We start from the raw sequence: 72,089 nt of genomic DNA, 5'->3' as shown, positions 1-72,089 counted from the left end.
TATAAACTGTTCATAAATAATAAGAACAAGAAACAAAGAATACTTGAAAAAAAAAGAAATCTCTATCTAACTTGAGCCTCCCAAGCTTACAATCGGACTTGAATCACCCTTGAGTTGGAAGAATTAAAGTCTAGCCACTCATGGTAGAGGGAGAGAACTGAATTTTGGAGAAGAGACTTTTTCGTTGGAACTTGGATGATGGATCTCCCAATAAGGCTTCTCTATTTATAGAGATTAACTTTATCCTCTTTTAAAGATGGATTATCTCTAATAAAGAATTTCTAACTAATTGGGAAATATCATTTTTCAAAGAAAACAAATTAAATAAAAGAGTTCCTATTCAATTGAGAATTATGTTTCCTACTTTGATTATATCTCTTTATTTACAAAATATTCTAAAAATTCATAATTCTCAAATTGAAGCTTCCCGCCATAATAATTGTATCTGTATTTATCCATTGAACTCTTCCCAATTTGGTGAAGTCCGCATTATCCTCTAAAATTGCGTTTTTAAATTATTATTCTTGAATATCTTCAATCTACCACAAAATGATAAATTATAATTAAATTCCAATATTTAAATATAATAAATTAATAAAATGGAAAATAAATATATAAAATATGGGTATATTTTTCATCTTATAAAAGATCACAAACAAATTAAATATCAAGTTTCACATATTTGGTGCATGGATATACTAAATAGATTTGCGCTGAAGTGGAATTGCACCAAAGTTATCACACTAAAGAATATGTGGATGTGACAAAGTAATCTATTGTTCATTAAGAGGAGAATGATGCTAGATTTACTTGACTTGTGTGATAGCAATGTTAGAACAAATCTAAACAGAACCAAACTCAATGAAACAAGAATTATATTTTAAAACACAACCATTGTAAAACAAAACATCAACACCACAAATGACACAAGCACCACATCAACAACATCAATATCTTGCTAGTACCACATCAGCAATACCAATTTGGCAATCAACCAAGCAGCAGAATAACAAGTCTATGAGAGAGCCATTTTCCTTGATACATGCTGAAGATTGCCCCTAATATATATGGTAAGAGAATTTCTCAAATCTCACCAAATATTGTTGATTTCTCCATCTTAATCTCTCATTGCCGTTGGAGATAATCTTCTCAAATGTCGCCCATTTAATTTGCAATATTCTCTATAGTTATTTCTGTAACAACTTTCCTTCTAAATTTTCTCCCTTATCAAGTCTACACATATGTTTTTTTGTAATGTAACAACGGAATTTATTCAAAAAATTGTATTGGATCCATTATGCAATTTTTGCTTGAGAAACTCTTGCACCCAACTTGTCTCTTTCCGTCACAACCACAATAATAAACCAATGAAGAAATAATATTAATCAGAAAATAAAGGGTTTTAGAAAGTCTGTGTATGGGTTAAGGCGCGTTGACGAACGCTGTACTTAGAGAAGTCGTGCCCCCACTTGCACTGAGTTTTTCAGCATTCCACTCCCAGGATAAAACACTCTCCAAAAGATCTTGTGTGCAGCTAAGCTCTCTCACGAATCTCACTTAAGTTTTTAGGAAAGGTTTTAGGAGAAGAAGATGTGAAGTTTTTGTATGTTTACTTCCCCTCTACAACCCCTCTTATATAGTATTTAAAGGGACTAAACATAGGTTTTCTAATTTAAAACTTAACCAACTTTGCTAACTCACTCCTTGGCATGGGGGAAAGACCAAACTAATTTTCTATTAAAAGAATAACCAATTTAGTCAAACTTTAGAAGATATTTTAATTTTTCAACAAGGCTTCAAAATTCTACTTCTATGCTAGATCGACTAATGGTAGGCGCTTGTGTTTCTTGGATCCCCAAGTAACAACATTTTCTCTATAAAATAGTCAAAAGCCAGTTTTGAATTTTCTGTCATTAGGATCTGATGCCTAGCCTATATAATCATAAGATCCAGAATTGAAGACTTCTTCAAAGGTCACCTTTAGATATCCCAACACTTGCTTAACAAACTGCCAATGAAGTAAAGTTGAATAATGGAGAAATTGACCGAGTTTACTAACACTATATGCAATCTAAAGGTGTGTGATTCTAGCATATTGTATTTGGTTTGTGATGAGAATAGTGTTCTACGGATTATGTTACCAATTCTTATGTGTGCAAGTATACACAATTGTCGCAGCAAGTAATAAAAAGTTTGAATCCACAGAGACTAAGTACCAAACACTCAATATTCACCTAAGAAAACAGTGTATTAAACTAACAATTTTTCTTCTGAATATATGCTATAAACAATAATGAAAGAGGTTTAGGTATATTTATAAACACACTGAATATTCGCTAAAACTACCAAACATGAACAACCAACAAGTAACTTCTTATGAAAATAAAGGCATAAGGGGGAGAGAACTGTGACTCTTTCTGGGCTACTCTAACGATGTTGCAGCATTAATGGAGCGAATGCAGTGGTCAAACAGACAACATGTTTTTCCAAACATCCCAGATTTTCTGCCATTAAGGTTCTTAGACAAACAACAACAACATATATACACAGTTTTTAACCAAGCTTGGTGGTACTTATCCCTAAGTTACTACACTCTAACTCAAGTAGAATCTAGCTCGAGGTGATTTTTTTGCTCCCTAAAACATTTTTCCAAAGGTTATTAAGAAGGTATTTCAATATGGTGATCAAGCACATTGAAAATAAAGTGATACAACAACTTCAACTCAAAACACACTATCATTAATGCAGAACAACAAAGTTACGGCCATTGAAATGAGTTCACAACATCTCCCCCTTACCCAAGATGTTTAGCTAGACAATGTCATAAGGGGAATCAAAAATATAAGAATAAAACAATACAAAGAGCTTAAAAGATAAAGAGATGGAGCTGAAGATCAGCTCTCAACAAGAGTTCTCGACTTCTTTCTCATCTACAGTTGTCTAGTCTTCTTCTCCTCTTGACTTCCTCGAACGGTTGGAGAGGTTTTCTTGAAGTAAGGGTTGAGTGATTTCAAGAATGAAACGGAAAATATCTTTTGTGTGTGGAGGCTTCTCTTCTTGTTGGAATTTATATCTCCCTCCGATTTTAGGGCAACAAAACAAGTCATGTGGGACCCAGCTCTCACTCCTAGGTGAAACCTCCAGTTACTGTGGTACATTTCGTTGAGAAGTCTTTTCACTGCCAGCTTGCTGCTTTTTGTCTCTTTCTGGATCCGATACTGTGGCATCATCAAAGCTGCAGCAAAATGCTCAAAATTATATCATTTATATAAGCGCTAGCATTATATAGGAGAACCTTGATTTAATTGCTAATTTAGGCCCAAGTAAGGGACTAGATGAGGTTATCTTTAGCTATCTTATGCGAATTTTAGACACAAATAACTCTAAGAGAGTTATCAATAAGCCACCATAAAGCAGGGTATGACACCTCAATGCCAAGAAAATAGCTCATATTGTCGAGGTCGTTAAGAAAATATTGGCTACAAAGAACAACAACAAGTGTTAGGAGAATGGAGTCAAACAAGAAAGTATACCTATGTCCTACAAGGAAAAGAATTTTCAACACTATTGCGAATTCCCCAAAGGATTAGGATATTACTTCTTATATGAATTAGAATATTGTTTCCTATAAATATAGCTATTTTTTAAGGTTTTATTTGTATAAAAGCCAAAAGAAATGTTGAGTGGTAGTAAATATACATTATATATGTAAACTGTGTAATATTGCCAAACAGATTACAATGTAACTGGCTACAACCAATTACCGAATTTGATAGCTCATTGAACATCAAACTTGATGAATACAGTCAAGGCACTCCTCAATAGCACTGACTTGAAGACAAATATTCGTTTTACACAAGTTGCCTAGCAGACTATAGTGATCGTCTCAACAGGATATAATGACTAATTTCGATAAAACAGCAACCTCGAACTACTCGGATCTTTCAAAACTCTTAAACACTTGCTTTCTACACAAACAAGAACAACAAGACCAAAGAAGAGAGAACTCTTGTGAGAGTTGGAGAATACCCAATTATGGTATGCTTGGATATTTCAAATGAAGCAAACATGTAACATCTCATAAGTAAATTTCACACATATGTGTAACCTTTGTACATATTTTACATATGTATCTTTAACACATATAAGGAAATGGCTTTTCATTTAAATAAATAACTTCAAGTTTAATAAAATAAAGAAACAAAACCACTAAATAAATAAATAAATGATTGACAAACATAAAATAATATTCACAATGTATATACGAATAAACTTCGTTAAATTTCACTTTCTTTCACACATTAAAATCAAACAATCCCTCACATGAAAGAAAGTGAGACAAAAACAAAATGAAAAGAAGAGAGCAAATATATAAGTTATGCATCAGGAGAAGTGTCTTTTGGGCTTGAACCTTCCTTAGTGAATATCTATCAAATTTACTGAAGAAATAGTGAGAACCTGCTCTTGAACTATCTTTATCATGATAAATTGAGACAACAAATATCACACAAAATATATCTTATTCTGGACAAGATCCTGACTTCATGAGAGCTTTAGAGAACATAAGTCATTTTAAAAGTTCTCATAGAACCGACCAAATTCTACTCTCACATAGGTGATATTGATTAAGAGTATTTTGCCACTACCCCTCTTGTAATCAAGATATCGATATGACCTTAACATCAATAGATCACACATATAACATCATATAAATGGGAAGAAACTATAAGTCAACTATGAATGATTAAGCCAGTTTGCCTATTGAACTTAGATCCTGGGATCTCAAGTCAACTAGGTTAGGTTACGACCACACACTTCATTTTATAGGCTTTAACCCAATTTCTCTTGATGTATATGCAACTTGATCTCTCGACAATTCTTTCATCAAAGGGTTTGCAACATTCTTTTTTAATTTTACATAATCAGTGGAAATTATTCCATTAAGGAGCAGCTGCCTTAAATAATTATGTCCGCGTCTTATGTGTCATGACTTTTCATTGTAGACGTTATTCTTAACCCTCGCTGAGGCTGTTAAGCTGTCACAATAAATACCTATGGTACTTACAGGCTTCGGCCATAATGGAATATCTTTAAGAAAGTTTCAAAGTCATTCTACTTCTTCTCCAACTTTATCAAGAGTTATAAACTCTGATTACATAGTAGATCATGTTATACAGATTTGTTTTGACAATTTATATACCCACTAGTTGACTTAGTCTCCATGCTATCGTAGATCCAGTTAGCATCAATAAATCCTTCAAGTACAAATGAATATTTCGTATATTGCAATCCACAGTCTAAAGTATAATTCAAGTACTTTAAAACTCTGACTAATGCATTCCAATGATCATGCCAAGAATTGCTAGTATATCTTGCTAATCTTCTTGCCGAATAGGCAATAGCATGTCTTGTACAATTCATTGTGTATATTAAATTACCCACAACTCTAGAGTATTTTAAAGTAGATACACCTTCATCATTACTCTTCTTCTACTTACAAGTTATATCAAAATGAAAAACTACCGACTTACTCTGAAAGTGACCAAATTTTCTCTACACTTTCTCTACGTAATGAGATTGAGAAATTATATATCCACTTGAATTTCTTATTATTTTTATTCCAAGGATAACATCAGCAAGACTAAGGTCTTTCATATCAAAGTTGGAATTCAACATCCTTTTAGTTGAATCAATGACACTTCTTGTACTCATTATCAACATATCATCAACATATCATCAACATGTAAGCAAACAATGACGTAATCTTGATCTATAGTTTTAACATAGACACATATGTCACACTCATTTATCTTAAATCCATTAGATAACATAGTGCGGTCAAACTTCTCATGTCATGTTTGGGTACTTGTTTTAACCCATAAAGAGACTTGAAAAGTTTATAAACATTATTTTTCAGTCATTTTACAACAAACCCTTCAGGTTGTTCCATATAGACTTCTTCATCCAAATCTACGTTTGAAAATACAATTTTTACATCCATTTGGTGTATTTTCAAATTTCATAAAACTGCTATAACAATTAACATTCTTATAGATGTAATCATCGTCACTGGAGAATAGGAACTAAAGAAATCTAGCCAGTCTTTCTAACAATAGTCTTTAGCTACTAAATGTGCTTTATATTTATTAATAGTGACATCAACTTTTAGCTTTCTTTTAAAAATCGATTTACTTCCAAAAGGTAAATTAACGAATATCCAATTATTGTTCTGTAAAATGGATTCTATCTAATTATTGTTAGCTTCTCTCCAATAAGGTACGCTCGAAGATGACACAGTTTCTTGAAAACTTTGTGATTCTCCTTCTATCATATAAGTTATGAAATCAAGCCCAAGAAAAGTAGTTTTCTTAGCTCTTTTGCTTCTTCTAGTTTCGATAGTAGTTTCCTGATCAATTTGACCTTTTGAAAAACTAGCCTCATGATTCCTTTTGACACCATTACTTCCGTGTCTTTCTTCTACTAAAGGAAATATATCCTCAAAGAATTCAACCTAAATAGATTCCATGATAGTATTATTATTAATATCATGTATTTGTGAGTTAATCACCATGAAACTATAAGCAGCACTATACATAGCATAGTCTATAAAGACACAATCAACTGTCTTAGGTACAAGTTTTGTCCTTTTTGGTAAAAGAATTTGTACCTTTTCCAAACACCCCACACTTTCAGTACTTTATATGAAGGTAACTTCATTTTCCACACTTCATAAAGGCGACTTTTTGGTCTTCTTATGTGGAATTTTATTTAAGATTTGTTGTAAGCAAAGCTTCCCCCCACAAATTATGGGTAAACCTAAACTATTTAACATGCAATTCACCATGTCCTTCAAAATTCGGTTATTTCTTTCAACTACATCATTTTATTGTGGTGTATAATGTGTCGTAGTTTTATGGATTATACTATTAACTTCACAAAATTCAAAAAGTAATGATGATTCATATTCACCCCTCTATCTGATCTAAGTAGTTTTATTTTCTTCTCAAGTTGATTTTCAACTTCTGTCTGGTATATTTTTAAAACATCTAAGGTCCCATCTTACTATGTAATAAATATATATAACAATATTTACTACAATCATAAATGAATGTGATAAAACATCTTTTACCACCTCTTGTAGGAGTACTTTTTAAGTCACATACATCACTGTAGATTAAATCAAGTACCTCATTACTTCTTTCCATAGATGAAAATGACTTTCTAGAAAACTTTGATTCAACACAAACTTCACATTTGTGTCTATTATCAATGTTAAAATTAAGCAATTTTCATAAACTTACCATTATTTGTAAATAATGATAATTTACATGCCCCAACCTAGAATGTCTTACATCACACAACTCAACAATATCAATAGAAGAGTTGTTATCATTATTATTATTATTGAGCACTTGTGCCAATACATTCAATTTTAACATGTCATCATTCAGATAGCTCATTCCCACATACATACCCCCCTTGAATAATCTTATCTGACTCAAATACAAGTTTGAACTATTTTTTATTGAGTAGGGTTCTGACACTCGATTCTTTCGAATCTCTGACACGTACCACACAACAGTGAAGGTAAGTATTTTTCCAGAAGTCCATTTCAGCAGGATTTTTCCTATGTCTTCCATTGAGGTTGTCGAAGCATTTCCCATGTACAGTTTATCACTGTCATCTGGCTTCTCATAAGTGGTGAACGATAATTTGTCCCCACAAATGTGCCTAGTAGCACTAGTATCAATCCACTAGCCTTCGATGTCAGTGGCTATATTTACATCAGAGATGACAATAATTAGATTGTCATTTTCCACAATGTTGGCCCGGTTGTTGGAGCTTTGTCCCTTTTTGTATCTACAGTTTGCAACTATATGACCACTCTTACCATAAACCCAGCAAATTCCACGAACGCGCTTGTTAGCCTCATTCTTTGACTCAAGATTGGTTCTTTTTGGGATGACGCCTTGACGCTTCAAAAATATGAGCATTAGCTTCAACTTTTTGTAGTTCTCTATCTCCCATTCTATTGTCATATTCAATGTGGAGTTTCATAGTAAGATTCTTTAGGGATAACTCCTTTCGCTTGTGTTTGAGATAACATTTGAATCTCTCCAAGCATGAGGAAATTTTTCAGTTACAACAGCAACTTGGAATGGTTCATTAATGACCAATTCTTCACTTTGCAAATCACTAATGATATTTTGCAATTCTTCCAACTGATTGACTACCAACTTGGTATCAACCATTTTATAATCTAATAATTTTCCAGTAAAGAATTTCTTAGTACTAGCATCTTCCAGCTTGTACTTCTTGTCTAACGCCTCAAACAATTGTCTTGAAGTATCAAAGGCATTGCAATAGATATTATACAAGATGTAACTTAGAATGCAGTTGCGACATAGAAAAATCTGAATGCATTCACGCTTGCTTGACAGCTTCAGTTTCAGGAATGATTGCTTCTAGTGGAGTAGTTCGGCATAACTCCTTTAGGATGTGAGCAAGATTTAGGGTGGTGAGGTAGAAGATCATCTTTTTTGGCATCTTTTGAATTTTTTCCCCTTAAACTTCTTTGGTTTTCAGCATGAGATTTGACAATGATCGATCCCATCATCGAAGGAGCATTGATGGAAGTGTTGCAGCCATGAAAATCTATTTTCAAATTGTTTGGTATATATAGCTGTATATGTAAACTATGTAATACTTCCAAATAGATTACAACATAACTAGCTTCAAACAATTATAGAATTTGATAACTCAATGAACACCAAAACTTGATGAATATAGTCAAGGCACGCTTTGATAGCCCTAACCTGAAGACAAATATTCGCTCTGTACAAGTTGCTAGCAGACTATAGCGATCGTCTTAGAATGATACAATGACTAACTCCGGTAGAACATCAACCTCGAACTATTCGGATCTGGCAGAACTATTAGACACTTACTCTGAATACAAACAAGAATAACAAGACCAAATAAGGGAGAACTCTTATGAGAGGAAGAGAATACCTAATTGTGGTATGCTTGGATATTTAAAATGAAGGAAAACAACAATTATATATATAGTTGTCCAAACATGTAACATCTCACAAGTAACTTTAACACATATGTAACATTTTTACATATGTTACATATGTATCCTTAACACATATAAAGAAAACTTCTAATGCCTTTAACCAAAGTGAGTGGGGGTAATTTAGAAATTAAATCAATTTTCGCCCTTTCAACTTCTATTCCTTTACTTGAAATCTTATGTCCTAACAAAATTCCCTCAGGTACCATAAAATGGCACTTTTCCGAATTTAACACAAGATTAGCCTTCTCGCATCATTTTAATACGTTTTCCAAAATTTTCAAACACATTTCAAAAGATTCACCAAAAACAGAAAAGTCGTCATCCATAAAACTCTCAACTGTTTGCTCTACCATATTAGAAAATATCGTTGTCATGCATCTTTGAAAGGTAGCCAGGGAATTGAAAAGACCAAACGACATTCTTCGTAATGCAAACGTCTCATAGGGGCACATAAAAGTTGTCTTTTCCTGGTCCTCCGGAGCTATCGTTATATGGTTGTAACCAGAATAACCGTCTAAAAAGCAATAGCACTTCTTCCCTGCAAAACAATGGAGCATGTAGTAAATAAAAGGAAGTGGGAAATCATATTTTCTAGTTATCTTGTTCAAATGACGATAATCCATGAACACTCTTCAACTGGTCATCATTCTCATCTGTATCAGCTTACTGTCATCATTGGTGATTACCGTCATGCCACCCTTCTTAGGTACGCATTGAACCAGGATATGGGGTAGATCACCCATGCGCATAACCACTTAATTATTTCAATCTTTACCACCTCTTTCATTTTAAGGCTGAGTCTTTGTTAGCTTTCAATGTAATTGGTGGCTTCTTCTTCCAGGATGATTTTGTGCATGCAAAATGCGAGGCTACTTCCTCTTATGTCTGTTATGGTTCATCCTACAGCATTTTTGTACTTGGATAATACCTGCAAAAGTAAAGTTTCATGCTCGTTAGTCAAATATGAAGAAATGATAACCGGAAAAGTATCATTCAAACTCAAATATGCGTATTTTAAATAGGAAGGTAAGGGTTTCTTCTCCAATTCTGGAGGCTAAATAATGGAAGGTTGCAAGGCTTTTAGATCAGTTGTTGTTGGTTGCAAACCTCGAACTTTTCCATCACCGCCAAAGTAACGCACTAGCCACTTTTTTAGCATCCCTTTCTACGGCATCCAAATCTGCTTCTATGCCTGTATCAATCAGCTCCTGAAACTCTTCAATAGTTGCCCTTATTGCTGAGCGCTCTTCGACTTCATCCGGGAGACGCATTGCATCTAGGACATTAAACATGACTCGTTCATCATTTACCTTCATTGTAATTTCTCCTTTCCTCACATTAAAGATAGTGTCGCCGGTTGCTAAAAATGATCTTCCAAGAATGAATCGGCGTCTCAAGATATGTTTTACAATCCAAAATAATAAAATCCGCAAGAAGAATAAATTTATTAACTTTAACAAGAACATCCTCAACTTTTCCTTCCGATTTCTTTATGGACCTATCAGCTAATTGCAAAGTTACAGTAGTGGGGTGAACTTCTCCTATTTAACTCTTTAAAAACATAAAGAGGCATAAGGTTTATACATGCACATGAATTGCACAATGCTCTTCCTAGATTCTTACCACATATCGAACAAGTGATAGTAAAACTACCTGGGTCTTTATGTTTAGAACATAATAGATTTTCTAGAGCATCACTATTGCATTTTTTTAAGGTTATTATTTCATGTTCACCTAATTTCTCTCGCCTAGAGATTATATCTTTTAAGAACTTAGTGTAATTAGGCATATGTTCTCTAATGCATCTATCAATGGGATGTTAATATGCAACTATTTCAATATTTCAAATAATTTCTTAAAGTGGCTATCCTGATTCTTTTTAGCTAACCTTTGAGAAAAATGTGGAGGAATTATAAAATTACCTACCTGCAAAGTAAAACACTAGGCACTACTTGTTTACCTTTGTCAGTTTTCTTACCATTCTCCTATGAACTTACTGGCCCTGCCCTCTCTTCTGGTTGTGGTGTAGGTACAAATGCAGATACATGTGTAGATATATCGGTTCCTTCAACTAGAAGTGCAGGCTCATCATAGGTCAATCCACTTCTTGTTGTTGCTGCCTTACATTGCTCTTAACCTTCTCGCTTGGGAGTTTATATGTGTCCTGGCAATTTACCTTAGGGTCTTGACTTCAACTCATTTACCAATTGCCCCATTTTCATCTCCAAATTTCTCCTAATAGCGTCATTTCTTGTCATATACTCTTTCATCATTGGCTCCAAACTTCCATTGTTTCCACCTTGATGATTATTATTCTGCGTTCTTTGTTGGTTGTATTGCTGCGGTGGTATGGTCGGTTGGGTAGGAAATACATGAGAAGTGTAATTCTGCTTGAATTGCTAAGCAGGTGCTTAAGCACTGCTACTTGATTCTCCTTGATTACTCCAAGAAAAGTTCGGATGGTGCCTCAAACCAAGGTTGTATGTGTTTGATTATGGATTGAAATTTCGTTGAACACCTTGACCTACATAATAAATGGAAGCTAGATTACCTGGATAGTTTCAATAAACAAAAAAAAATTGAAATTTGAAAAACAGGAGAGAGATCAAGAATAGCAGCAGAAGTAGCGGCAGGCGCTTTGTGGGCTTTTTCCACTGTCAACATTTTCAACATTTGATTCATTGCTACCATTTGTGCTTGAAGAGAAGCTGCAGTGTCTAACAAAAATTTCATGTCGATATTTGCTTCTTCGGTAATGATCTTCTCAATTCTCCTTTATCATTAATCTCCGTCATTTTGTTCAAGATGTCTACAATCTCATTGACTAACTTCTCTAGCAATGAACCATAAGCGGTCGTGTTCAACATCATCTTTGATGGGCGATCCAATCCTCTATAGAATTGTTTGATTTGTAAGCATGCGGACAATCTGTGGCTTGGACATCTCTTTAACAACTCTTTGAATCGTTCTCAAGCTCATTCACTGCTTCATTCTCCTTTTGTCGAAATGCTACAATGTCTTTTTAGAGATCTGCATTCCTTGTCACTGTATGATATCTTGTCAAAAATTTCTCTATCAGTTCTGCCCAAGTGGTGATCGAATCCGATTCTAGCACATTCGGCCATGTCCTTGCATTATTCCTAAGAGAAAAAGGAAACTATTTAAGTCTTATGCATCTCCTTCATTTGTTCATATACTAAATTGTCTCATCATCTATAACATTTGCAACATGACTGGCTTCAGCTCAAACTATGTGACTACATCTCGATTGTCAGCTAACAGGATCGGATTAGGAACTTCTGCTCGGTTTGCTCCTTAATCATTCATGTCTCCATTCAAAGGTGGATTATAATCCATTTCGATGGTTGTAGCAGAGATTGCTTACCGCAAGTGTATGGGTCAAGTTTTAATAAAGTGGTAAGTCAATATCGAAATCGTCCTCTAGATTGGGTTTCTAGATCACTCAAGTACCATAGATACAATTGCTCAATTTTATTTAGAGAATCAAAATAAAATGAGATAATATAATCAAAGGAAATAAACATTCAATAATAAAAATAAAAACAATGGGGAGAAATGTCCTACGAAATTGACTTCACCTATTGAATCTATGAACCAACTACTTAATTACCCAAGATTGAACAGATTATTAATTCTATAAGTCAAGAACTCTCAAATATCAACTGTCTCTCCCGAGCACAAGCTAATTCTCCTTACCAATTCAGAAACCAATATCCCTATCTAGTTTCTATAACAAGTAAGGGCTTTACTGAACAAGTCTTAACGACCTCTAAAGGACTCCTAAATCTCCCAATCTTAAAACCCATTTAGTTATGCATCTCAATTCTAACTCTAAACCACCTCTCCCGAGCGTAAGATTTCAAATCTAAAATCAATCAATCTATGGCCAGTACATTAAAGGCATTAAGCATAGAGAAACATAAATAGAACCTTCATAAATATTCAATCAAGAAAACTAAAAAATCAATGCATAAAGTTCAATGGCTACATCAATCCCTAAGCTAAAAGGTTTAACTTCTCATATTCAATGGAAAACAATAAAATCACAATGAGAATTTCATAACAAAACTAGAAAAATCAAGGGAAAGAAGAAGAAACTATGTTCGGCGTGTCAATCGTCCGTCCTCGAAGCGACCTCCACAATCCCGAGCCTTGAAAATCAATTTTTTAAGCTCTCCAATGGTCTTCTTACCCTCCAAATTGACCAAAAAGGCAAACTGCCAAAAAACCTCTCACAAACTCCTCGTTCTTGGCGGCTGCAAAACCCTATTTTTATTTTATTAAAAAAAATCGTCACGGCAGCACCATGGCACTACACTATTCACAAAATGCAAAATTTAAACTTCGGAGCACCACGACGCTATCTCTTTGGGGTTTTGGCTTCAAATCTTGTTGTTATTCCATCTTGGTCACTTTGATTCCGATTTTTCTCTCATTTTGATCCAAATATGTCTCATTTTCTCTCGATACTTTATTCTTGCAAAATATATCTTATGTGCTTAAATTTGTCCTGAAGAAATGAAAACTAACAAATAATTTCAATATAAATCTCATGAAATGTAACTCAAAGTGTGCTATCAATGGTCTCTTCAACTTCGTTCTCTTTCTAATTTTCTCTGTCTTCTTAGCCTCTGCTCACGTCTTATCCTTCTAAGGGTATTTCTATCTCTGGATCAAACTCATGTAAGCCAGATCATGTGCTCATACACAAAAATCAACCCTTTAAAGATTATATATAATAATAAAATCTCAAAGAACTGAAATTTGCAACAATCGCAATATGAAACAATTCATTTAAAAATAAAATAATTTTGAAAATAAGTCCCCGACAACGGTGCCAAAAACTTGTTGGAAATTATCTACCTCTATGCATAAGAGATTATGTGCAAGCGCACACGACCACAAGTAATATAGGGAACTGATATTTTGAGTTCGTATCCACAGGGACGTTTGCTTCAAATTAAATGTTGTGAAAAGTTTCAATTGGCAGTTAGGTTTATTGATAAAAAATAGTGGATGAAGCCGTGATTTGGTTTTCAAAATATCAAGAGACTAAATAAAAACAACCCCTCTACTTCCTACCTTAGTTTTAGAAGAAATAACACAATGGTGAATAAAGCGTTAGGTGCTACTTAACACTTTTTTGGAAACTGAGTTCTACTCTTATCACGAATCTCTTTTTGTTTTTTTAGAACCTAGGGTAACCTACTATCATATGTCTATGCGTTTGTTATAATCCTAGAGATTAACTGCCAACTCATTTACTTTTATGGATTAGGGGCCTATGTTTAGGACCATGGTTTATGCGCTTATGTCTAAGTCAAATCTCATATTAACTCCCTATTATTTTATTTAACCCAACCTTTTCAGTATTAGGCTTTAGTGTTTAGCTAAACTTTTTAGTGGTCAACTTAAGAAATCGCTTTAGTGTTTAGCTAAACTTTTTAGTGGTCAACTTAAGAAATCGCTTGAGGAAAGATGTTAGAGGAATTAACAAAGAAATATGATAAACAAATAAAAAAACAGAAAAATATATGATAAACAAATATGATAAATATTGGTTCATCGTATATTGAACATTATAGTTCTATAATTCAAGATACCATTTCCTATTTGACCCATGCTAATTTTTTTTTTTTTTTTTTAACAGATCATACATTTGACTTTATTTTTTTTAATTACATTTGAATTCAATTAAATAGCTCAAAATCAAATCCATTTTAACTAAATTAAAGATTTATCTAAGTATGAATTTTAAAAATATATAATCCGTCTATGATATATATATATATATATTTAAACTGTATATAACATAGTCTCAAAATTGTATAACTGCCCAATAAATACATAGAGTCAACTGTCTAATAAATACTTGTCTTCAAATTTTAGAACTTATTGAATTGGTCAGGAGGAGCTGTAGTGGTCTAATAACTGACCAGGTGGTCTAATAACAGACCACTTGTTTATGTACTACGCATGAATTCGGAAGGGATCATGACATTGGAAATTCATATTGGAAATTCAGGAAGAGCCTTCCAAGTTTTGCCCAAGCGGTAATTGTAAGACATATACAATTGAGGTTTACTTAAAAAAAAATAGTGGATAAAATTGTGGATAGAAATGTCCACAAATTATTGATATTTTACCTTGTATCATACAGCCCGACTGGTCTTCCATTCGAAATTGTGACACGATGGAGATATTAGATTAAGATAAAATTAACATCAAAATATCATATAAAAAGAGAAAATTGAAATGAATAATTGAGAAAGCCATGGGCATGGATCACATTGATCTTGAGACTTGTTAATTACACTTCTGAGTTCTGAATTTTTTTTTTTTTTTTTTTTTTTACTCGAAAGAAGATTCCCAAGAGAGAGATGAGAGATGATGTGCATCTCACTAAAAACTCCATTTTCCCTTTTTTTATCTTCGGAAAAAAAGAAAAGGGAAAAGAAAGAAAGAAAACAACATTTTTTCTTCTTCATCATCTTCTTTTTTTTTTTTTGGGTTGAATTTTTTAAAATTAAAATTTTCATTTTCTAAAATTAAAAAAAAAAAGTGACAGATTGCGACAGATTCTAAGGCTACGTGTCCCTCTTAAGGTCCACCACCACGACGCTCACGTTGTCCGTACTGTGCCTGGCCAACGCCAGCTTCGTCAGCAGCATCGACGCGTCGTTGCAGGCCTTGTCGGCGATCTCCCCCTCCTCCCCTTCCGCCGCCGTCGACGGCGACCCCGGCGACCGCCCCTCCGCCTTCCCCCGGAGGCACATGCTCGCTACTCCGCACGCCGTCTCGTTCGGCACCACGTCCCACAGCCCGTCGCTCGCCAGAATCAGGCACTCGTCCTCCGCCGTCCGATCTGTTATCGTCACCTCCGGCTCCGATATCACGTACGGCTTCAGATAATTATCGCCTGAAAATAACATATCATCTCCTTGTTAGATCGGATTCGGATGATTTACAAGTCAGTGCCCAATCGAAGATTGCAGTTCTAATTTCCGGGATTTACTTACCTATGGCTCTGGACATGGCGAGAACTCCGAGGACTCTCGCCCCGTCCCAGTAGATGACTCGGCCACCGGCTTCTTCGATCCGGCTCAGCTCGTCGGGGCGATCCGGCTGCAGGATTTCAGAAAATCGATTTAGGAACAGGAAAACAAAGGGTGGGAGATCAATTAGTTAAGCCCTAATTGTTCAGAATCGGAGCACGGACCTTGTGATCGGAGGAGAGAGGGACCGCCTTCCCGCTGCGGCAGAGAACGGCTCTCGAATCACCGCAGTTGGCGACGATGATCTTATCCGGCGTGACGATTGCGACGACAGCGGTAGATCCGACGGCGTCGCAGTCCGGCGACTGGAGTTCGCATCTGCAGTTCGCAACCACAACTTCGTCGTTGTTACGCGCCACGACTTCTTTGTCCATTCGCCAGAAGATTCTCTTCATAGCGCCGTCCCACCCCGCCGTGGCGCCGTCCTCTTCTTTCTCCTCCCCTTCCAACTCCTCTTTCACTAGCTCGTGAAGCCGCTCCTTGCACCTCATCGCCACCTAAAACCACGAAAATAAACGCCATAAATCTCACCATAAATTCAATTAAAACTGCTTGACTAATTGAATTCAACCTAATAACTTCGGTTATTGATAAATTTGCGGGAAGTTAGGGATCTTACATGAGAGCAGCCATGGCCGTCGTAGACACCGAAGAAGTGCAGTTTACTGGAGGCTTCCTTGTCTGCGAAGGATAGCGATGGATGAACGGCGACGGCGTCCTCCATATCTCTCCGCCTTCCGCAAACCGAAGAGAATCCGAACTTCGGAATCTCCCCGGCGGAGTCAGCGCAGGGAGATTCCCGAGCAAGAGTCGCGGACACAACCGAGGGCTGCCTCGACATCTCCTTGGCCGGCGGTTCTTCGGCGACGAATCTTCCGACGGTCTCCTCCTCTTCTTCGGAAGCACAGCTGTGTACTGCGTTATCGCAGTCCCTGGAAGAAAGCGCGGTGGCGCGATTCTCCAGCTTCTGTCGCTTGGCAACAGTATCGGTATCCGACGGAGTAACTCCGGCCACAAATTTACACCTCCGGATCTCCATTCTCCGCCGCCTGGCCACTCGCGAGCTCGGCTCGCACGACGACGACGCCTCGCTCTCGCTCATCACTACTTTACAGCAAATCTCCGCCATTCCAATCAACAAATCTCCCCCCTCCACTACTATTATACTCAATCTCTCTATCTCTCGGTGAAGCTCGAATAACAGAACAGAACAGAACAGAACACGCCGGCGACGACGACGACGACGGTGGAAAAACGAACAGATGAAAGAGAAGGGAGGTCCAGCGGAGGGGGATGCTTTAAAAGAGGGGAGAATTTTGATTTGGGAATATTTGGGGGGAGCTCGGTCAGGGCGGGCAGCTGCCCGTCACATCAGAGGGGCAGATCGAAACAGGTGGTAATGTGCGTGACGTAGTGCTTCATTGCCAAATATGAAGGGATCTGGGCCGTTGATGTGTCGGCATCAGTGGGTGGCTTCCATCAGAAGCGACCACGCGTACAATTAGTTTTCCTAATTTTTAATATTTAATTTTATGGGGATGGTTGAGACGTGGCCCAATAAGAGCGCAGCAGCGCAACAAGAGACAGACTTCCTTTTTGACACGCATGTGGTCCTTGGTGTACCCTGTGGGGGCGTCCCCATTTAATTAATTAAATAGTTTTTTATTCTTTATTTTATTTTTCCCATTTTCAGACATCGCTCAGCGCCACGTGTCGGGATCGTGGAATACGAGATTTCAAACTTTTTTTTGCTTTTTATTCCGTATAGCTTTTGGCGGCCAATCAGAATGGGGCACGTAAAGTTTGAGAAGGGCCGTGGTGGGCCCACAGCTGTCTGGCATATGGAAAAAAATATCTGGAAACACGCAGGGGGCGGTTTCTTTTAGAAGCCGAAACGTGGCGTAATCACACGTCCTGTCCTCCGACCCGACCCGCTTCTCATGCGAGACACGTTTCAACCATACGCCCCATTTCCACTACCCTCCCCAATTTCTCTCTTTTTTTAAAACTCTTTTCCTATTTTTTCTAAATTTAGTTAAGATTTTCAACGCATTTTTAAAAATAAATAAATTTAATTTATAAGCTTAATTTTAAAAGAAATAAAAGATAAAAATGATATAGTTACCCACTAAGATTTTAGATATCGAGTAATTATATTTACCTTGTTTTTTAGGGGCAACTAGAGAAATGGCTATATTAAATAGTTCTACTTGAAAAATGGTCAAAATATCCAATATCACAAAAATGGCTATGAGACAGTTATACTTGAATACTAGAATTTAATATAGACAAATATACCCTCCCACCAAAATAGCTAAATTATCTTACTATTACCCCTTAAATTTTGTGGCAAAAATACCCTTGAAACAACTTAATTCAAAATTTTCAAAAATAAAATCTAGATTTAGAAATTTCAAAATTTCAAAAATAAAATCGGTTAAATGAATGATTTGAAAAAATATATATATAAAATGTAGAAAAATATGAAAAATATATGGCCTAATAAAACGTAAATAAAAGTGGAAAATGATTAGAAAAAATAAGATTGAAAAATCAAATCCTATTTTTAAAACTATGGAAGGGGTAGCTACATTGGGAGACACGAAAATTAATACCAAACTCGTGAACCGTCTCATTCTTGCCAAAAAAAAACGTAATTGATCAAAAAAGAACATACAAAAAAGGTTACAAATAAAGGTAATGACAAACTAGAAACGTGGTGAAGCACCTCGACGAGGATGAAGCTAAGGGTATTTTCTTATTCATACGTCTTATATAATAATACTTACGTGGTACTCAAAATAGTTTACTTACACTATAATGAGTGACTTGCTTGCACCATTTCATTACTTAGTTTTTACCATGGTTAAAGATAATCTCTATCTAATATAGGGTAAAATACGTTAGACAGAATAAAGACAGAGTAAATAAAGATACACACAGTACCTGGATTTTTCTTGGCTGCAAAAGACGAGATGAGATCATATGACTGCTCACTATAATGACTCATGAGGAAGGAGACTCATTTTCCTTTCCAATCATCTTCCATATCTTCTATTACTTTCTCTCAACTCTCAATAATTATATTACCTTAAATATCGACTATTCTAATGTTTGCTTCTAATTTTTGCAAATTAGGACTCAAATGCACAAATTAAAATGGGATTCAAATGACACAATCTGCACATCCAAAGAATCAAGCTAGAGTAGAGCTTCACTTGGAATGAATATGACAACAAACGGTTTGGATGACATATTTTGTGGCAGAAAACTATCAAGAAGAAGAAAAAACCTTCAGTTCTTAGTATTGTTGAGTTGAATTCTTCTTATAATCTAAATGCTTACCAGATAATAATATTTAGAAGATGTGATTGCAATAGAATTTACTACCCAATTAGTTAGGTTTGTTATAGATTTTAATTAGATTATATATTTGAGACAAATTAATAATATTTTTAAAATGTTTGAATGATATAGGTAGATTCGGTCGTTTGATAATGTAGATTTGGTAGCTATGTAGAGATTTTGCGAGTTTGGTTATGGAGAGATTTTAGGGATTTGGTAGTTTAATAATGTGATTTATGGAATGTGGGTGGTTGAAAATTGGAGAGGCAAAATGGAGAAATGATGCAAGGGCAATATATGGATATGAAATGTGCGGAGGGGTAAATATGGAATTCTACCCCTCCCATAAAATTCAGGAAATCAAGTATGGTCATATATCCCATTTACGAAAATTTTAGTCATTTTTCATTATGATATCTGGTAGGTAGCCATTTCTTAGGATTTCCCCTTTTTTTATTATCCTAGAGTCGGCGGTTCTTTCGTCTCTGTTTGGTGGAACTTTTCTTGAGGCACCAAGTCATTCAAGCTACCTCTGGAAGACTAATCCATGCTAGAAATTTGATTGTTTATTTTTTTTTATCTATGTTTCTATTTTTTATACATGTAAAAGTTTTAAATCGGAAAAAAGATACATACTTATTAAGGTGGAATTTTTTAGGAGTATGAGAGTATGGTACTCCCTGTAAAAATAATGTCGGGACAATAAATATGAAAAAAAAAATTGTAACGATAAAATTATAATGTGAACAAAAAAATATCGTACTGTTTTAGTACTAAATTTTTCATTTAAAAAATGTCATTCTTATTATTTTTTTTTCTTAATATCTCAGTTTGATTTTCAGACTTTTATTATTATTCTATTTTCCATCTCATCTCCCTTTTTACAATTTTTAATGTTTAAAATTTAATTATTTTATTGTAATTATATAATATATTGTATGATCGACACCGTCTTCAAGGTGTATTCTATTAATTTGAACGTGAATTCAGTCCTCAACTCTACATGGTGTACTAAAAAAATTAATGATCTATATTTTTTTAAAATAATTGTTTTGATATTTAAATTTTAAAATATCTATAAACTTTAGAAATAATCATTTTTATTTTATAGTTAATTTGTAGATATTAATTTTAGATACATGTATTAACATATATATTTTAGTAATATTACGTCACAAATATGAAATTAAAACTTAAATATACAATTTAGTTTTAAATTCTTAAAATAGGTCTTCTAAAACCTATTTTAAGAATTTAAAACTAAATTTAAACAAATTTGCAAGACAAAATTGTAAACCTATTTTATATCATTAGCTAGGATAATTATTGTTAGCCATCGCTTTGAATTTTGTATAATATAAAAAGAATCGTTTTAACTTACAAATGTAGTTGGTAAACTTTTAAAATTGTGTTTAACGTGTTTTTTATTTTTTTCAACCATAAAACTTCAATATTATGCTCAATACCAAGTCTCTAAATTTTAAAGAGGGTATAATTAGTTTATAAGAGCTCGTTTAGTAACGTTCTCGTTTCTTGTTTCTCGTTCTCAATTTTTTTAAGAAATCTAAATATTTTTACAACTAACCTTGTTTCTTGTTTTTTCTTTTTTGGAACATTCTCATAATTGTATAGAAATTTTGGGAACAATCAAAACAAGTTCTGTTTTTTCTGTTTCCATTTTCAATTTGTTCCAAAAACATAAATAAAAATATTGTTTTATCATATTCGAATTTTTAGAGATGGAAACCATGCAACATATTTTTGTTCATTAAAAATAAAGAAACAAAAACAAAAAAATAGAAACGTTACAAATAAACTCTAAACTTTTAGTTTTGAGTACTAACTTATTACATATTGTTTGAAGTTCAAACTTCTAATCTAATTATAAATCTGTCCTGTCTTTTATTTCTTTCCTTTTTTTTTTTACATTCTAAGTTAATAATATCAGACAAACTTTTGTCAACTTTCTTTTTATTTACTTAAAAGTCAAATTTGCATTTAATCAATAGGATGGAGAAAGAGAAGAAGAGAAGATATTTCTCCATTTCAAATGATGTTGAGATAATTATATGTTATGTTAAGATAATACTTATGTTTTAATTTTTTATTTTAAAAAAAGTTAAAACAATTTTGTTCTTTTTTTGACAAGTAAAAAATTTTGTTTTCAATGCTTGTTTTCTCACAAATTATATGGCATATTTTCACCTTATTGGGAAAAAGAAAAAAAAGAAACAAGATTTTGCAACTATATATTTTTTAAAAAAATTGACTTAGATTTTTAAAACATCTTAAACAAAAAAATAAAATTAATTTTTAAAAGTAAAAAAAAAAATTCACTTTTCCTACACAAGTTCAATTTGAATTGTATAAGTTATTTATTCGAAATTTAAAAAAAAATTGATAAAAATCTTGTTGAAAAGTAAAACAAATAAGAAAAAAGAAAAAGTTATTGAACCAGTAATTCGATAATACATTTAAACTTTTTATCAAAAAAATTTAACAGAACAATCTAATTGACAAACTTTTATCCATTAAGAGTATAATTAAGAATTTTAAAATAACTAAAAATTATCTAAAAGATTAGTCATCATTTTGTATAATTGGTTGTTTTAAGTCTTAGAGAAGAATAGTATTAATTTTTCATCTACATGTCAATATTTTTATATGTGGTTCAACGTCGATATCAAATCCTGAATTGACATTTTCATAGTACAGGAAAAAAATATCTAACAAAATATACAAATATAAAAAAATAACTACTACTAACATTATATTTATTAATAAATTTTAATTTCTATAAAAAAAGAGATGTTTATTTATTATTTTTTTACAATTTTTTAAAATATCCACCAATATCAACCTTTCTTTTTACCCAATATTTGAGAATGGAGCTCGAACTCATGAACTCTTTGATGTGCCTAAACCAATATCAACCTTTTAGAATATTTTCACAAAATTGAGTCATTTACCTTTCATTGAATTTGATATTTTAACAAGAAAAGATTTTGAAAATGACGTAAATACCCTCAAAACGGTAGGCGGAGAAAAGAGAGGTGGGGGGTGGGGGGTGGGGCAGGGGAATGAGGAGGCGCAGAAAGGGAAAGCGAGGGGGCGGATTTTGTTGGACGTGTGGCGGAATTCGATTGGATGAGCGGTGGTGGGGTCGGTTAGTTAATTTTCCTTTTTTTAAAAAAAGTAGAACTGGCGAGAGGCGTCCACGTGGAAAGGAGAGCTGGGGTCTTGCATTTTGGGTACCCGACTTGACGTTGACACGTCATTTCCAATAGCGCCACGTGATTAATAAGACAAATATTTAATTAACTCTCCAGTTTACCGACACGTCATCCCTCCTCCTCATTTTCTAATATCATTTATTTCTCAAAATCATGACATTCTCCTTTTCCTAACGTTTAAATCTTGGTCTTTATGTTTTATTCTAAGTTGTCAAATTTTCATAGTTAGTTATGGTCAAGAATCTCATATTTTTAATAAGTAAACTAATAAAAATTTATAATAGATATGGATTACTACGTTTATTATCAATTAATAGAAGCCAAAAAATGTTCAAACTAACATCCAATCCAAAAATAAGATCTGGCAAAAATCGATGAACAAAAATAGTCCCGATCTTGATGGAATATGTGAAGGATTTCACGTTTTTAAGATAAGAGATCTAGTAGGAATTTATAATAGATATGAACTAATTATGAATTGATTTTGAGATAGAACCCATAAATATTAATTGCTATTACATCTAAATGTAGGTTGATTTTAGAGCTTGATTATTTTTGAATTCATATTTGTATATTTGTAAAAAGTATTATATTTTGAACGTAATTATAAAAAATTTATACTTTTTAAGAAAAATAGTTTGAAAAAAATTGGTAGTTTTGGTGATGTGGCACTCGGTGGGAGAGAAATCATGTTTTGAAGATACTGATAATATGACTTGGATGGCACGGATGCTGCCAAGTGGGACATACGTTTTCAAGAAAGAATTTTATCGTTTTAATGGTCCAATCGTTAATTGAAAAGAAAAATAGTGGTTTTTTTTTTCTTTTTTTGGTTTAGTTTAGGGTTTATAAATAGTAATTACTTGAAATTGTTTGTTTGAAAAATGAGACTAGTTGTGAAATTGTTTGTTGGAACCATGGTAAAATAATTTTCTAGGTTATACTTAAAATTGTTTGGAGTTGAGTCCCTAGAAAGCCTTTAAAAGCTTAGAAGACAAGTTTAACCACAAGATCATTTTTTAAATATATGATTTTATAAGTGGACAAAAATTAGTATAGTTTTACAAAATAGTTTTAAAATATTATCATTTTCATTACAAATAGGTTTTGAAACTACTATATTTTTAGAATTATTTGTTTGGAAGAATAATGTTTCTATATCCTCTATGCGTTTAAAACTTTGTTATTATGTTCTTTTAGAATAGCACGTCACAAATATGGGGTTGGAAAAATAGAGATTGTATGTCGTCTAGGTTATGTTTAATAACCTTTTCGTTTTTGATTTTTTGTTTTAAAAAATTAAGCCTAGAAACACTACTTTCGTTTTGTGTTTCATTATTTTGTTATCTACTTTTTAAAAATATTTTTCAAATTTAAGTCAGAAAATTAAATAAAGTAGTTTTTGATAACTTGTTTTTGTCCTTGAATGTTGGTCAAAGATTCAAATGTGTTTGTCAAGAAGGTGGAAAATATACCAATTTTTCTTTTTGAGAAATCAAGTTTAATTTTTAAAACAAAAATAAATAAATAAATAAAATATTATTAAACCAGACTTAAGCTTAAACTATATTAGCTAAACTTTTGTTTCTTTATTTATTTTTATTTTACCTCTTAACTTCAAATACCTATTTACGTAGATATTTAATAAAATATAATCCTACTATTAGGGAAAAAAAGAGAAGCCAATAAAATGCTTGTCTATATTAGTTTATATTTAGACTTACAAAAATCACCAACAATGTTATGAAATTAAGTAGCAAAACGAGACATCATGAGTATACGAACAACGAGAGAGGGACAAAATTTAAAATAATATAAAAATTAGAAAAAAAAAATTTGTTTGATCTATACATTACCTCTATTTATAGACCATTGGCTTGGACATGTATGAGGTGCAACCAAAAGATGATAATAATGATAGAAATCAGACACATGGAGTATGATTCAATACATGGTTAGGACACATATCCCTTTTTGACACTAAGCGGGCCATCTATAAATTTTAATTGTTTATAATACATAATTATTTTTAAAATAAATTTTAGAATCTAAAATAAAATATTTAAAGTTTTAACAACTAAAAAAATAATATAACTTTAGGAGAGCTCTTTGACCTAGAAACTTATTTGGAAAATTAAAAAAATAAACATTTGAGTTTATTGTACCCTCTGCAGACCAATTTAACCACAATTTATTATTATTATTATTACTATTATTATTTAAATTCCATTTTAGCCTCGAAATTTAAAGGTTTGTTCCATTCAAGCATCTAAATTTTTAAAATAATCATCTCATCATCTCTAAATTTTTATTTATTTTCAAACATAAAGTTTTAAAATATTTATTTTAGTTTCACTAAACAAACTATCCTATCAAAATTTTCTTTTAACAAATTATTAGATGATTTGATTAAGTGAGGCAACATGTTAATATGAGCATGTATTCAATCAAAGTTTCAAACTACACAAATTAAAAGTGAGTAACGAGTAAAATATATACTAAATAGTAAAATAAAACTACAATAATCAAAATGTTATTTTTCCACAACTTAATAATAAAAATAAATATTATAAAAGTTGGGAGATTGAATTATTTTTTTGAATTAAAATGGACATTTTTAAACTCGATCAAAATGTAACATTTATAAAATTTTTCTAACACCAAAAGATTTATACACTGATTTTGTCTAACACGTTGGAGGCAAAAAAAAAAAAAAAAAGATTGCCACGTGTCAACAAATCACACATTGGGAAGTCATTAAGCACTTAAATAATTTAGAGAATCAGACATGACTCATCACTTAGAATGTTTTTTAATATTGCTCGACAAACCACGTCGAGTGACTTATTTTTCTCGTCTCGAGTGACCTTTCAAAGTATCTACAGACACAAACTTCCAACTGAATCTCAGACAGCATATTGTGATTCTCAAAGATACCAAAGAGAGCCGTTGCAATATTGTTAGAGATCTTGTCGGGAACTCCTCTATAAATAGAAATGTTCGCCTCACTTTTTAAATACGCGAAACTATCATCTTTGGAGTAATAAATCACATAAATACTGACATTATGTCAGAGTTGTTTCTCTCTTTTGTCGGTTCCATTTTTCCAATCATACAAGTCCAAGCTTCAAGGTCCTTTGATCATCTTCTTGATCAAACACATATATAATGTTCTCTCTAGTTTTTTTTAAAAGTGATGACTAAAATATTCGTCGACGTGTCAGTGTATCTATCGATATAAAATTATATAAATAAATATCTTCTGTAAGTATCTATAAAACATACAAAATATCATCAATTAATTCTCAAGGTAATATAAACACTAAGAAATAAGTTTCTTTTTCCACCCCACATTGAAAATAACAGAAAGCACAAATGGAACGCTACGAGGGAAACAGATGGCAGGTGGCTTGGGTTTGGCCGTGGACACGCGTCGCGATCACATACCCTCTGAAACTTAAATGCAATCTTTAGAAGAGAATATAATAAATTGTTTTTTTTTTCTTTTTTTTTGTGGCGTTAGTCCTCTACTTCTCCGGAAGCTTCCTGGAAGGCGTTAATGGATGGAGACCATTTTGAAAAAGAAAAAGAAGAGAGAGAGAGCGCAAATGGATGGCCAACATCTCGCAAAAGCTGGAGGATCGGCGATGGGCAGATGGCAGGTGGGTTCGGGTCGGGTCGCGAGGGGGCGGACACGTGGGCGGAGAGGGGGAAGAAGTGGCGGAGAGAGGCTGAGGCGGTGGGGGCGCATGGAGGGCAGGTTGCGCGGCGGCGTAGGATTCAGTGCGGGAGGTGGCGACATGGAGGGGGCGCTGGGAACTGTGCCTACACACACACACACACAAGTTCGTGAGTGGGCGGCACTGCCGGATTTGTTGCTGATTTCATGGCCCTTTTTTAGGACCACATGCCCATCTCTCTCTCTCTCTTCTCATCTTTTCTCTCTCTTTCCTTTTGACACCTCAATCTACACTATTCTTTTAGTCACGACACGTGACAATAAAACTTTGAATTTCGATTGAATATGTATATTTTAATCAACTGGTTTTAACGTTGGTATATTTCAAAACTTACCTTTTTTAGTAACGCGTTTAAAAATTTAAAATAAAATATATAAATAATTGTTAAATACTTTCTCGAACTATTATTTTTCCCCCTTTTTAGTATGAGATAAGAATTCAAATTTACGATTTTTTGGTTGGAAATAAATATCTCAGTTACTTGAACTACGTTTAAGTTCACATTTTTCTGTATAATGTTATCAAACAAATTTTTCTCAATCATGTTATCAAACAAATTTAGTCTTTGATTTATCTCTCAATTTGGTTTGATTAGTTTATATAAAATTATCTTTCAATTGGTTTGTTGTACAAATTTTAAAAGTTTCATTTTAACTAAAAAATTAAAATTGTTTCAAAACGATTATTTTGTTGATTAAAATAGTGGTACATATGAGTCCATGCAACAATTTTATGATTGGATTCAATTATATTTTTATTTTATTATATCAAAGTTGAATTCTAATCCTTCTCACTTTAAAATTATTAGGAAAGAAACTATCCTATTAATTTTGTAGTTAAAATATATATATATATATATATATATATATATATATATATGATACAATCATGAGCGGTAAAAGTAGAATTTAAACATAGATATATTCTTAATTCATGATCATCAATCAATCACTCGTATATTGTGATGATAACAAACCTATATTTACTAATAATTTTAGTGTTTCAAAATTTTCGAGTTTGGGAGGATGAATACGAAACCTTTCGAATCACGTGAATGAAAGCTCGAACTAGAAAAAGTTCTGATAAAAACAATATGGGAAGACCAAAATCCTAGGTGGCCAATAACTTCAGCATTGACATGAACGAACGAGCAAACCATGCTATGACACGTGTAACATGAGATGTGGCAGTGACATGCTAAATGATGTGGGATCTCAAACGATGGGCAAATGACACTACAAGAAATTTCATCAAGAAATTTCATCTATCTCTACGAAGTTTCTCCTGCTTTTGGCGAGTCCAAATAATGTGAAGCTTTGTTGCTTTTAGTCTTTTTAAAGCGATTAATGGGAAAAAAAATTGAGAGAGGTTTGTTCACGCTAGATTTCCGGATAATAATTCGTGGACTAAATACAATCTATAATGATATTTCGAGGTTTCTACAATCTCTAATATTTATTATCTAATTTTTTCTCTTAAATTCTTGGCTCGTTGATCTCGTTGATCGACCTCTTGGTGCCTTGTTGATCTTGATTGGCCTCTTGGCGCCTTGTTGATCTTGATCGGCCTCTTGGCGCCTTGTTGATCTCGATCGGCCTCTTGGCGGCTTGATCGGTTAGGCCTTCTGGAATTGTTGATGAGAAGATGAAGGATTTTGATCCTCGGCAGGATGGAGGATTTTGATTGGATGAATTAGATGGTGAATGAACCCCTCTATATATAGGGTATTTCATGGGCTTGATTTGGACTTAGGCTCACCGAATGGGCCCTTGCTAACTTGAGCCTATTAAATTTTAGTTTAATTTAAAGACACTTGTCAAATTCTAATTGGTCTGAATTTAATGACATAAAATTTTTTCATTATCATGTGGCAATTTGTGATTCGCTGAAATTTATCAATCAACAAATGCTCTCTTTTCGAAATTTATGCCAAGCATAGTTGAGGATGAATTTTGAAAAATATTTTAGTATTGGAATATGCCCGAATCAAAAATTCTACAAAATTTCAAATTTTAACTTGAATAGGAGTAAAGTTTGAATTTGAATTTTTACCCAAATCTTGATTTTGAATATGACCAAATTGAAGTTCGAATTTGTAAAATTTGCAATATGCCCAAATTTAAATTCTATCGAGATTTTGACTTTGAATAGAATTTTGGATCTATGCTTGAAATTGGAATAAAATTTGATTTTGAATTTTTATTCCAATTTTGAATTGGTAAAATTTGGAATATGTCCAAATTTAAATCCCAGATAAATTCAAATTTATGAAATCTTGATTTAATTTGAATTTAAAGTTCTAGGCAATAAACATACCGCAGCTTACCGACAATAATTGAATTTTTCATCTATGAGATTGAGATGTGAATCGTGATCCAAATTTGACGGTTCCATTGCCTATCCTTGACAAGGATAATTTGCTTGCCTACTTCAATAGTGGTGATCACTCTCCATATAGCGTCCAACAATAACCATGTTCAATTTATAATTGACATAGTGATTTTTTTTTCTTTTGCTAGACTGAACTTTTTATTAAGAGGATGGGTTAAGTCATAACGTAGTTATATATATAAAGATAGATAGATAGATATAGATATAAATATAGATACATACATGTATAGATAGATAGATACATACATATACATATACATATATATACATATGATGGATACATATACATATGTATACATGTATATATGTATGACCACTCAATTTTTATATATCTCTATGACCACTCAATTTTTAAGTTCATATGGTCAAGAAGCATTATGCAGTTTAAGAGTTTAAGCTCCTATGATGAGGAACAATCTTTTCATACTTGTTTTTTCCCTCGTTATCATGGAGAAAATGTATTGGGAAGATTTTCTATAATGTCATTACTTATTATAATTCGTGAACTAAATACAATTTTTAATGATATTTCAGGCTTCCTACAATCTCTAATATTTATCCCCTCATTATTTCCCTTGAATTCTTGGCTTTTTAATCTTGATCGGCATCTTGGCGGCTTGTTGATCTTGATCGGCCTCTGACGGCTTGATGATGATCTTAATCTGCTTCTGGCTTGATGATGATCTTGATCGATCTCTTGCTTGATGTTGATCTTGATCAGCCTCTTGGAGGCTTGTTGATCTCGATCAGTCTATTGGCTGCTTGTGGATCTCGATCGGCCTCTTTGGCGATGTATGGATCTCTCGATCGGCCTCTCAGCGGCGTGTTGATCTGGATCGGCCTCTTGGCAGCATGTTGATCTTGATTAGCGTATTGGCGACTTGATGATGATATTGATCGGCCTCTGGCTTGATGTTGATCTTATCAGCTTCTGACTTGATGATGATCTTGATTGGCCTCTGGCTTTGATTGGCCTCTGGCTTTGATTGGCCTCTGGCTTGATGATGATCTTGATCGACCTCTGACTGGATTTTGATCCTATGGAGGATTTTGATCCTATTTGTAGAGAGGATTTTGATCATATGGAGGATTTGCAAGATGGAGGATTTTGATCCTTGCACATGAATTAGATGGTGAATGAATCCCTCTATTTATAAGGTATTTCACGGGCTTGATTTGGACTTGGGCTCACTAAATGGGCCCTTGCTAAATTAACTCTTTTGCTAACTTGAGCTTATTGAATTTAATTTAATTTAAAAACACTTGTCAAATTTTAATTGGTCTGAATTTAATGACATAAAAATTTTTCATTATTATGTGGCAATTTGTGATTCGCCGAAATTTATCAGTTAACAAGGTTTAATCAATCTTGATTTTTTTTCCTTTACTTTGATTTTGTTAAATAACATGATGGAGATTTGATTGTGTCGCGGAAAAATGGAAAATTTTAGTATTATGATAGTAATTTGTTTATTTAATGTTAATTGATTAGTGTATGAATAACATCTTCATGAAACTTGGTTTATAATGTTTTTTTCTTTATATAAATTGTGTAATTACATGTGATATTAATAATGCTATGTTGAAAATCCTTATATAATATTTATAATATTTATTTTATAGTGTTTGTTAATAAAATTATTTGAGATTTAGCTTTATGAGGGTGGATGATGTTAATGATAGATATTAAATCTGTTACTAAGTTGTTATTAGTACAGTTATTTGGTTAGCAGTTGGATATTGTAATCTGTATATATATGTAAGCTTACATTTTTATTAATGGAAGAGAAGAGCACTTCCTTATTTTGGAAGATTGTAACATGGTATCAGAGCAAGGATTAGTATCAACAGCAGATGAAGTAAGTGCAATGGGTGTAGCACAGACCTTGGAACTCAGCATACCAAACCTAGAAAGAATATCACGAAAATATTTGGTTTGATGGACTGAAATTCCAACAGCAGAATAACCAATCTCAAGCCCCAAAAAATACTTCAAGGTGCCCAAGTCAGTCATATCAAACCGAAGACGGAGTTGGGAGACCAACTCATCAATATAAGATACGTTGCTGCCTGTAACAATTATATCATCCACATAGAGAAGGAGATATGTAATAGAATCATCCAAATGTCGCACAAACAGTGAAGAATCAGCATGAGAACCTTAAAAGCCAAGAGTGAGCAAGTGGGAAGTAAAACACTCATTCTAAGCACGAGGTGCTGTTTTAAACCATAAAGCGATTTCAGCAATTTACAAACATACTGAGGCTGAGAAAAACTTACAAAGCCTTGAAGTTGTTGCATATAAACCTCCTCATTAAGCTCACCATGGAGGAAAGCATTTTTAACATCTAATTGCCGAAGGGACCAACCAAATTGAGCAGCAAGAGAAAGGATAATCCTTACAGTTGGTTTCTTTACAACAGGACTAAATGTTTCCTCTTAATCAATTCCAGGTTCTTAATGATATCCTTTGGCTACTAAGCGAGCTTTATAATGAGCAACACTCCCATCCGGATTATGCTTTATTCGATACACCCACTTACAACCTATAGCAGTCTTCCCAATAGGCAGAGGAGTAAGAACCCAAGTATGTTGATTAACGAGAGCATCAAACTCTTCAGTCATAGAATTTTGCCATTGAGGTAATTTTGAAGCAACTGTAAAGGAAGTAGGTTCCATAGACTCAATAGAATTAGAGGCCATAAAGGCTTTCCTTTTGGATATCCCGGATTTACTTCGTGTTTGCATCGAATGAACATTATTAGGTAAAGCAACCGTAGGTAAATTGGGCAGAGTAGGTGCTGTAGGTAGCAAGACATCAGAATGTACCGAAGAACACTCATTATGGACAGAAACAAGAGATGTCTGAGGAGCATGTGATGATGGAGCAAAATTACTGGGATGATGAGTCATAGTGGGTGAGGAAGATGATAAAGGAGATATAGTTGAAGATTATGAAGTAGAGGAAATATCAGGACAAAACAGGGAATATAAGAGAGGGAGAACAGAATAGGAAGAAGGAGAAGATGAAGGCAGGGTAGAAGAAGAAGAGGGAACAGCAGAGAAGGGAAAAACAGATTCATCAAAGATGACATGACGAGAGGTGTAAATGTGGCCGTTACTCATGTTGTAGCACAAATACCCCTTGTAGTCTAGCGGATATCCTAAGAAAACACATTGAGATGTGTTTGGTTGAAGTTTATGAGACATATATGGTTTGAGTAAAGGATAACAAGCACATCCGAAGACCTTAAAGGAAGAGTAATCAGGAGAACGATGAAACAATAGTTCATATGGAGATTTATGGGATAAAGAAGGAGAAGACAGCCTATTAATCAGAAAACAGCAGCGGAAAAAGCAAAAGGCCAAAATTTAAGAGGAAGAGAAGATTTTGAAATGAGAGTAAGAGCAACTTCTATGATATGACGGTGTTTTCTTTCAACAGTGCTGTTTTGTTGAGGGGTGTAAGCACAAGACTTTTGATGCATAATGCCATGAAGGTGAAGAAAGGAACTGAGATTGTGATTAACAAATTCACCTCCTCCATCACTACGTAGAATTTTAATTTTAGAGGAGAGTAAGCTTTCAACTAAAGGCTTAAAATGCTGAAAAACAGTATGAACATCAGATTTTTAGCAATAGGAAATAACCAAATATATTTAGACATATCATCCATAAATGACACATAGTAATTGAATCCATTTATTGAAGTTTCAGGAGCAGGTCCCCATACATCACTATGAAGTAATTGAAGATGATACAATGAAACAGTAACTGACTGAGGAAAAGATAGCCTATGCATTTTACCATGAAGACAGTGTATACAAACACATTTAGAAGTAGTATATGATGATAGATTCATAGAACAAAGAACAGAGGCAAGAACAGACTCACTAGGATGACCTAGTCTATCGTGCCAAACTGAAGAGGACGTGCGAGCTCCAACATGAGCAACATTATGCCGAGATAGAATTTGATCATGTGATGGAAGTATAGCAGAGTGAATGGGATAGAGCCCATTAATACTGGGGTCTTGAAAGAGAATCTGGCCCGAAGAGTTGTCTTGAATGAGAAACTGATTAGCATTAAAGGTTATGGAACAATCGTTATCAAGGCAAAGTCGATAGACAGAAATTAAATTGGACGAAATATCAGGTGAGTAAGAAAGATGTTTGAGAACAAGTGAGGAAGAAGAAGTGTGTAAAAGACCAGAACCTGAATGAGTTATGGGTAAAGAATGACCATTGCCCACAGTAATTTGCTCATCAGCACTACATTCAGAAGCACCTGTTAGTTAACCATAATCAGAAGTAATGTGAGTATTACATTATGAGTCTGTAAGCCAAGTACCACCACTGCCAACATTTGACAAACCAGAAGCATTGTAAGCAGCCTGATTTTGGGTAGCAACGATTGTTGCTAATTGGGCAGGAGGATGTCAGCCTTGAAAATTGTAGTTAATCCGGTTGTAGCAGTCCAGAGCACTATGTCCAACGACCACAAATTTGACAAACGATGCAGTGGTGTTGAGTATCAGAAGACGACCAATTCGGTTGAATTCCAAATGGTACAGCAGTTCCTGAAGAATCACGGCTTCTACCACCAGTGGTACTCAGAGAGGCCATTTTGGATCGATTATTAGGGTTAGGGAATTTCCCTTTACCACCACCATTGAAACCTCGACCGCACGAAATATTAGGATTAGAATTCTGATCTTTCGTAGCCATGTTCGCAAGAAGAGTAGAAGACTGAACAAAGACTTCATCGCGCTTGGTCTGTTTATCAATTGCTGCTTCCTCATAAACTAACAGGACATGAAGCTCTTCAAATGATACCGATTGAGAGCGAGTACGCATCGAAGTACGAAACGCATTGAATTCGGGTAGTAAACCATTGAGAGTGTAGATGAGCAGATCTTCATTGTCAACAAGAACAGATACATTTGCAAGTTTGTCCTTCAGTTATATGATTCGCTGCACATAGAGATCAATGGATTCACCAGGTTTCTTGCTGATAGACTGAAGATCTGACTTCAGATTTACCACATTTGTTCTGGACGAGGATGAATAGTGCTTCACCAAGGTTTGCCAAACCTGTTGAGACGAATCACATCCAACCACATACGCAAGAGCCAATGGTGACAGAATAGCATTCAGAAGAGTCATGAGAACATGATCTTTGGCGATCCACTCGCTAAAAGCCGGATTCGCAGCAGGCGGAGCAGATGACGAACTATCTGAAGACGAAACCAAGAACTCAACAGGTTTTGGTGTCGATCCATCTATAAAGCCATAGAGTTTATGGGCTTTAAGGATTGCTGTAAGTTGAAACTTCCATAGTACGAAGTTGGAAGAATCGAGTCGAAGAGATACTAAATTACAGATGTTAGACAGCAAGAAATTGAAGATGAAAGATCTTTAGGTGGTTGCGAAGAATCCGCCATGGATACGAATGAGAGAGAGAGCAAGCAAAAAATTTGGGCAAAAAACAACACGTGGTGGGTTATGCAGAGAACGTGGAAACAGGATCAAGACGCTGAGTCATAAGCCATCTGTGTATTATTGGAGCTCAACCCCCTCTGTTATATTGTGACAATGTATCTGCAATTTAGTTGGCATGCAATCCGATGTTTCATGGAAGAACTAAGCATGTGGAAATTGACTTTCACTTTGTTCGTGAAAGGGTTGTTCGGAAGGATCTTGATTTGAAGTTTGTCTCTTCTACGCTTCAGTTGGCGGATCTGCTAACCAAGCCCCTGACTACGGCTCGTTTTCAATTTTTAAAATCCAAACTCATGTCTTCTTAGGACATTTGTTTGCGGGGGTATGTTAATGATAAATATTAAATCTGTTACTAAGTTGTTATTAGTACAGTTATTTTAGCAGTTGGATATTGTAATCTGTATATATATGTAAACTTACATTTTTATTAATGGAAGAGAAGAACACTCCCTTATTTTGGAAGATTGTAACAGATGACACTATTTAACTTTTTATGTTGTATTTATACAATTGAAACAATTACAAATGAATACTCAAATACACAATTAATATTGAATTAGATATGAAACTAATATTATTAGGTTATATGAGTTAGAATTAGACAATTTTATTTCCATTTACACGTGTTTTAAGTTCCTTGAGGTTCCAAAATGTCTTTTTAACACGGTCTAAGTTAGTTGGGTACAAAAATTGTTAGTTTTGAAAGTTTTATGAGTAGGTTAGACATGTTTAATTGTCTAAGGCGTTCCGAGAAGCCTTGTAGGCACTTTTTTTTTTGTTATGAAAGGTTCTAAATTTTCTCTTGTCGCAAAAATGATCTTTTTATGAGTTACAAAAGAACATAGTTGCACATGAGAAACATTGAATTGGACAAACATATCCAACTATACTGATAACCCTTGATTTCAAGAGTAAAAAGGGTCCGGTCCAATTAACGTTATCTTGATTATTTAGTTATGCAAATAGTGTTCATATTGTACATATTTTTAGGTAAAGTTGTGAATATTCATTGCGCATATTTCATTCTTGCACAACTTAGCAAAATAGAGACATTTGTTGCCAATTATGAGTTAAAACTTTGTTTTTCAGTAAAAACAAAACACTGTCGATACAGGTGTGCTGGCTTTTCAAGAAAATTAAAAATTGCAGGGTAAAGCACCAGTAAGGTGCTCAACGCTTCGTACATGCAGAGTTAGTAAAGCGTTGATTTCGAAGTCGTTTTAAGCAAGTCAATTCCCAACAACTTGGACCCATATTCAGCCAAGGTTGTTGAGTCGATCCTTCAATCAAGTCAAGCCTCCATGAAATCAACACCTAAAGTCCTTTAAATTGCTAATAGCTCAACACATCGATCAAGCGCCATATAAATACACACAATTTTGGAATTTGAAGGCAACATTCCTTTCCTTAGTTTTTAGTCTGTAAAGAACTGTTCTTCATTTTGTAATTCTGTCATTTATTTCCAACCAACTTTAGTTAGAGTTAGTCATATTTTTTTTATCATCCTTAGTTGATAAAAGAGAGACGAAACTTTGATAAAAGAGAGACAAAACGAGAAGAAGTGTTGTAAGCTTGTTCAAAAGAATAAGTCTCGTATAGATTTGAACCCTAGCTAGTTTGTCACTCCCCTCTGTTTGAAAGAGAAAGGTTTAAGCTAGGCCTTCAGAATTACCGTATTTTTCTCTGAGAATGAGAATTATAATTTCCTGCTTGTTATTAAATTTCATTTTACATAATGTGAACCTTAATTTATTTTTGAATGAAAATGACTTGTGTTTCTTCTTCATCTTTTATTGCTTTCTTTCTTTTTATTATTAGCTAAATTACCATATAATCATTCTCTTAATGCCTTAGCAAAATTTATAAAAACAAGCACAATTGTTGAGGAAGCTTGTGCAGAGCACCAAGCGTATCATGCTTAACTTTGACTAAGTTTACTTTTAAATAGATTATTGAATCTCGCTACTTAAGTAATCAAACTAGTTTTGACCTAATATTGAAAATGTTGGGATACGCCAAAGCGAGCATAGCTCAGCGGTAATTGACATATACCTCCAATCAAGAGGTTCTGAGTTTGAATTCTCTCTCCAACATGTTGTACTAAAAAAAAGGAAAGAAAATGTTAGGATAAAATAAAATTCGTCAAGTTAAAATTGGAAGTAGCTTTAGAAATAAAGTAATAAACAAAAATCTAAACATAGGACCTCTTACCTAGTAAACAAAGGTTGAATGATTGATTTACTTAGTATTCTAGTTGCGCATAGACATATGCAATGGTGAACCGAATCCCCAAAACAACTAAAAGCAATTTGGAGTAGTGTTGAACATATTTGTATCTTACGGTTCATATGCAGTGAGTGTTTCTTGACGTTGTGTTTGAATCAATTAAGATTAGGCAATAGCAGAAGGGTTGACCTTTGATAAATTATTTTTCCTTGAAAAAGGTTATATTTCAAACCCAAACACCAATATTTATGTCACCTAAAATTGATTGCTTCACCGCCAGACCTGCTATTCGTCACCGACCCAGTAACCCGACCCAACCCAACCCGAAAATATAGGGTCGGGTTGGCTTGGCTTGGCTATAAATTTTGGTTTCATCGGGTAGATGAACTCACTAACTCGATTTTTTCGGGTTGGTTCCAAAACCTTGTCTAACCTAATCCAACCCAACCCGCGAACACCCTTACTTAGGCTTTGTTGTATCACCTACAACAAGCCCCGATTATAGAGATCCACAACGTAAGTCACATGACATCGATTATAAAAAATAAAAAAATTGATACAATTATCAGTTATTAATTGATTCAACTTTCAAAGTTTAGAGGTATAAAATTATGTTTTCGCAAATTTTTAATACAAAATAGTTTTGAGACAGACCAAAAAGTAGAATACTAAAGGTTTTTAGGCATAACTAGACTAGAACATAAAAATTTAGGAGTTAAAATAAAATTCAAATTAAAAAAATGTTTTTAAAGATAGATTATAAAATAAGGAAAATTACTGAAAACCAAAAATTAAAAATAAAAAGAAAAATCTCCAAAATTTGTAGGCGAAGAGCCAAGTCTATATAGTTTCTTAATGATATGATTAAAGCAATGAATTATTTTCTTATTTATCCAATCAAAAAGTGACACAATTTTTTCCATACAAATATGATAAGAGTATGTGTCCAACTCCCATTGCCTCTTTATTTATATGATATCATATCAATTACAAAGTCAAAGTTATATTTCCAATAAAGTTGGAAGGAAAATTTAATTAATTTATTTAGATCTCTTATTATTATTGTTTATGATTTGTAGTTATATCTTTCGATAAATAAATTCATTTAACCCTAGAATTTTAATGTAACTTATACAAAGACTCACTACAAGCCTTGTTTAGGAACAATTTTTAAAATAATTTTAAATTAAAATACGTTCGTATAATTACTTTAAATTACTTTATTATTTTATCGGATTCATATGAATGACTTATATATAAAAAAAAACTATATGTATCTATAATATTTATTCTTTTCAGAATCATAACTATTCCTAAATAATATTTATTTAGATTATTATTTTTAATGTAATACTTTTTTTTGTAGCTTAGTAAATCATATAACCATTTGAAAAATATATTGAAATATATGAATACATTTTTCTAAGCTTATTGTTAAAATTAATTCTTTGTGTATATTAATCATTATTTAGTTAAATGATATGAAATGATGGAGTAATATTTCTTGTATTATCTTTTTTAACTACCTAAAACTTTATTATACACATATTATATTTTTGAAATATTGTTTTTGTCTTAGACAAATGGTAATTTGCTCGTAGGATGGGAGAATTAGAACATCTAATAAAAATATCTAATAAATATTGAGAATGATAAACGAAAAATGTGTATTTACAAAGCAAAATAAGTAATATTTTTTTATTATTACATATATTTTAAAAGTTTTAATAGAAACGTTTTGGTTATTAAATTAATTGTTTACCATTTTAATTAATTAAAATCATTTTGTTTTGTAACCTTTTTAATTAATTAATTCAATTAAAACGTTTTTATTTATTTTCTTTTTGAAATTAAGTCAGGACTTTTTCTTCAAGGAAGACACATGTAAAACCTTTTAAAAATTTTATGAGCACTTTTTCTGATTCCATTCGATTCCGTCAGGTGCAAACCTGAATTCGAGGTTGTGTTAACCTTTGAGAGAAACCTCGAGTATATGATATAACATTCATAATTGCTTTTAAGACAATCATTCTTCCCACGACACAACAACATTCTTTTAATCTAGATCTCTTTTCGTTCTAATAATAGATTCTTTAAATCAATTCAAATTTATCCTTTGGACCCACTAATCAACGTAGCATCACCTTTTTTTTTAATGGAAAGATTTAGACTCAATGTTCATTAAATTAAATATATTTTTGGATTTAGAATATGGTTAGAAATATGTGACAAATATTTAGTGGTTGTCATCTTCAATTATTCCTTGTCCACATGGCATTTAGATGTGGAGTTTGGTATACATACCTTTTTCGAATAAAATACGTTAAGTCAATTAAGACAAGAGTCTTCTTTTTTTTTTCCTAAAAGAAAGAGCAAAAAAGCAATGTGGAAAATTAGGTTATAGGTTCTTCCTATGTGTCCAGCATACTTTAAATTCTATTTTAATCAGAAAATTATCTGTAATTTAATAAAATTATTTATTTTTATCTTTATAATTTATTTTTTATATTGTATTTAATAAAATTGTAAGCACCGTGTGATAAGGTCACTAGATATTAGGACAGATTTGTATTAAATGTAATACTATAAATTAATAGTAACAATTAAATGAATTTTATTCAAAAGCTTTCTAATCAAAAGAATATTTTTAATAGTAGCAAAAACATTTGTCATAATTTAAATATAACAACATTTTTTTTTGGCAAATATGGCCAAAAAATTTAAAATACAATTTTTATTTTTATTTTTTGTTATTTTGTTTTGTCTTCATTATTTCCAAAAATCAATATACTTACTATGAACAATACCGTTCATATACTTAAATTAGATATACTAGTTATATAAATGATATAATTAGTATATCAATTATTAATTGATATACCTAATATCAAGTATATCAATCACACTAAATATGTGTTCGATAAAAAAAAAAAATCACATTAAACATGTGAACGATATATTTTATTAGGTGTGTATCACTAATAAATCTTCTTTGAGTTGAAGATTTTGGTTTAAGTAACCACTGCATTCTTTCTATCGATATAACAAGTATATTATTAATATAATTGGTATTATAACTTATATACTAAATGTAAAGAATATAATTGATATAACTGATATATCTAATAACAACTATATCAGTTCCACTAAATATATGAATGATATATTTCATATTAAGTTCTTCGGGTTAAAGATTTTGACTTAAGTAATGTTGTGAGTTTCTTATTGACATGTCAAGTATATCGATGGACAATGATATACTTCATTTTAAGTATATCACTTGATATCAGGTAATTGATAAATAGAATACTAAATATATCACTAACCTAATATGAAGTATATTTGTCTCACTAAATATATAAATGATATACTTAATATACTTAATATTAACTATATCACTCTAAAGTTTCTTCAAGTGGAAGATTTTGATTTAATTAGCCTTGTAATTTTCTTATTCATAAATAAATTATATTACTGATATAATTAATATTAGATACATCAATTATATATTGAATAAAAATTATATTACTAATATCCAAATAAAAAAATATATTACTAATATAATTAGGTATATCAACGCAATTTTTTTTCATTTTTAAAAAATTGCCAATTTTAAGGATATAACTGACTTTCTATTTCTTCATCTGGATTGGACTTCATGTTTTGCTATATTTACAAATCAGAAAAATAGTGACCGTATTTACTATTAACTATTAATTTTATTTTATTTTTTTGCTTTATTTACAAGTGATCCGAAACAAAACTAAAATCAAATAAGTATGGACTCGTTTGATAACCATTTCATTTTTTATTTTTGGTCTTTGGTTTTTAGTTTCTTAAAAATAGGATTGTTAATAACCAATTCAATTTTTTGTTTTTACAAAAAAAAAAAAACATTTTTGAAAAAATTCTATGTAAATTTCAAAAACAAAAAAAAGTAGTTTTCAAAAACGAGTTTTTGTTTTTCAAAATCTGATTTATTCTTCCAATACTCTTTTTTTTGTTTCTCATATTCATATCTGAAAAATTTATTTCTCACTTTAAAATTTTTTTATTTCTAAATTTCTCTCTACAAACTTTATTTTTCTCTCTTCAAATTTTCATATTTTGAATATTTATTATTATTTGTCTCTTTCCAAATTTTTCTATATTTTTGTTTTTTTTCTAATCGACCAGTTTCATTTCTCTCTCTAAAAATTTAATTATTTTCCTAACTTTTTTCTCTCTAAAATTTCATCTTTTATAACTTTTCTTTCTGTTCGTAATCTATTTTTTCTTCTGAAAATTATATTTTATTTTCTGCTTCAATTTTCTTTCATTGTAACTTTTATTTATCTTTGTATTTATTTATTTTCTCTAAAAATTATATTTTGAATCTTATTTTTATCTCTAAATTTGTTTCCACTATAATTTTTCTCTTTTTTTATAATTTTTTTTTCTTTAACATATATTTTCCTCCCGACTTTACTTTTTTTCTCTAAAATTTTTCTCTTTTTGTCTTTTAACTTTTCTTTCACTATTTTTTTCTAAATCTTTTTATTTATCTCTAAAATTTATCTTCCAAAAGTTTATTTACATTTATCTAAACTTGTATTTTCATGTCTCTACATTAGGGGGGTGACAAAATTTCCGCAGGGTCGGGTCCCAAAAAATAGGAAATGTGTATCCCGACCCTGTACCCGATTCTATTTTTTAAATAATTAATATATATTTATTACACTTTTTTATACTTAAATTCTAAAAATAATAATATAACCGATAATTTTTCTCGAGAACATCTCTCGAACCCAAGAACGAGGTGGAGACGGAGACTGAAAATTTTCACGACCACGAGAATGGGGAAGAGCATCCTCACTCGCGCCCACACCATTGTCATCTCTACTCTACATGAAATTTTCTGTCTCTAATATGTATTTTCAATTTTCTAACTTTTTAAAAACAAAAAACTAAAAATGGTTACCAAACATGTTTTTGTTTTTTGTTTTTTAAAAACAAAAAATAAAAAATGGTTATCAAATATATATGGGTTTTGTTTTTCTAAAAACAGAAAACCAAAAATCAAAAACTAAAAATAAGAAAAACCAAAAACCAAAAACTAAAATGGTTATCAAACCACCGAAAGATTGTAAATATAGTTTAAACCTTTACTTTTTCTCTCTCTCTCCTTTTCCTACTAAAATTAAAAAAAAAAAAGTTTGCTTTTCTTTATGAATCTAGATAGCCTTATTTATTAGAAGTCTTATCTACTATTTAATTATTTGTCTTCATGCTGACGAGGCACCAGCTAGATTGCTGATTAGTCTTTTTCAAAAATTGAGAAAGTTTTACCATTTAGTTTTGTATCCATATCCAGACTTTTGACACTTAGAAACCTATTAAATTCTAATTAATCATTTCTTAATCTTCATAAAAAAAAATTAAAATTTCTTGAATAATTAGATCGAAAGAAAAATCTTAAATTTTATGATATAAAAATTTTTATTCTTATTTTGGATTCGTATTTATATGGAATAATTAATGAAAATTAATGACCGGGCTAAATTAATTGTTTATGCAATATTTTAGGGACTAAAATATAATATTTGAAAGTTGAGGGACAAAATGTAAATAGTTTCAATGATTAAAACATCTATACCTTTCATAAGATTGAAGGTTTGATTAAGGTTTTAAACCATAAAAAAGTTAAGAATTTTTTTCTTTATACAGTAGAAGAAAAAGTAAGAAATTTTTTTTTCAACATTCGAAAATAGAGATTCGAACCTTGAGACATACCTTAACTAGTTCATGAGCTATGTTCAAGTCAGCAGAAAAATAAAGCGTTTTACTCTTTTACATGTTATCTATTAGAATATTATAAAATTATTACGTATACACAAACCAACAAAAATCAATAAGAAGCAACATACAACCACTCACTTTTCGGACCAAATTTTGAACTAAAACCGACCAAAAGCAATAAGAAAAACCAAAAACTATCAATGAATAACAAAAATAGATAGGAAAAGAAACACTCAAGATTTTATAGTGGTTCGACCTACGTTAGCCACTTTTATTAATCTCAACGATGCATAAAGATCCTACAAATATAAGAAAAACCTCTCTCTAATTTCGAGTTCCAATGAACAGAGAGCTCCAAAGATACAAGAGCTCTTCTCTTCATTGAAGATACAAACTTGAAGATGATGTCAATTTACCATTCGACCTTTTGATACATGAGACTATTAGGCTTCATACTTTTGCTTGTTAAATTTGAACAGTTCTTTTTTTTTTTATGTCTACATTTTAGGACTCTGGTCAATTAGACCTTAGTTTTTCTACTTTGAGCCATTATGGTCTTAATATTGTTTAATTATTGTAGTTGGTTTTTTTTTTTATTTTATCAAAATAGATTAGAATTGGTATTTATTGCCACCTAGGTCTATATTTAACGTTTGGATTCAAGACATCAGATTTGAATGAAATTTTGTGCCTTTCGAGTTGTTTCTTTCAAACCAGGCAAGTATATTTGAAACTCTTTTTAATTCTTAATCTAAGTTGCAAGCTTTGGAATATTCAAACTAGGTTTAATCTCTCATGTGAAGTATTGTTCAAGCTCGACTAGGAAACTAATTTTCTTAACCTGGTCTTCGATCAACAAGGTAACTTATTCTAACTCTTTTCTGGAGTTGTGATAAATTGATTTTGGGAGTTTTAATGTCGGTGAATTAGGGGTTCACACCCCAAATGATTCCTAATTTCAATTTGCTAAAAGTTTTCAAATCATTTCTTTGATCTCGGAAGCGGACTTGCACTTTGCTTTCACAACTTTCAATCGAAGATGATGAATCTCCGATATCTCCCACCCTGATTCGTTTCGTTCATGCAACAGTCAGTCTAAATAGGCATGTGAAAACTAATTTAGTTATGCTAAGCTAGATGAACATGTGGGCTATGAGCTGCCAATGTAACTATAGGCAAGTTACAAAATGTCGATATTGATGAAAATGTCAAGGTCCCGATTGAACTATTTTTCTCTAAGAATTTTAACAAGTTTATTTAACTCAAAGGGATCGTGCTCAAAAAATTTAATCTTATCTAACAAAAACATACTTTTCTTCATCCCATTGAACATTCAATATATCATCATGCTTCACGATATCATTAATATTTAATTTCAAGCATGCATTCTTATCAATGGAAGATTTATTTTCAATATTTAAGGCATTCAAATCATTCTTCAATTCTAAAAATGACGAATTCATTTTTTTATTTTCTTCATTCGAACTATAAAGCTCATTAGTAACTCAGTATTCTCGTAAACCTAGTTTAGTGTTATTCTTTTCAAGAGAAACTCATTGGGTTTAGTGTTATTCTTTTCAAGAGTCATGTATTTGGAGTGTAACTTTTCAAATTCGTATATAATTTCATTATACGCATTCATAAGCTCGTAATAAGAGAGATTTTCTTTACTTAGCTCTTCATTGTCACTTTCTTCATCCATATGAGTCATCAAGAGCCAATGAGATTAAAAAGTTTTCTTTTTTACAATCCACAAGAATTTTCCCGATTAGAAATTTCCTTCACATAAAAAAAAATAGAAACGTAATAATAATATTCAATAGAATCATTAATTCTAATTTTGTCATAATCTCAAAAAAATAAGTTTCAAGAAAGGTAATTTTCATAAATTGAGAATTTAAAGTAAAACAATATTAAAAAAGAAGCCAAGATTCAGATAAAACAATATTTGAAATTTTTCTTCAAAAAAACAGAAACAATTGATCTTAAAAAAATGATTTTAGAGATTTGGTATTTAAGGAAAAATGTCTTTCCAATAAAGTTAAGGAAAACAATTTTGCAAACTTTTTCAAAAAAATAATTTAGAGAATTTAAAAGAGTTTTACAAAGAATAAAAAGAATTAATTTTTAAAAAATTTAATAAAATAAAGAGCTACTCGCTCTGATACCAGGATCGTATGACAACATTAGAGGAAGTGGATGACAGTGTTTATCAACTTTTTGATTATAGAAAAAAGTTCAAGAATAACAAACAATTGTAAAAATTAAATGTACTCTAAATGTAGAAATGAAAGAGAACGAGTGAAAAGGAATGTTCATGAATAATTTTTATAACGGTTTGGAAATTCGTACTCTGCTTCTCAAGACTCTTTGGATATTTTACTCCGTCAGCTCTTAGCTTGCTAGTGAAAACTAAACCGATCGATCAATCTTTTTACAATTTTAAAAGTAAACTCCATATCAATCCTTTTATAGGTTCAAAATACAACCTACACCGATCTTTTTTATTGGTACAAGATCAAACCACTACGACTATTTTCACTGGTCCGAGATCAACTCACTTTAACAATCCAGAATGATATAAAACAAGCTAACAAAGAAAATACCTAAGGTACATTTACACAAACTTCGTACTAAAGCCATTGCTAAAGAACCACATTCTAATATATATCTCAAAAAAAAAAATGACAACTTTTTGTGTATGGGAATGAAAACTTTGAGAGCAAAAAATTGAAAAAGAAAAATATTGTTAATTTTGTTTGGATAATTGGTGTGAAAGAACATGAATTTTGGAGGATAAGGAAAATAATTACAGAAAATTTATGGAGACTTAGAGAGATCGGTAGAGATTGAGAAAATTTGTAAATTGGGAGAAATTTGTGGAAATTAAGGGAAATTGACGGAAAATTCAGAAATTATTAATTCAAAATTTATTTTAATGTGTCACATGACTCGTCCACGTCATCCACCACATCATCAAAAGCATTGATGTCATGTTATGTGAGGGCAGTATTGTAATTTTTCAGTGAAAAAAAAAGAAAAACAAATAATAATTAAGATATCTTAGTTGGAAGGGTAGTTTGGTCTTTTGACAAGAAAACAAAACATGGGACAAGTGTGGTGTGTGTGTGTTGTGACGTGTTAAAAAAAAAAAAAGAATAGGAAAGGGAAAGGGGAGAAAACGAAGGAGGAAAAACAAAGAGAATGGAAAAGAAAGAGGGCAAGGAGAAGAGAAGAAAGCAGAGGGGAAAGGAGAAGAAATTGAAGGTAAGGTTTGTATTTATGGGTTTTGTGAAAAATGTCATGAGAAGTTTGAGTTCTATGGATATTCAATGAACGGAAAACTCCTGTTGTTCTTGGATGAGAAGGAATGGTAAAATCGAACTTGGTTGAATTTTATGGTGGAAATATTATGAGGGAACGTTGGTATTGTGATGGGTTTTTTTTTTTTGGTAAAGAAGGGTTCCATGGGAGAAAGAAAGGCAAAAGAAAGGCAAAAGAAAGACAAAAGAAGTGCAGATTTAAGGTGGGTATGGAATCTGTAGAAGAAGGGAAGAGACAGAGAGGAGTGTGGGGGTTGGTGTTGAAGAGAGAGAAAGAAATCAAGGAGAGAGGTAATTGATAAATTAAGGTAAAAAAAAAATAAAATGAATGGGTATATGTGCGTGAGATGGAGTGTGAGAAAGAGAAATTGATTGGGTTTGGTGGGACCCACTTGAAAGAAGGAAAAATGGTGAGTTTTAATGAAGAGAGAGAGTGAGGAAATTAGGTAATAGGATATTTTGAAGTTATTATGATTGAAGTTTGAATTAAGTTACGTTGAAATTGGAATTAAGTGAGTTAAATTGGTTTTGAATCGATATTTCAGGTCATACAGGAATTGGAGCAGCGTACCAACCAAATTCACCTCGTTCATAGGATTTGTGAGTGGTTATTTTACTAAATATTTCCAGATATCTATTATAGAACCTCAAGAAAAATATATAACGTATGTTTGATTATTTTTGCTGAGAAATTGAATTTTGCTGAGAATGTCTGAGAAATTGTTGTGTTTACTGAATATGATTAGAAAGAAATATGTTTAGAAGTGATTTGTGATAGAAATGTTCTTAGAAAGAAAGAAAAAAAAAAGAATTTTTAGAACTGTTATTGAGATTGAGAATTTTCTGAGAATCGTTTTCAAACCACCATATTGTTGTATCCAGGTGATTACCCGTATGCTATGTGAATGTGTTTCTATAATATACCCAGAAATAGAAGGTCTTTGGGACCATTTTACTCCGCGCGTTGAGAGAAATATTCTGCTGTGTATATTGAGATTACTCTATGCCAGTGGACCAGAGATAGAGTTACTCTGCTATGCGTATTGAGATTACTCTGCGCTAGTAGACCAGAATAAAATGTGGATACATATATGGTGTTGAGTTTTCTTAATCTGTTTTAGGTTTGAAAGAAGATATTTGATATGTGTTTCAGAAAGTGTTTTTAGGAAGTATATGTTGTTACAAGTTATGCTCAGAAAATTACTGAATTTTAGTTGCTCAAGTTATATGAAGTTTTAACGAGAATGTTTATTATTTCAGCTTTATGAAGCTCGACTTGAGAATTGAAATTTCAGTTGTTTTTATGGAATAAGTTTTACGAAATTATTTTCTTAATAAAATGTCACTCACTGAGCTTCCTAGCTCACTATTTATCATTGTTTTCCTCATCCAGGCTGCACCTGAGTTTCATAGAGATAGCAAGCTCACTGTTTATCATTGTTTTCCTCATCCAGGCTGCACCTGAGTTTCATAGAGATAGCCAACCAGTTTCTGCCACTCACCGTCTCAAATTTGCATATCATTTTGTATGTACAACTAGAATGACTTATACTGGAATAGTTGTACCTTTTGTGGCCGAATAGTTATTTGTTTTTAAATGAATTATGTTACACTTTATGTTTTATATGTTGAAGAATAATCTAAATTAGCTTTAGAAAGTTAGAAAGAATTTGACTATAGACTTGGTAGATGGTTGGGGGTCTGTGGTCGGCACGACTTGTCCTATAGTTAGTAGGTGTTTAGGGCGGGTCGTGTCATGTTACTACCAAAGAAGCATAATTTGAATTAAATATGTCAATCTTGCCTGTCATATCATCTGCTACATCAACAAAGTGCGCCATGGGTCAGTTTATAATTGGTCGGACTATCAATGTCACCTGCCACTTGTGTTTTTCTTCCCAAATTGCTTTAGTGGCCATAACTTATTCGTTTGGACTTTGATTCGAGTGATTCAAAAGATGTTGAATTTGTTTTTTGATATCTACACTATAGACAATTTGAAAAACTAAAATTATCCGTAAATAAATTTGTTATCATCAAAACATATAATATGATTGATTATGGGAAAAAATCACATAGTTATACTATAGGAATAAACAGAAAATAACTGAGAAGTAATAAAATAAAGAAACACAATAATTAACGTGAAAAACTCCCAACCGGAGAAAAAACCACGATCCAAAAGGAAAATTTCCAATTACACAAAACACTATCTCAAAGTAAATACGCAGTTGACTAGAACTGGTATACAAGGCTTAAATATTTCAATTGGGCTCAAGTACATGAGCTCTTTTTATAGTGGTTGGAACACACCTATTCATTGTATCTTCTCGATGTGGGATAGCTTCTATTGCTTGGTGAGTACACTCTCTTCTTATATCTTTCCTGCAAAATCAAACAATTTCAGGTTTAACATTGTGAGGCTCTAAAAAAAGTGAAGAGACACTTATCTTTTTTAAGTTGTTTATTTACCTTTTATTTTTCCGTCAAGTGGCAGGACATACCACACACGATTTTTTCCTGATTAAATTTACTTTCATCCTTAGTATTGTCAACGAAACTTAATTTTCGTTAGCTTTGATCATCTATATGTTAAGAAATTTATACTTATAGATATCATAAATTTGAATCTTCCTACCCTTATATGTTGTAATATTCTAAAAATAAATCGTCATAATTTAACGAACTAGTAATTAATAAGACATTATAACTTCCATGCGATGCAATGAGGTTCGCTTTTCTTCTTTATTTTTCACTATCTTGTGAGTTTGTTATATAAAATTTACAATATGTTGCTACCCTTCATATTGTTTAATTTTTTTTCCTTATAATAGCTTTTTGTTTTTTGTTTTTTTTTTGTTTTATTTAACAAATAATAATATACTTTACTATTAAAATCTTACTCCATGCAACATACGTTGAAACAAGAGTATTTCAAAACATAGAAATAAAAAAAATAATAAATGTGAAACTTTGACAATGACTAAAATAGAATCTAAACTTTGTCAATATTATAGAAAACAATTGAATGGTTCTCATTAATAAATTTGAATAACAAAAAATTGTAAAAAAAAAAAAATTTAAGTTCAAATTTCATTTTGGTCCTAAATCTTCATATTTATTCCTTTTAGTCCTTGAATATCAAAAATACCTATTTTAGTCCCTTAAATTTTTTAAAATAATCATTTTGTCCCTTATCATTATTTAGCCAGGTGTGTGTTAACGAATGAATGAGGTAACTTTAAACTTATATTTATTCTCGTGCTAAAGGATGTATTGATGTCATATTAATTTATGTCAATCCGAACATAGCTCATATATATAAAGTTGATAATACCAATTTATCAATTCTAACATCGGTGGTTCTATTCCTTATTCTACTATTGTTGAACTAACAAAAAAAGCAAACTCATTCGCAAGTATTAGGTATCGACGTGTGCATGTTGAGTGTCTATTCCAAAAAATTTTTAGTACTATAAGAGTATGGATACTACTTTCATGCTTGTGACGTCAGTGTTCTATTAAAAGTCATGTGGGATCCACCAATATTTAAAAATTATTTATATAGGAAAAATCATAGTGTGAACAAAGGAAGTATGGTACTCCAATAATACTATAATTTTCCCGTGTCTACTACTCAATTCCTTCATTAACCAGCCTATGTGGCTTCAATATATATCCACATCAATACGTGAATATAAATATTCAAAGTTACACCATTTATTTATTAAACAATTGAAATCGAAATAACAATGACTAAAATGACTATAATTTTAAAAGCTCAAAACCTAGATAGACATTTTGATATGTAGACGAAAAACTAAATAAACAAATAATTTTGGGACAATTGAAATTTGAACGAACAATTTTTATTATTTTCTATTGGAAACTTAGGCCCCCAGCTAGCCGCCCCATAAACTTATTATTTATTTATTAATCCAAAACGACATGCGTACGTCTACATCTCCTCATTTTTTATGCCGTTTTGGCGTTGACGAAATTTGAACGATATGTCGTTCTCGAAACCAATATTTTGGAAAAAGAAAAAGAAGCAGAAGTTTCAAACGACTGGTCGTCAATGTCACGCAGAAACCATTCGCCAATAACTCGAAAAGTTCGTCGATTCGTTAATGGCGGAGGATTCACAATCGCTCGGAGGCGCGTGAGGATCGATTCCCCTTTTCCGCATTTGGGCGGCAGCGGCAACGGCAACGCAACACAATCGCATCGCCCTTCTCTAATTTCCCTTCCATATATTTAAATTCTTCAAGTTTTATCCTCTTTGGATCAGACCCAGATTTTGAATTTCAATTGCATTGAAATCCTTCAGATTTCTGCCCTGGCGTTTCCCATTTTGGGGAAATTGATTCGTCAGGTATTTATGTTGCCTCTATTTTTCTGATCAATTCGCTGTTCTTCCCATGAATTTCATCTCCTGCTTCTCCCAAATGTTGTAGATTATTTCATCACATAGTGCAGCGTTTCCGAATCCTGCTTCATTTGTCCCTTTTTGGGATGATCGATGGTTTTTCTTTTCTCCTTTTTCTTCTTTTCATTGTTTGAACATTTTCTGATGGTCGAGGAGGAGTAATCGTAATCAGAATTAGAAACTTGAATTGTTAGTTCATGTATTGTTTTCCTCTTGAAATTCTTATGATGGTGGTTCATATCATTGATTTGTGTTAATGCGGCAATCTTATTTCTGATTTTTTTTCTTGTTTAATCTTTTTGTAGGGTTCCGGGTATTGATTCTTGTTATATATTAGATTAGATTAGATTAGATAGATTGATCAGATGGGAGATGAGGAAGAAGTTCCCATTCTGAGCACTGAAAATTGGCATGACATTAAGATGTCAATAGTTGCTAAGAGGAGGCCTTGTATTGGCATTCCCAATTCCACAGAGGTAAAAAGTTGCAGTTCTGGCTGTGCTTTTTCCAGGCAGGAAAACAGTAATTTGGAGTCATTGAAACGTTCAACTTCAGCTTTGAAGCTTTGTGGGTTGATATTCTTGTGTCTTATAGCTATGGTAGTAGAGATTATTGGTGGTTTGAGAGCCCACAGTCTTGCAGTTATGACAGATGCAGCTCACTTGCTGAGTGATGTTGCTGGTTTCTCTGTTTCCCTCTTTGCCGTTTGGGCTTCGAGCTGGGAGGCGACGCCCCGACGCTCTTACGGATACAACCGTCTTGAAGTCTTGGGCGCCCTTGTGTCTGTACAGCTTATATGGCTGGTTTCTGGGTTCTTAATCTACGAGGCAATCGACCGGATTCTCAGCCAAAAGGCGAAGGTGGATGGATTGCTTATGTTTGTCATTGCAGCATTTGGGTTCATCCTTAACTTATTTATGGTCTTATGGCTTGACCATTCTCACTCTCACTCTTCTCATGGCCATTCTCACTTTTGTCATCATAATCATAATCATAATCTTCACTCTCATCAGAATCACTTGGATCATGACCATGAACATGACCATGAGAAGGAGGAGGTTTACACTCTAACTAAACAAGAGAACAATAGTTCGTCAATGTTGAACATAAATCTCCAAGGTGCTTACCTTCATGTCATCTCAGATATGATCCAATCCATTGGGGTGATGATTGCTGGAGTCATTCTCTGGCTCAAACCCGACTGGTTCATCGTCGATTTAATCTGCACCCTTGTGTTCTCTGTTCTTGCTTTAGCCACCACTTTCTCTATGCTGAGCCATATAACTGGCATACTGATGGAAGGAACTCCCAGGGAGGTCAATATCGAGAGCCTAGAGAACGACCTCAAGGACATAAAAGGAGTCCATGACTTGCACGACTTGCATATCTGGTCCATCACGGTCGGAAAAGTCGTGTTGTCTTGCCACGTCGTAGCCGAACCCGGAGTTTGTTCTAGGGAGCTAATTTCTAAGATTAGGCACCTCTGTGAAAAGAGATACCATGTATTTCATAGCACCATACAAGTTGAGTAGAGGAAATGTGGGAGAAGGAAAAAGCATTCAGTTCTAGTTATTATACTTTCATCATGTATATTTTGCATACCATCTTCTCTTCTCTATCTTTAATTTCTTGATAAAATTTTAACTTGTTTAGGTTTGTGCCAAGAGTTTTATGAACACTTTAGTACAACTTGTTTGTTCTTTGTTCTTGAAGCTCCGAACTGAAACACCAGTGATTCTTTTACTATGCAATGAGCTCCCTGATCCCATTTCCCCATAATTTGCTGAAGTTTGTTTGATGAAAGTTTTCAGAGGACGAGGGGAAAGAAAACATAGTATAATCAAATTTCTTTTGATTTATATGCTTTCAAAACGTCTATTTTGAGCCCCATACTTTCAACTTTTATTCATTTTAGTTCATGGACTTTCAAAACATCCGTTTCAGTCATTGTACGTTTAAAAATGATCATTTTTGTCTTTTTTCGATGACAATTCTAGCATAACAATTAACTGATTAAAATTCTTGAAAGATAATTTTAAAGGTGTATTCAAGGGTTTCTACTTAGCATTTGCGTTAAAATTTTACAAACTTCAAATATTAAATCTTTTAAATATGAGTTAAAGCCATCCTTAATATTTAAATTATATATTATACAATTCTCCTTTTTTGCCTTTGCTTTAATCAAATATTTGTATTAATTATTTATTATTTGAAATTTGATTTAAAAGCTAGATTACGTTTGATTTCTTTTATATTATATAATAATAAAAAGCATGCAATCAAATTTTACCAAAACTAAATCCTAAAAATCTTTTTAGATTTAATTTAGACATCAAGATTTATTTTTAAATCGTGCTTCTCAATATGTAACCGTTACTTCTAATTTTTCTCACTTCAATGGCCATTGGTACATATTTCTTCGGACCACATCAACAAAATTGTTATATTAAGTATTGAATAAGTTACTTTTTTGATATAAAATATATAAACTATTCATCAAGATAACATATGTAGATAGCAATTCCGATGAATCATATGGTTATTGCTCCGCTCAGCAACATTATAAAAGAGAAACCCTTATAACGTCATATTACTTATGTACACTATATATATATATATATATATATATATATATCGTGTTTTATAATTCAGCAAACATTTATAATCGCAAAGGTTTTTTTGCAATAATTTTTCAAGTTTCGAAAGGTAATTACTAAACTTCAAGGGATGAAATGTAAGTATGTAAATATAGTGTTTTTTTTTTTTAATTTTTTTTCGCCTAAAAAATAATATATTTGACATTGTGATTACTCGTCTCATTTAGGAATCAAATTTGGAATAAAATCTACTAGTGGTGATATTATATACTTTTATGTTTGTAGCTTGAAAATTACATTAGGTGCAAAAAAAAAAAAAATTGAATCATTAAAAAAAAAATCTTCCTAATAATCTAAATACACATTAACATAACTCAGGGATTCAAGACATGTATTCTTTTGGTCGAAGATTCAAGTCCCCAGCTCCATATTTATTGTAATAAACAAAATAAAGCAATCTAGATAAGTGCATAGTTCATTGCTTTACAAGTTAAAAGAAATGTGCCACATTATAATAGTAAGTGTTAGAAATTTTTAATAATCTTACTGCATAACTTTTTATAAAACCACGTATCTCTTATCAAATTTGCAGGGAATGGTAACTTATCCATTTGAACTAGCAAATCCTAAATCTTTCCTTCTGATATGTGATGGATCTATCCACAACTTGTAACGTTAAATTGGTAGGTTTTACTTCACCTATCCTTAACTTCTTCGAGATAGATAAGGGCATGAGATTGAGGTTTGATCATAAATCACAGAGTGCTTGCCTTACATCCTTATCACCAATGGAAACTGGAATGATGAAACTCCCTAAGTTCTTCATTTTTTGAGGAAGTTTCTAGTCAAAATCGTGCTACATTCCTTGGTTAATGCCACAGTTTCAAACTCGCATAACGTTCTTTTCTTTGTAATGATATCCTTTAGAACTTCACATATTGGGCATTTGCTCTAGCGCTCCAACTAGTGGAATGTTGATTTGAAGTTGTTTTAGAACATCCAATTAACTTCTTTAACTGAGTATCTTGATTTTTCTTCTATAATCGTTATAGGTAATGTGGAGGTGGTGGCTGGAACTCTACTGTTATGGTTTCAACTACTGGTTGATTCTATTTTTCAAGCCCTTTATTGGCAGATAATCCAGCATAAAAGTTGTCGGAATTTCCAATAGGTTGTTTTTCTATAGTCTCTTGGTTTTTCTAGGGAGGCGTAGGTTTGTACTCTGCTAGGGCTACTATGACTTTTGTCACAGACTGTTTTTGTCTATCAACAGTTCTTCCCTCTAATGATTTTGCATCGCTCCTACCCATGTCCTGTCTAGATTTATTCATTCTCTTTTGGAGCTTCTTCCACTAATGCTCCTGCATTGGCTATCATACTATAATCATCTAACAAGTCTTATGGTAGTTTTTCCATATGCTATTCCATCTCAACTTCCCTTCTTGTTAAGTCTGCCTCAATGATATCAGAATGAGATAGGGGTAACACTTTACCACTTCTCAATGTTATGGCATTGCACTGTTTCTTTTTGTCCCTCTTCGGATGCTTTATGTTGCTTGGCAATGCCCCCTGTGGTCCTATTTTTCAACGCTGCTACAATCTGCCCCATTTGAACGTCTAGATTCCTTAATGACACTGCCTGACTTTGGATTAATGTGGCCTGATTCTGGATCGTAAATGTTTGCTTTTTATAGTGGCATCATTCTTTGTCATGTACTCCTTTACCAGGCTCTCCATTGAATTAGAGAAACTTGCTGCTACCTTTGTACCTTGCTGTTGATTTTGTCCTGAAAAACCAGGTGGGAAATTTCCTTTGTGCTTAATCTAATTTGCATTTTGTTGTGCTTGATTTTCCTAATTCCCCCTTCCCCACCCGCACAACTCAAGTTAGGGTGTTGCCTCCACCTCAAATTATAAGTGTTAACATAGGGTTTGTTTCTATTTCCATAAATAAAAAATCGAGGCTGAGTTTCTTGGACAGGAACTAAAATGATGCTCACCCCTACAATAAAAGCATGAAATGACATGTACATTACTAACATCAGTGTTTGTAGGTAATGCTCCAGCAGCTCCATGTTCTTTATCACATGGTAGTCAAATTTGAAACCTGGGAATTAATCGATGTCAGTACATCATCATAATATATTCCTTTCAAGTTTTTTCTAACTATAGCTCTTGAACAAAGCTCCATTTGCCGACGCATTTACTACCAATCTTGTGGTCTCATTAAGCCCATTATAATGAGTTTCAATTTAAATGCACCTAGGCAAGCCATGATTTGGGCATCTCCATAATAGCCATTTAAATCTTTCCCACAATTTGCTCACTGTTTCCCGCATTTTGCTAGAAATTATTGATTTCACTTCTGAATTTGCACTCTTGCTTGGATGGATGTACATCATAAAACATTTCTCGACTAAATCATTTTGGGATGTAATGGATTATGCAGGTAAAGAATTTAACCAATTTCGAGCACCATCCCGCAACGAATTGGGGAATAACTTCAACTACAATGCTTCTTTGGATACGCCTTGAATCTTAAATGAATCGGTCAACTTCAGGAAATATCTCAAATGGAGATAGGGGTCATTGTAGGCGTACCCATAAAATTGCCCCACAATTTGGAGCATTTGAAACACGACGTGCTTACACTCAAGTTGCTCTACTTCAATTTCTAGTTCTGCTATAACTAGGTTGAAGCCATAGAATGCTAGAGCGACGTATGCTCGTATTGCTCCTTTTGTGTAGTCAACCAATAAAATAACATTTAGAGGAGGAAGTGATGCTACACAACAACTTCTTCCTCATTATTTACGTCAACCACTTGAAGTTGGTTTTTTGGCCTTTAATCTCAAATTAATTAATTTTAAATAAATAAATAAATTAATTAATTAATATTTTAATGATAACAACCTTAATTTTCTTCTTCATCGTAGAGTTTGATATAACAATTCTAATGGATCTTGAATCACCAAAATCAAAGCCCAACAATTTGTAGTGATAAAAAAAAATAGAAAGAGAGAAAAGAAATGAAATGAAAAAAGAAAAAAGAAAAGAAGAAAGAAATGAAAAAAAAAGAAAAGAAAAGAGAGAAAAATAAAAGGTTTAAATATAATATATATATATATATATACATACCGACATACATACATACATACATATATACATACATACATACAGTTACATTAGCTACTTGTAAAAATTAAGAGGCTGACATAATTAGTTAAAAAAAAGAAGAAAAGTTATCGGTGGAGGTTTGGTTTTTTTTTTATTATTATTATTTTATTCCATCAAATCTTTAGCTTTTGACTTTTTCCTCCTCTATTTAAATCTCTTCTTCTCTCAAAATAAACCAACAATTTCTCTCCCAAAATTTCTTCATGCTTCTTCTCTCCAAGTTTTCAATTTTCTTATAATTTCTAGTGAGATAAATTTTTAATTTGAGAGATCTTTGACCTATTCAATTTTATTTCTCCTAACCATCCAAGGGCTTTTATTTGTAAGAATTTTTCTTACAAATTTGTGAGCGAAATTTGTAAATCCACTCTTTGCAGAGTTTGTAAGTTCGTTCTTCAAATTTCAAATCTTATAAGAGTTGCTTTTAAGTCCGGAAAAGAGCGTTGTAACAGTTTGATCTTGAATCGTGGAAATGATTGGATTTCTTGAACTTGCTCTAAGAAAAAGAAGATTTTGTACCAGTTTGACTCCTACTATGGTAAAAGTTAGAAAGTGGAGTAGGCCAGTGTTGCCAAACCACTTATAAATTACATGAAATGAATTGCTAAAATTTGTTATTCATATTTACAGTCAATATTCACATTTGGATTAATTAGAATGCTTGAAATGCATTTCTAATTTATTAAATCATTTGTTTTAAAATTATTTGTTCGTAAAAAGTTTACTTATTTCTTTAAATTGGGTCGATTATATTAAAAAGTTTATAAAGTTTCATTAAACCATATTCACCCCCTCTAGGATTGTCATACCGATCCAACAATTGAGAACCTCAGGATTCAGAGCTCTTTGAGGTTATCCATCTGTCTATCAAATGCTTGTCGTCTTCTTTGTTCTTGCCTTCTTTGATGGAACGTTCTCTTTATCTCCTTATCAATCAAATACTCAAACCCTTGCAAATCGTGCATTCACCTACAAAGTTCACCAAATGGGTGTTAAAGAATTTTTCTACACTCTAGACTCTCAAGTAAAAACTTAAAGCGAAAAGTTAAATCAATCCCCAACAACAACACAAAAAACATGTTAACGATTTTAATAACCCTTGTGCAAGTATACATCAATCATGTAGCAAGTAATAAAGATATCAAATCAACAGGGATTGAGTAACTAAAACACCTAAACTTTCACCCAAGAAATGGGTGATAAGCACCAAGGTTGTTTGGGTTTACAAAGCTAGAGGTTCTTTTAGGATTCTTGCAAACTTTCACAAAAATAACTAACCCACCGAATGATTCCAACCAAGAGTAAGGTTAGAAGATGAACCATTCTAAGATCAAACCAATAATCTATGATGGTCACTCCTAGATCCTAAGATGACTCACTCTAGAATTAGCTTGATTGAGACTAATCTAATGGATCGATTTAACATCAAACCTAAAGCCAGATTTGAGAGAGACAACACCAAATGTGTTAAGGAACAAAAGTTCTTGATTTTAATATGAATGAATTTTAATAATCTTCCATAACAAGAGCATTACAAGCCTTTAAATGGGCCAAATGGTCGTTCAACATGAGGAGACCAAAAGTCTTCCAAAATCCTATTTAATGTAAATTGAAGAAAATAAGACACAAATTTAAAACTTGATTGCATATCAATCTAGACGTCTAAATGCGTAACAAAAAATATAGAAATGCTTCAAATTGTCTTAATTACGTTTTGTAGAAGGCACTTCATGTTTGGATAGGGTTTGACTAGCTTTGACTTCACAAACTCCCAAGAGATACAATCTGTCAAGACACGTCTTCACAATTATGCAAACTTTTTTTTGTCCTTCATGCCATCTCTCAAAATAGATAACTTTTCCCGTGTCATCTTTGTTTCATTCTCTACATGACTTGTTGAAGTAATATTATAAATAAATTTGAGCTCAAAACTCTTTGTTGGTTCTTGTGCATTAACAAGCTTTTGAAGATGCAGTGTGAAAACCTCTTAAATCTTCTTTGCCTTGCTTCTTGTAATTGCTCATTTGGTATATGTAATTGGTCACAAATGGATTCGTATCAATGGGTAACCATACAAGTATATTTCGAACTGCTAATATTTAAAAATGCTTAATAACATAAGTAACGAAAAACTAAGGACAGAACATCAATAAGAGGAAATAACTAGAGCAGCTAAGAAAAGTTTTAAATCAGTAGTAAAAAGTGGGGGGTTATGTTTCATTTGCTATATTGCCACTAATCAATGCTCTGGCGACGAAGTTGTTGGAGCTGCTAGCCAAGCAGGCGTGGTATCTTTCTAGATTACACAAAGTTCGTTAACCTAAACTCTCATTTGATTTAACATAATATTAGAATAGTTTACAGCTATATTAGGTTTTGAACGATTTATAACCCTTCTGCAAGTGTACACAATCGTTGTAGCAACTAATAAAAGATCGGACCTACAATTATTGATAACTAAACACTTCAATGATTATTTAAGAAAACTAACTAAATTTAAAATTAACAAGTGAAAGGTTTATTATCAAAGATTTTGTAGTTTTAAATGAAACAAATGTATTAAGAACTTGCTAAATGAAAAAAAAAATGAAGAAAAAAGCAAAACAAATCAAGGAAAACAATGAGCGAAAAGAGGTTTAACCACTAATATATGAAAGGTAAAGGGAAGAGTTTATGTGACTTTTTCTTGGCTCACGCAAACAATGCTACAACATTAATGATGTTAATATACTAGCCAAATAGACATGGAATCTTCCCAGATTTCTCAGATTTTCTACTATTTAAGTTTTAACACAAAAACAACAGCATATCAGTTCAGTTTCTAGCCTTAGTAGGTGAGCCTTATTCCTAAGCACCTACACTCTAAACTAAAGTAGATCTAGCACGAGTTGAAGTCAAACACTCCCTATTACAATTTTTCAAGAGTTAATAAAGAGGTATCTCAATATGTTTATCAAGCACATTGAAAATCAAATGTTAAAAACAACTTCAAACTCAGTATATATCATAATTAAAGACTTAATCAAAGTTTACAGCCCAATAAATCATTTCACAACATCCTCCCCCTTACAACAAGAACTTAGCTACGCAAAGCCATATAAGAAAAAGGAAGGAGAAAATACAAAACTCGTGCACTAAAGAATACAAAAGAATAAGAAAAAGAATAAAAACAGCAACCCTTCACTGTATTAGCTTTATTTGTTGTCTTCTTCGGGCTCCTCTCCAAGTGTGAGAATCTCCTCTATTCTCTTGTTATTTCTAGGAATTGATGAAGAATCAATGGAGGTGGCCTTGAATGCAACCTTTCATACCCTCCTCAATTTTAGGGCAACCAAAGTGGATGAAATGGGGCCAAACTCAATTTTAGGTGAATTTGCATTTTAATGCAGTAATTTCTCGGGTGAAAGTTGTCACTGTTAGTTCAATTTTTCCACAATTGGCTTTGATGCTCCAACATCATCTTTGCTGCAGAAAAAATTCAAAATCAGAAGCTTTTCATTATATTCAATAACATACAACACAAATTAAGCTCTCATTTGAATGATCATAAATTAGGTCTATAACACTTGTAAGTAGAGCCAACTTATTCATTTTCTTATCTACCCAAGACATTTCTCTCCTAAACTACTCTCTTGTGGAGAGTTATCATTAGGCAAGTCTTATCTCGAATGCGCGATTGAACACCACCACTTAGTAACCTTGCTATATCTCTAGCAACAAGAACGGATTGTGGGATCCTCTTTCTCTTTGAAAGAAAAATTTTGGGAATTGAACGGAATTTTCAACGGAATGAGAGAGACCAATTTGTTGTAGGAATTTCCTAAGAGAAGCAACAACCAATTCACAGGTAAATTCCGTGTGTTTTAAAGAAATGAGGGAGGTCACCTCACTACTTCCCAGCAAAAATGCTGGGGAATGGTGAGTGGTTCGTTAATTAACAATATATTTAATTATATTTAATTAAAAAATTAATTAAATTAAAACTATTTTAATTTAATAAATTATATTTAATTAAAAAAATTAATTAAATCTTAATTAATTAATTAATTAATTAAACATAATTTAATTAAATCACATTTAGTTAAATTAATTAATATTTGAACCATATTCAAATATACATATCACTCATAACCTATAGTATTTAATGTGAATCTGATTCACATTAAATTTTTAACATATAACTTTAATATGAATTCAATTCATATTATTCTCTTATAATATATAGTTTTATAATGTATCATCATACATTATATAAATTGTGTCATACACAATTAACTCAAATTCTCTTAGTCTCATATTAGTCGTAGTTTAAGTTTGGGGGCGTGCTAGAGCATTACATTCTAAATGTCCTTAGCTGTATTGAGGACAATGCAACCTTTTAAGTTTGGGGGAGTGAATGTTCAGTTATTACATCTTGATTAGCATTTGTATAGAACCATGAATCTTTCTAATCCTGTAATTCAGCCCCTCTTTTAAAAAAAAAAAAAAAAAAAAAAAAACTTCTTCAATAAAGGAAGGGCTAAAAGCCCGCATCCAGAGCATAAAGAGGCTGTAGGATTAGGAATGGCTAGTAGCCCATGGTTAAGAAGCCCAAGTTGGTAGTGCAAAACTTAAGAGTTTAGGCTAGTGAAAGGGGGTTGAGAAAGGAATCCCTAGAAGTTAAGCTTGAGATTGAGAAGTAGAAGGAAGCTAGAGTTGGGCAGAAAATAACGTCTTCCAGAGTGTGAACAAACTTAAGCTGCTGTCATTTCTTTGCCCCAGATGAAGTACCTTAGCAGAGTATGTAAGTTCTAGCGATTCTTGATCAAAATGAGAGGCTGAGGCATAAGGCAGGATGCTTGAAGTCCAGGTTTATAACACTTTTCATTAGTGAATAAGGGAAAAATGCATGCTCTTGCTTAGGGACAAGCAAGATTTTAAGTTTGGGGGTGTGATAACTCTCCAAAAGAGGGTTATTCTAGTGTATATTTGGGTTTTTTTATGTAAAGAATTGTCAAAGTGTGTTAGTTTTAGCTCTTAAATAGCCTAGATAAGATTAGAAAATGGAATCCGAGCTAAAAGTCTCAGATCTTGAATGCTTTGGCTAAATATTGCACTAAATGCTCCTATTTCTAGTGTAATTGCACAAGTTTGGAAGCAGAAGATTAAGCATGAAGAGAGTTCTAAGTCCAGAGAAGAGTGAGCAAAGCATCTTCGAGACAGAGCAAATGAAAGCTGGAGCGAAGCAAAGCTGGAGCATTGATTCACTGGGCAATAATAGCCCAAACATGGGATTTACCATGTCCATACAAACTTCAGCTGGATGCCTTAAAAACAGAACCCAAAATAAAAGGGACATTTAACCCTAGCCGCCACACACAGATTCCAATAAAGACACGTTTTTTAAAGCTGAAATGACAAGGAGAAGGAATCTCTCCATTTTTGGGGGAGAAAGCTGAGGACAGAGGAGGATATTCGACTACTACTTCGAGCTGTCATCTTCCTTCTCAGTTTTCTAACTATTTTCTTGAAATGGGTTGTCTTCTTCCTTTACCCATTGTATTTTCTTCTTTCTCCATGAACTAAACCCCATTTCGGGGGAGATTTGCATGCTATAGTTGATAACAACCAAATCTCTAGATGATTTCATTTGTTTTTCAATAGAGCTGTATTTATTTCTTAAATCTTACCTAACATTGTTGGCCACTCTATTCTGTATGCTAGCGTCTGTATTGACCCATGAGGGCTTACGGGTTGCTGACTTGCTCTGTTTGTGATTAGTTACTTTTTTCTAGTAATTTGTAGATGCTCAGGATTGGGGTCACTAATCATGCTTAGAACTTGTGTATATTGCTTGGAAACTTAGCAACGGGAGTTGTGGGTATCCATGTTTGAGTGTCTCGGAAGGGAACCGTGTCGAGTTGAGCACTAATGAATGTTGTCTTGCTAGAGGGTAGGTTGAAAAGTCAGTGAAAGCATGTTATGTCTCCCCCACTTTTCCATATCTGTTAACCTCCATTTTCGTTGTTCTGTGCTGTAACTTCTTTCTATTATCTCAACATTTTGAAGTGTGGCTACTATTGAGATCATTTACTGCTTAGTTTATTATATTTTCTTTTACTTTCAACTCAATCATCTATATTTTCTTGTTTTTATATTTTTGGTATATGCAAACATAGTTTAAAATATAATCCAAAGTCCCTGTGGATTCGACCTCGTTTCGTACTACAATCGACAATTTTCGTGTATACTTGCACGTGTTGTCAACACGATTGTATGGATGCAACAATATACAAGACTCATCAACATTTTGGTCAAAACCATAAGATTTGATTGCAATATCAAACCTTATGTTCCAAGATCGAAATGCTTGTTTCAATTCATATATGGACCGTTTAAGCTTGCAAACCTTTTGCTCTTGACCTTGTGCTATGAACTCTTCAGGTTGAGACATATAAATACTTTCTTCAAGATTGTCATTCAGAAAGGTAGTCTTAACGTCTATTTGCCAAATCTCATAGTCATAATATGTGGCAATAGACAAAAGTAATTTTATAAACTTGAGCATAGCTACATGGAAGAAGGTTTCTTCGTAGTCCACCCCTTCCCTTTGTGTGTATCCTTTCGCCACAAGTCTCGCCTTATAGGTCTGTATGTTTCCATCGGCGTCTCGTTTTCTCTTATAGATCTACTTGCACCCTATAGGTCTTACCTCGTCGGGCTAGTCTACAAGTTCCTAAATGGAATCAAAGTACATAGACTCCTTTTCCAGGTCCATGGCTTTGACCTATTTGTCCTTGTCAGCATCTTCCATTGCCTGTTTGTAGGTCAATGGATCCTCGACGCTGTCATCGGGTATAACAACTTGGGTTTCAATTAAACCCACATAGCGGTCAGGTTGTGACACAATCCTCCCACTACGTCGAGGCACTCTCAATTCTTGAGGTGGATGTGACTGACGTGATGTGTTGGCTTCATCAACAACTCTTATTGAAGTGTCAGCTTGATCAACAACTCTTGTTGACGTGTTTGTAGCCTCTTCGGTAATCTCGCTTATCACTACCTTACTTCGTGATTTATGATCTCAAACGTGGTCTTCTTCCAAGAAGGTGGCGTTTGTCGATACAAACACTCTGTTATCTTGAAGATTGGGGAAGATACCACCTCTCGTCTCTCTAGGGTAACCTATGAATAGGCATACTTTTGAATGAGGTTCCAATTTCTTTGGGTTAGTCACGAGCACGTGTGCTGGACATCCACAAATATGAAAGTGGCGTAAACTAGCTTTACGACCCTTCCATAGTTCAAAGGGTGTTGAGAAACACTCTTCGATGGAACTACATTCAAAATATAAACTGCAGTCTCCACTGCGTAACCCCAAAACGAGTTAGGCAACTGAGCATAGCTCATCATTGATCGAACCATGTCTAATAAGGTTGATTTCTTCTTTCTGATACACCGTTCTGTTGAAGTGTACAAGGGGCTGAAAGTTGGGACGTGATTTCATGTTCTATCATATAGTTCTGGAATCTCAAGTTCATATATTCTCCACCTCGATCAGATCGAAGTGTTTTAATAGTTTTACCCAATTGATTTTCAACTTCGGTCTTGTACTCCTTACCCTTCATCTCCATCTCTTCGAATATTTCAAATCCGATAACCCAACCCAACCCAACCCGAAAATATAAGGGTTGGGTTGGGTTGTAAATGTCATTCGGTTCTGTCGGGTAGCAAAATCGGCTAACTCAAATTTTCAGATTGGTCCAAAAAATCCCTCTAACCCAACCTAACTCAACCCGTGAACACCTTACTTGAATGTCCGCCCAATAATCTCGCCATAGGGAAGGAAAATATTGGAGCAAAACCTAAGAAACCCTTATCCATTTCTAGAGTTTGCCTTGGTCTCGATTCCATACAATGGACCCTCCGTAGGGATGATCGCACAAGGACGACACGCAGGTCATGTATGAAATCTCACGATGCAAACTAATGGTGGAGACCGTAGGATGTGTTGTCACATGTTCTTCTCCCACTTACTATGAATACTATCTACATTCACCTCGATATTGAACCATGCAAACACCTTCCGTAGGGAGGCCGCGCCCAGGGCGACACGAGGCCAAGCATGGAACTCACACTGTGAACATTAAGGAGAAACGTGAGAGAAAAAAATATGTTATGTATACCTTGTATGTCAAAAGTATACGTGATATATTACACATTCTCTTTTGCTCTCACTCAGTATTTTAAGACTAGAGTATATTACTTAGGTAAATTCCAGCTTAGTGAAATTAACTAAGTGAATTTTTAGTCGGCCCAATATAATTATTTATATTGGAAGTTGTACATTAATGTTTCAGTTTATCAAATGTTTTAATAGACTAATGACATTATTGCATGCATATAAAATATTGACTAATTCAACCCCAAGATCGATTCCCAAGTAGATGTGTTCCTTCATGGTCAGCTTAATACCTCAACCTAGACAGAACCTTCCTTAGACAGGGTTCCCTTATAGACAATATTTTATATTTAGTCTTTTATTATTTCATTTTAAACCTAATTAAAACAAAATAAAAGACTACCCCTAATCATATTAGAAGATATAACCTAAGGTCTAATTAATTTTAAACCTCTTTAAAATAGTTTAAAATTAATCAACTTAGACCATATGTTTGCACGCAATTATTTATTATAGATTTTAATTTCTAGCTACGAAAATTTTATCTCTTATAAAATTCAAGAAATTAAACCTATAATCATGCATTGACAACATTAATATAACAATTATATTAACTAAAGTAATGTCGTGCTCAATGCAACTTTATTTTCATCTAATTAATACAATTATATTAATCAATTATGAAAATAAAACATGTTATCATACAATATAACTATTATATACATATGATGCATGATCATGCTTAACCTATGATGGGATTTTAAAACTATATGACATATTTTATCCAACATATAATTCAAAATAAAAATACATTCATAATGCATTAAAATAAATAGCTAAGTAGACCGATTTTTGGCATATTATGATACAATTAAATTAATATAAACTAATTTATATTAATACAAGGAAAAAAATATCTACAGAACCTCAACACACGAACAACCAAGTCGGGATCACCGGGGACAGCGTCGCGGCGTGTTTGCTAAACAAAAGCGCAGCACCATGGAGCTGCCAACGCGAGTCTGCTGCTTTGTTTTCTATTCCAACACCAAAACTGCTCCAAAATTGTTCGAAATCCGGCTTTTTTTTGCAGCAACTCTTTTCTACGAACAACCTAGACTATACAGACTCGATTTACAACAAAATGCCCAAAACAACGGGCTCTTACATTGATCGAATCAACAAGAATTGTAAATCTAAATGCCAAAAACTGAAACCGTCTACTAATGTCATCGAAATATCTTCTCTTATTTGAATTCCTTAGATTAGGGGAATCCAAATTCCTAAGGGCAATTCAAATTCTTTAGTTAATGTGAATTCAAATTAGCGAAACTATAGTTTTTTCCTACCCATAACAGTGGTCCACACTCTCAAATTAGAAGATAATAAGTTAGACAAAATTTTGGACTTCTACGTTGAAAGTATTTGACTTAAATCCATTGTTTGGATTATCTCAAAAAATGTGTTGCTTGTTGGTCGCCATTTGGGTTGAAATATCTTACATCCTAGGCCAGAGAGAAGAATATCTATTTTGAGAAGATGCGAAGTCCATAATGATGCAGCCTAAAAGACGGAAGAAATTTGATTGGTAATTCATGGTCGACCATTTGTGGTCTCTCATTCTTGGTCTGTCATTCTTAGTCCTCCATCCTTGGTTCGCCATTCTTGGTCCTTCATTCCTTATTGGTCATGTTGGTCATTCTTGGTCCGCCATCCTTGGTTCGCCATCCTTGGTTCGCCATCCTTGGTCTGTCATTTGTTGACGGTCATTCATTGTCGGTCATTCTTGATCCGCCATTCTTGGTCTGCTATTCTTGGTTCATCAACCTTGATTACCACTCTTGAAATGACACTCTTGCTTATTGATTTTGATCGGCATACTTACTTTTGATCGACGTTATGGCTCGTCATTCTTAGTTCGTCATTCTTGGTACGACATTCTTACTTGTTAATTTTGATTGGCATTCTTGTTTGTTGATTTTGATCGGCTTTATGGCTCATTAATCTTGATCAGGCTTATGGCTCATTAATCTTAATTGGCCTTATGACTTGTTCATCTTTATCAACCTTCTGGCTTGTATTTCCACTTACCTCATTATGGGTAGTAAAAAAGCTCTAGTTTCTCTAATTTGAATTCCTTTTATCTAAGGAATTTGAATTGCCCTTAGGAATTTGAATTCTCCAACTCTAAGGAATTCAAATAAGATAAGATATTTTGGTAACATCAGGTTTTCCCTTCTATAGATAGAGAGAAAACACTCATAATCAATGTAAGCTATAAAACCCTACATTTTTGCTATGTTTAAACCTAGATTATAACTTAAGCATCGGTGTGTGTGTGACTAGCACCACTATTGCGCCTCTGCTTAATAGTAAAGGGATAGAGTGAAAATGCACACTCATCACAAGTAATAAATGGAAAGTACTATGAGATCGTTCCTCAAGGACTAAAGGTTTTTTAGTGAAACAAATGATTTAGTGAAATGTTGGTTTTTTTTTTTATCCGTGAGTGTCCAAGTCAGCTTACGCGCACCTCGACTAATCTCAAGGGGCAACCGTCTGACCCTACAATATTGGTGCTACGAAACACAAAAGAATTACCAATTCCGAAGGTAGGTGACCATCATGGTGTTTGAATAGTGAAATGTTGGTTGTGCAATTGTTTTATGAATGAATTAGTGAGAATAGTGTTGGTTTGAGGTTGTATATTTCAAAGAATGAAAACTCAACCCGTTCTACTTTAACTTAACCGAGAATGAAAATAACACACGGTACTAGGCACCATGTGCACTCCTAAAAAGCTAATAGTTTTGCTTATTAACCTACTTATGTCTAAGATATCTCGAAGTTTTAAATTCAATTACTCATATGTCTATTAATAACTAAACCTTATGTTGAATAAACCAAACTGCAACCAGATGATAAGGTCTTATGTATAGGCTACTTAATGGATTCTTTATGTTTAAAGTTTCCTTCCCTTGGTTATTCATTCAAACTGCATATTTTACTACCCGACATTTTCAGTATAAGTAAATACATTAACTTCTTAATTGGCCAAATCAAGTTGTTAATTTTAGAAATCAATTCAAATGAAGAAAACGAAGGTGACCTAAAACCTTGCTAACATGTTATTTTAGAAAGGAAGTTAAGTTTCTATAGAAGGACTAGAAAAGAGAATTTAGCTCATGATGAAATTATTAAAACTGAATAGAACAAAAAGCTTAAAGACATTACGTTAAAATTCAAAACTTAAAAGAAAAATGCTGGAAATTTAAACCCTACGAAGAAATTGCAACTCGATTGAACTTTATCCTTCTCTTTTAAGTTAGCGTAGTGAAACTCATTCAAATCCAAAAAAAAAATGTGTTGTTATAAGATTTTTACAAAAATAAATAACTCATGAGAAGACAAAGATGAAAGAATACTTGCTGAAAATTTTGATTGATGCATAACTAATATATAATGAAACTCAAGAAATTGTTGGAAAAGTAAAGAAAACTTAAAAGGAAAACTAATAAATGGAATCCTCTAAAACTGAACAAAGTAAGTAACAGCTTGCTGCACTAAATAGAAGAACTAAGGTAAAAACGATATGCCTGAAGAGAAGAAGTTGTTTATATAGGTTGCTAGAAGTTGTTTTAGAAGTTGAGAAGATTAAGACTCTTCATCGGCCAACTTTGAATGAAAATTCATCCACACATGCTGAGATGACATGTGGCTCCAAAAGAATTCGTCAAAACGCATTAAAACTTGCGTTTTATTAAAAAAATTTCTTGATGTCTGCAAGAGCGCCAGGCATCTTCCCATGTTTTTGCACAAAAACGTGAATTTTGTTAAGTAATTTAGTCTAAATGCTACAAAATGCTGAAATATATGATTGTAAAGTATGTTTGAATGATTATGCATGATTTTAACTCAAAACACCTCCTTAGAATACACTTTTTACTTAAATAAAGCTTAAACTAACATGATTTGACCCTCCTTTCACCATTGAAATCAAAGATAATCACACACAGGCATGTAATCTTTCTATTTTGCAAGTTTCGTCGAATCCATTTTATTCTAGAAGATTGGTGCAAATTTGGTAATTTTGATATGTCAAATTTATGCATCAACATTTAGCATCGTCTGTGGTGACGGAAGCAATGCTCAAGTAACAAAAGGATGTTAAAAGAAGGCATAAATTAATTTCAAACTTTTCATTTATGGTCTTTTATAGGTAAATTTCATTGAATAAAGCATGACATTTTTTCTGCTAGGTAGATGCTATTTTATCATATTTTTTCACTTGAATAGCTTTTAAATGCTTTAAAACACTCATCAAGTGGGGGCCAAGTAAGTGGTAATACAAGTCAGAGGAGCGATCAAGATCAACGAGCCATAAGATTGCCATAAGGTCGATCAAAATCAATAAACAAGAATGCGAATCAAAATCAACAAGCAAGAATATCAGACTAACGATGGCGAACCAAGAATGACAAGTCATAAGGTCGATCAAAGTCAACAAGCAAAAATGTCAGACCAAGAATGGCGATCAAGATCGATGGACCAAGGATGGTGAACGAAGAATGGTCAGACCAAGAATGGCCCACGAAGAATGTGATGGAATGAACGATTCATTCCGCAACAGAATTATTGGATCGACACTGAATTTATATTTAGAATACTAAATTAATTGAGAAAGTAAAGTACCTTTGTAGAATCTCTCCACAAGACCTTTATCACTATGACTCGAACAATTGACCATAGTTTGTGGGAACCTCTTTGAAAGAAAATGAAAGAGAACTTCTAGAGAATTCATAAAGAACGAATATATTTTTTTGAGAATTTCTATAAAAAAATTATATTATTTGATTCATAATCAAATAATTATTTTATTAGTATCACTAATCCTCTAATGAACAATCCGTTTATGATCCAACTACAAACTAAGTCTCTCTCGGACCAGTGAGAGAGTAGGACCCCTTTGTTAAAGTCCCAAAATTAGTACTTAAGGTAACTACTCATCTACTTACCTTATAATGAAAAGGTGTGAACTCCATCTTATGAGATTATGTTCTCAGCTCCCTTTTCGGTCATGTCCCTAAAATAGTAGGCTTGTTGAATCAATTACAAAAACTATTCTCACCAATGTAAATCAAAGGACATGCCCTTATAGGTAGGAGTTCATAAATCACTTAGGATTAAGATTGAGTCACATATGATCATCATGTGAAACAATGATCCTATCTTTTAACGAATTTGCAAAGAAAGATTAAATATTTCGTAGTCCAGTTTTATACAAACTCATTGTATATGATACCCCTACTCATATGTCTCTACATGTACAATTTGAATCAAATCATCTGTAACATTTACAAAGTGGGGCTATATGAATAGTGTTACCAAGATAGAGTACCCAATCTTATCCATATACTATAGACTCTTTAGGTTATAACTTGAACATGATCCTCTTGTATGTCAACTACATACTGTTCAAGATTACATTTATAACCTTGGATTTTTATTAAAATTGGATAATGTTTGCACATAACAAAGTAAAAGAAAATAATTACTTTATTCATAAATAATTGAAAGTTTACAAACCACAAGGCTTTAGGGCATAAAACCTAATAGAATGGCTGATAAGAATGACCGAGAAGGAATGACGGACCAGGAATGGCTAACCATGAATGGTTGATCAACTTTCTCTCCCTCTTTTGGGCTGCATCATTTTGGGCTTCTCTTCTTTTCAAAATAAAAATTTTTCTCTCCAGCCAAGGATGTAAGATATTTTAGCCCAAACAACAACCAACAAGCAACACATTTTTTCAAGATAATCCAAACAATGGATTAACATATCAAATACTCTGAACGTAGAAGTCCGACATTTCATAAAAACAACTCATTATCTTCTACTTTGAGAGTGGAGGCACTACTATTATAGGTAGGAAAAAGCTCTAGTTTCTGTAGTGTGAATTTTCTTTATCTAAGGAATATGAATTGCTCTTAGAAATTTGAATTTCACTCATCTAAGAGATTCAAGTAATTCAAATCGAAAAAGAAATCCTGATGACTTGAGGTTTTTTCATCTATAAATAGAGGGAAAATACTCATAATCAATCATTTTATACTTGATTTCTAACACAATTTCAACCAACATAATTTTTTCTGATTCAACACATGCATTTTGGAAAAGATGATTCCAAAAGTATAATGCATCATAGTAGCTTAAACGTGATCTTGATATAGGCTAACTTAAGATAAACGCAAACTTAAGATAAACGAAGGCCACACTATTATCCGAATTTTGTTGCGTTCACTATGGCACCCAAGGCCACACTATTGATCGTTGCTATAAACTGCATGGATCTCTTTCGAATTATTGCCAGAACGGAAGTTAGGGAACTCCACGGCAACAAAATATTTAATTAGCATGTACTTCAACAATCAATTTCTCATCTTGTGCAACCTAGTTCTGGTGCTATTCCTATATCTAATCTGATCATTTTTATTGTTCTTGTTTTTAATTTTATTTATTTAGCTTTTTTTGGAGACTTATATTATTACTAAGCCTTGCAATGCGATTTGTCGTCAAAATTTATTACTCTTTTGCATCCACTCTTTTTTAGTTCAACAACTGGAGGTCGATATATAATATATGTCTTACCAATTGAGTTATGATTTGTTTCACGCTCTTCTTCATACATTTATTTACACAGTGTTGACTTCATTGGTTTCATAGTTGAAGTGCTACACTCAAAGAATTCGCCCTATCTAGATAGTCAATTGATCGTTATTTATTATGTATATATATAGAGGGAATAAATTGTCATAAGGTTTTAAGGATCCGCACATCAAAAAGATCAAATGACCTAACTAGGTTTATAAAATATATGAACTACTTCTATCATGATCAATTGGTTTTCAGATGAACCTTATGAATATTGATGGAAGGTAAGAACTTTTTTTTCTTCTTCCTTCTGAGCTTATCGATTCCAACTATTCTTGAAAGAAGTGTTGGGTTTGTAAGGAGTGGAAACAAAGTCCCACATTGGTTAGGGAAATAGGTGATCTATAGTATATAAGAAAATACTATTATCTTCATTGGTATGAGGCCTTCTGGGTGAAACTAAAAGCAAAGCCATAAGGGTTATGCCCAGAGCAGACAATATCATACCATTGTAGAGATGTTTTGAATGGTTTTGTTTGTGAATTGAATGTTATGTGAAAATATATTCTTTTTCAATATAAAAAGGTACCATAATCGTCTGTCGTCACTGCCTATACTAACAAGGTACATCTTCCATCTTCCTTTTTCGGTAGCTCAATCATAAGAACTCCAAAACATGCTAGAAAGACTCGTATTGGTTGATATTATTTTTTTATATATATAAAACTTTCTATGTGATCCAAATAAAGCTTTTTAATTTTATTTTATAAAGTTATATTATGAGATTGTATTTTTGTTTTGTTTATTATTAGTGTTGACGATAAATTTTGGTAGAGGCTCACGTGGTGTCTGAACGAGCTGTCCGGCACAATTTCCGCTGAACCCGAAATCAAAAAACTCGACGTCGATGCGGTGTCCTGCCTAATACACTCTGACGATCAAGTTAGTAATCGGAATAGAAATAGGAATCAGACACCAGAGGTATTAGTGATAGGTTTTTCACTTACTGCTGATCATCCTCCCTTTTATAGCCTCGACGAGCCGACCAGGAAGGACGATGGTTGGAGCAGGGACGTCGCATACTCTACGGTTGGACAGAAGGAGGCGCGTTCCCAACAGCAGCAGGGTGGTTTCACCACCTGTGCCTTCTGGGTATGTTGCCTAGGGTTGTGGGGAACGCCTGTCGTACCGACAGCATGTGTTGCCAGCTGCGACCGTGTACGAGGTGTAACCGTTTACTGTCCTTCGTCCCCCCTGAGCGGATGTGTCTCCTGGTCAGCGACATCCTCTCTGAGAAGGTAGTTCTTAGTGGGCCCGCACTTGAGGAGGGACGAATGGGTGTCCTGATCAAACACTACTCATAACAATTAGTACTTTTTCT

At 33.0% G+C, this 72,089-nt stretch overlaps 2 protein-coding genes and 1 long non-coding RNA gene across 3 annotated transcripts; 2 read left to right on the top strand and 1 right to left on the bottom strand.

The window, feature by feature from the left end:
* Positions 1 to 15,363: 15,363 nt before the first annotated feature.
* HAI1 (PP2C protein (Clade A protein phosphatases type 2C)) lies at positions 15,364 to 17,454 on the bottom strand. The gene is made up of 4 exons (XM_088121770.1): positions 16,775 to 17,454; positions 16,320 to 16,652; positions 16,120 to 16,225; positions 15,364 to 16,019 (listed from the first exon to the last, which is right to left on the bottom strand). Exons 1-4 carry the CDS (start codon positions 17,282 to 17,284, stop codon positions 15,688 to 15,690), a joined length of 1,281 nt encoding a protein of 426 aa, XP_087977896.1. The 5' UTR covers positions 17,285 to 17,454; the 3' UTR covers positions 15,364 to 15,687.
* A 27,741-nt stretch (positions 17,455 to 45,195) lies between these two features.
* Positions 45,196 to 47,316, top strand: LOC148212158 (uncharacterized). The gene is made up of 3 exons (XR_015789848.1): positions 45,196 to 45,636; positions 46,238 to 46,292; positions 47,086 to 47,316. It is a non-coding gene; the product is annotated as an uncharacterized LOC148212158 (long non-coding RNA).
* Positions 47,317 to 49,743: 2,427 nt separating this feature from the next.
* On the top strand, positions 49,744 to 51,833 carry MTPB1 (metal tolerance protein B1). The gene is made up of 2 exons (XM_022302434.2): positions 49,744 to 50,067; positions 50,427 to 51,833. The coding sequence occupies exon 2, from the start codon at positions 50,487 to 50,489 to the stop codon at positions 51,651 to 51,653; it is 1,167 nt and encodes a 388-aa protein (XP_022158126.1). The 5' UTR covers positions 49,744 to 50,067; positions 50,427 to 50,486; the 3' UTR covers positions 51,654 to 51,833.
* The last annotated feature ends 20,256 nt before the right edge of the window (positions 51,834 to 72,089 follow it).

The sequence above is a fragment of the Momordica charantia genome (assembly GCF_013281855.1).
Source record: "Momordica charantia cultivar OHB3-1 chromosome 3 unlocalized genomic scaffold, Mcharantia_2.0 BLBB01000003.1, whole genome shotgun sequence".
NCBI lineage: Eukaryota > Viridiplantae > Streptophyta > Magnoliopsida > Cucurbitales > Cucurbitaceae > Momordica > Momordica charantia.
This window is presented reverse-complemented; position numbering and strand designations above follow the sequence as displayed.

What these genes read in the sequence shown, in the direction of transcription:
- HAI1 (XM_088121770.1), bottom strand. Translation starts at nt 17,284, where the DNA reads ATGGCGGAGATTTGCTGTAAAGTAGTGATGAGCGAGAGCGAGGCGTCG. An exon ending in ACGGCCATGGCTGCTCTCAT is followed by an intron (nt 16,653 to 16,774) that starts GTAAGATCCCTA and finishes TCGTGGTTTTAG; the next exon opens with GTGGCGATGAGGTGCAAGGA. An exon ending in CTCTCTCCTCCGATCACAAG is followed by an intron (nt 16,226 to 16,319) that starts GTCCGTGCTCCG and finishes GAAATCCTGCAG; the next exon opens with CCGGATCGCCCCGACGAGCT.
- MTPB1 (XM_022302434.2), top strand. Translation starts at nt 50,487, where the DNA reads ATGGGAGATGAGGAAGAAGTTCCCATTCTGAGCACTGAAAATTGGCAT.